This window comes from Quercus suber, unplaced genomic scaffold (genome assembly GCF_002906115.3).
Source record: "Quercus suber isolate HL8 unplaced genomic scaffold, Cork oak 2.0 scaffold_152, whole genome shotgun sequence".
Classification (NCBI taxonomy): domain Eukaryota; kingdom Viridiplantae; phylum Streptophyta; class Magnoliopsida; order Fagales; family Fagaceae; genus Quercus; species Quercus suber.
The window spans coordinates 886,675-955,357 of record NW_027069613.1 but is presented as its reverse complement, the minus strand read 5'-3'; the positions used below and the strand labels follow the sequence as shown (position 1 = coordinate 955,357).

At 34.9% G+C, this 68,683-nt stretch overlaps 2 protein-coding genes across 4 annotated transcripts; both read right to left on the bottom strand.

The window, feature by feature from the left end:
- Window positions 1-14,643: 14,643 nt before the first annotated feature.
- Window positions 14,644-34,964, bottom strand: LOC112027474 (uncharacterized). 3 transcript variants are annotated; one of them, XM_065777300.1, is made up of 8 exons: window positions 34,744-34,964; window positions 22,104-22,324; window positions 21,834-22,037; window positions 21,445-21,615; window positions 17,755-19,990; window positions 16,756-16,871; window positions 16,479-16,591; window positions 14,644-14,923 (listed from the first exon to the last, which is right to left on the bottom strand). In XM_065777300.1, exons 2-8 carry the CDS (start codon window positions 22,294-22,296, stop codon window positions 14,816-14,818), a joined length of 3,141 nt encoding a protein of 1,046 aa, XP_065633372.1. In that variant the 5' UTR covers window positions 22,297-22,324; window positions 34,744-34,964; the 3' UTR covers window positions 14,644-14,815. The 3 variants fall into 3 exon arrangements, with proteins under 3 accessions (XP_065633372.1, XP_065633371.1, XP_065633373.1); XM_065777299.1 differs by having other exon boundaries at window positions 21,834-22,324; XM_065777301.1 differs by having other exon boundaries at window positions 21,834-22,196; window positions 34,744-34,963.
- Window positions 34,965-47,879: 12,915 nt separating this feature from the next.
- On the bottom strand, window positions 47,880-54,808 carry LOC112033146 (uncharacterized). Its single transcript, XM_024065928.2, has 6 exons — window positions 54,099-54,808; window positions 52,143-52,305; window positions 51,375-51,551; window positions 51,177-51,260; window positions 48,527-48,608; window positions 47,880-48,418 (listed from the first exon to the last, which is right to left on the bottom strand). Exons 1-6 carry the CDS (start codon window positions 54,467-54,469, stop codon window positions 47,991-47,993), a joined length of 1,305 nt encoding a protein of 434 aa, XP_023921696.1. The 5' UTR covers window positions 54,470-54,808; the 3' UTR covers window positions 47,880-47,990.
- Between the last annotated feature and the right edge of the window lie 13,875 nt (window positions 54,809-68,683).

Genomic DNA, 68,683 nt, shown 5'->3' with positions numbered 1-68,683 from the left:
CCTATGAAAAAGTCTCAGGTCAGAAGATCAATGCAGATAAGTCATCGGTCTTTTTTAGTCTGAAAACCACTCCTGAGAGTAAGGATGAAATCCTAAGTATTCTCGGCCCTATGCAAGACACTAGGCATAAAAAATACCTTGGTCTCCCATCCTTGATTGGGAAATCAAAAATGCAGGTTTTTACAGAAATAAGAGAGAGAGTGGGGAAGAAGCTGGCTGGTTGGAAAGGCAAATTACTTTCAATTGGGGGTAGAGAAATCCTCATTAAAGCCGTCGCACAGGCTGTCCCAACATACACCATGAGTTGCTTCCAATTGCCTAAAACGTTGTGTGATGATCTTGAACGGATGATGCGGAATTTCTAGTGGGGCCAAAGGAATCAAGAAACAAAATTGGCTCGGGTGAGTTGGAAAAAGATGTGCAAGTCCAAACTCTTTGGGGGTATGGGATTCTGGAATCTCTAGGCCTTCAACTTAGCTCTATTAGCCAAGCAAGGGTGGCGGATTCTCTCAAACCCCAACTCCTTAGTGGCACGGGTTTACAAAGCAAGATATTTTCCCCATGATGATGTCCTAAACTCTAAAAAAGGCAGCAATCCAAGTTTTGTGTGGAGGAGCATTCATAATAGCTTGGAAGTTTTAAGAAGGGGCACTCGTTGGAGGGTGGGAAATGGTAAACGGATCCACATTTGGGAGGATAGATGGCTGCCAACAAAGTCCACTCACAAGATAATCCCCCCCCCCCCCCCCCCCAAACCTTTCGACAACTTCCCAATGGTCTCTTCTCTCATTGACAACGATACTAAATGGTGGAAACCAGACCTTGTGAAGTCCTAGTTCCTCCCTTTTGAAGCCTCCATCATCCTTAGTATCCCTATCAGCTTTAGCCTTCCGAAGGATAGCTTGATCTGGTTGGGGAACAAAAATGGTTTGTTTACTGTTAAAAGTGCTTACTACATTGCTGCCAAGTTGGTTGAACAAGGTGAGCACAGGGAAGGCACCTTTGACCGCTCTGCCTTGCCACTTTGGAGGAAAATATGGCAGCTCAAGGTCCCTCCTAAGGTTAAGATTTTTGCTTGGCGTGCCTGCATGAATGGTCTTCCCACTTTGTATAACCTCCGTTGCAGAGACTTAAACTCCGTTGGGTTTTGTTCTTTATGCGATAGGTGCATGGAAACCACTACTCATGCTCTCATTCACTATGAGCATGCTAGGGCCACTTGGGCTTTGTGGCTGGACTGTCCTTTTAATTTTGCTGGCACAGAAATGGACACTTTAGACATTGTGGGTCAGATTTTTGAAAAATGAACCTCCAAGGACCTAGACACCTTCTCCATGACTGCTTGGTCCATTTGGGGTAATAGGAACCAAGCTATACACAATGATGCTGGTATTACTCCAATGCAGGTGTGGGACTCAGCCAGGAGAGCTTTAATTGATTTCAATAATGCCTTTGCTCAGTCCACCTTATTCTCCACTACCTCGCAGCACAAGTGGACAGCCCCTCCCTCAGGTTTCTTTAAGATTAATGTGGATGGTGCTACCTTGGCAAATGGTGGGAACTCATGTGTAGGTGTTATCATCAGAGACAGCATAGGTACCCCAATTGGTGCTCTAAGCAAGCCTCTTCCATCGGATTTCTCTGCCGAGGTGACTGAAGCCTATGCACTCCTCCAAGGTGTCCTCTTCGCATCAGAAATGCAGGTATCACGCGCCATTTTTGAGTCAAATGCACTATCAGCAATCCAAGCCCTTTCTTCAAACTGCACGGGTAGTGATTTTGGTCATATCATTCATGACATCCAGTTTTCCTTCAATTCCTTCTATTGCTATTCATTCAAACACTTGAAAAGGTCCGGCAACAGAGCAACGCATGTATTAGTCAAAGAAGCAAAACTCTTTGGGCTAACTCAGGTTTGGAAGGGTGTCACTCCACTTCCCATCCAGTAGATTATTAGAGAGGATGCTATGTAATTTTCTGGTTGTATTTGACTGGTTTCTCTTGCTTTGTTGTATTTTGTTTTCAAGTTGGAATGTTATTTCTTCCAAGTTCCCCATCAAAAAAGAGAAAAGAAAAGGAATTAACACAAATGTTCCATAGGTTTATTTGTATTTTTAAACAAAACAATGTTTTTTGGGTCCCACTTGAAAACCATATTCCTTTTTTTTCCTACCGCATGTTGTTAGGCGACTGCATTTTTTCTTTTTTTTGGTGATGCCTTTGTTATTACACAATTATTTCCTTTGAATTAGGGTATCCACATCATCATAATAATAAAAAAATAATATTTAAGACCTTTTACATCAAACTAAAACCCTAGCCTCCTAATTGTTTTCTCTTTTATCTTAACTTTTTCACAGTTTCAAACACTTTGTTTTTGCCATAGACCAAAATTTTAACTTCTTAGTTCTTACCACTTAAAAGAATAGAAAAAGAAATGTTGAATTCTACATAACTTTTTAAGAGTATTCAAGGCCAAGAAAGTACAACTTCACCGGTATATTTCTATATTATTAACACTTTTACATTGATTGATTTTAAGAAATCAAATCAAATGTTTAACTTCTATATCTTTAAATTAATCTCTTAATTTGATTGTTATTAACTATGAAGCGATTTTATTTATTTTAATTATATAAAATGTGTACTTGTAAGCAATTGAGACTATGACGAAGCCTAATAACAATAATGATTTTCAAATCAAATTCTAAATGAACTTGTATCGAGGTATATTTTGCAAATCTTCCAATTGAGTAAATTAAACTAGCTATGCAAATATAAATTAAAGTTTATATTATATTTGATCTTGTATGACAATTGCATTCATATATAATTGTTTATCTATTTTGTTATTTATATTGATTAGTAATATTTAGATTAATTTTACTTTCAATCTAGTCTTTCAATTTTGCCCCCCCCCCTCCCCCCCCCCCCCCGAACTAAAATCCTAACTCCACCACTGAATAGATCCCACCCCATGTATACAATATCTCTTATTCAGAAAAAAAAAAATGTATAAGTCTTATGATGTCTATATCTATGTGAGAAAAAGGTATATATAATGCATTGAGTGTATCAAATAACTCCTCATGATTCCCCACACGTAGATATGTCAATGAGTTAGGGTTGGATCAGATCATGGGTGTACCATCCATAAAGAAAACCTACATAAGATAAGAGTGAGTTAGGTAGGAGGTGCAAGATGAATGCATTTTGTCATCTTCAGTTAGGTGGTTGTGTCACTAATTAGATAGTGATGATATAAAAAATGAGAAAGAGTGCAGAGAGAAAAACATAAGTGTGTTTAGAAGATTTTTTTTTTGAGGGAAAAGTGTGTTTAGAAGATGGTTATGGAAAATGTATAAAAAATAAAATTATAATTAGGATATGTATAAAAAAAATACTAATGATATATTAAATGACCAGCGTGCACATGCACACACGTGGGGGCAGATCACTATATCAAAATTCAAAAACAAGCCAAGACTCAAAGAGGCCAAGTTACGGGCCAGTGCATTAATTGATCTAGGAGTGAAAGAAAAAGACCATAAAACAAAGAGAAATGCTATATTTACAATATTTTCACAACAAATTGTAAGTAGTGGGTTATTATTGGTTATTATAGATGGACAAAAAAGTAATTTAATTTGTGGATTCAAATTAAAATCAATAATACCACCGCATACCCTTGGTGCGATAGTTACTTTACAAATATAAGTGCTTGTGGGGTGTGGGGGGCAAGGACTGGGGTTTAAATCTCTAAGAGGGAGTTTCACACACATATACACTAGATTAGGCTAGAATAGAAATTTTATCTTATAAAATAAAAAATTAAAAATTAAAATCAATAATAACTTACCATATATGATTTGTTGTAAAAGTGTTATAAAAATATTGTAGACATAGCACTTCTCACAAACAAAAGATGTTAGGAAGGATTTAATATCACTAACAAGAATTTGCAATTTCCCAGCTAGTAGAAGTGTCTTGCTTAAGAATTGTGACAGCGACAAGGCAAGAGCCACCTTCAAACCTTGCATACTTGATACCTGTAACCAAGCTTTTTGGTTCTAGTCTTCTAGAGATAGCTAAAAAAAAAAAAAAATCAACTTAGGTTTTGTTTCGACCCCATTTTTTGTGGGTTACAACAAGCCCAAATCAAAGAGAAGGCCGAATCACGTGGGCCCTGAGTAGGATGAAGCTTTTTTTTTTTTTTTTGAGAAATGGATATTTGCTGTTATATTAATCAGGGCAAGGAAAATCAACCAATATAAAAGACATAATATCTGTTGGAACACACTCCAACCAGATTTGAGGGGAAAAAATTTGTCTCGCTCGTTAGGCTAAAGCATGAGCAACTGCATTGCTTTGCCGACGTACATGAGCGAAAGAAATACTCTGAAAAGAGTTTGCTAGCGACACAATATCCTTGATGAGATGCCCGCCTCGAGAATTCTCCATGCCGGAACCCCTTAAAGAAAATACCACAGATTCAGAGTCGCCCTCGCAAACACACTGGTCAAGACCTGATTCAGCAGTAAAACTCACAGCGCACCGGGCAGCAAGGAGCTCAAGAATTTCCACCGTTGGAGGTTTCATAATCTGTTCAGATAAGGCAGCTAGCACTTGACCCTCACAATTATGGATTACCACACCAATTCCCGCCCTATCTGACTCCCCAAACATTGCACCATCGTAGTTAGTCTTCACGAAGCCAACACTTGGAGGAGGCCATCTGAGTGGAGAAGCCCGACGTCTGTGTGCATGGTGATTGTTCAACCCCTTGAATTCGCAGAGATAGTTCTTTGCAAAACCAGCAACATTGCGAAGGGGCAAGGGGTTTTCTTGGAGGCGAGCTTTATTTCTATGATACCATATAGACCAAGCCGTAACTGCAAATAACGGTAACAAAGCCGGTTTGACGCAGATTTTTTGCACTACATCCGAGAAAGAATCAGAAGTCGTTGAGCTTCTATCCACCTAACCAAAATCCGGATCCCAAACATCTTTGATGCAGCTACAACTCCACAGAGCATGCACTACTGTTTCCGAATCACTAGAGCAACGAGAACAACCCGATTCAAGAAGGATTTTTCGCTTTCGAAGATTTTCTTTAGTGGGCAGCGAATTTGTGCAAGCCTTCCAGAGAAAATGTTTGACCTTACCGAGAACCTTCAACTTCCATATATTTTTCCAAAAACCTTTCTGTGAGTCCAAAATTTGTGGTCGATTCAAATCAAGATTATGAAGCTCACAGAGGAGTTTGCAGCCTGATTTTACAGAATAATAGCCCGATTTTTCAGTTCTCCAGACCAAAGTGTCAGGTTGTGGGGTAGAACAAAAGGGTAGAGATTTGATAAGATTTGCTTTAGGTGGATAAAAACATAAATCAATGAGGTTGGTATTCCACCAGCCCATTGTGGGATTAATCAGAGAGTCAACTGTGGACTTCGATGCTAGATGCACAACCGGAGAGCTGATTTGACCTTCAGGACTAGGTAACCAAGCATCTCTAAATATCCGGACAGATTCACCATTGCCAATTCTCCAAAAGGATCCATTTTCAATTAGGTCTCTAGACCACAATATACTCTTCCATGCAAAAGATCCCGTAGAAGTTTTAGCTTCAAAAATTGAGCAATTTGGAAAGTACTTCGCCTTAAAAACTCTATAAAATAGAGACTCCTTATCATGCGTCAACCTCCACACCTGTTTAGCCAACATGGCTTTATTGAATTTGCAAAGATCTTTGAACCCCAAACCACCCTCACTCTTTGGTTGACATAATACCTCCCACTTTGTCCAATGAATTTTTCTCCTATCACCCCTTTATCCCCACCAAAATTTTCGAATGAGCATCTCAATATCTTGGCAAAGACCAATTGGCAATCGAAAACAACTCATAGCAAACGTAGGGATGGCTTGGACCACCGCTTTCAAAAGAACCTCTTTCCCCGCTTGCGACAATAATTTCTCTTTCCACCTTGGAGTTCACCCCACACTCTATCTTTTATAAAGTTTAAGCTCGCCTTTTTTTTCCTCCCAACCACTGTCGGTAAACCCAAATACCTTTCATACTCCTTTATTTCGGCCACCCGAAGCAAGTCTTTTATTTCTTCCTTTGTGTCATTTGAAGCATTGTTGCTGAAAAAGATGGTAGTTTTATCCGAGTTAATTTTTTGACCAGATGCACGTTCATATTTTCCCAACGACTCCTGAATTTTTTCCACGTCCCCCACCCTTGCTCGGCAAAACAGTAAACTATCATCAGCAAAAAAGAGGTGAGAAATCTTTGGGCCATTTCTGCAAAGAGAAACCCCCTCAATATGCTTATTGGCCACTGCATTCTCAATTAACCCATTTAGACCTTCAGAGCATAATAAAAAAGATAGGGGGAGAGAGGATCGCCCTTGCGAATACCTTGAGTTGGAACAATATGACCTTTTGGATCGTCATTGACTAAGATTGAATAGGATACGAATTTTATGCACTCCATAATCCAACCTATCCACTTCGAATCAAAGCCCATCTTCTCCATGACCCTTTGAAGGAACACCCATTCCAACCGATCATATGCTTTACTCATATCCAATTTTAAAGCTATATGGCCCATTTTCCCCGTTCTTTTCCTTTTCATGTGGTGTAAGTCTCAAAGGCCACCAAGATATTGTCGGAAATTGCTTTATCCGATTGGAAGGCACTCTGGGATTCAGAGATAATATAGGGTAAAACCTTCTTCAACCTGTTAGCCAACACTTTTGAGACAAGCTTATATAGAGTATTATAAAAAGCTCATATCAATATATTTGCTAGCAAAGACCCCAATAATAAAGACAATGATACATCAAAAGTCGGCCACATTGCGCATATCAAGTCCATTTACACATCCTTGAACCGTTTGCACATTGAGTTGACCTTTATTGAAATTTGTTGTCCTCAACAACTCCTATTGTCCTTATTGAAGTCAACCCACTTGTGAGTTTTGCCATAATTTGCCTTCCATTGTTTCTAGTGAGAGAATCTTTTATTTGAAGTAAAAATAACATAAACACTTTCCCTTTGTTAATGACCAACTTCGATAATAAAGCACACCTACAAAGACTAAGCTCATTATCCAAAAATTAATTGGTGTCTTGGTCTGATGATAAAGAGTTATCATTAAGAGCGGACACTATAAGTTGAAACTCTTAAAAAAAAAAAAAAAGGCTCATTATCCAAAGGATTTTGATTTCATCACGAGCAAGTGTGTATTAGGGGGAAACAGTCCTTAATTTTTGGCTATGAAAGGAGGCCCAATTACTCAACAAGGATCAACACAGCCATAACCCAAAAAGCTCATGAAAAATACCTTGAATCTTACAAACCCACAGTTCAATCACCCGACTCTCTCCCTCTAATCTCATCTACCCATGGATCCTTTCTTGAGTGATACACGTTTTAAGGCTATCTTTGGGAAAATCACAATCCTCGCAGAATGTGGCGAAGCCAGACTATAGAGTTGGGGTTCATGCACTTGAAAGCCGAAAGGATACACGTTACTCATCATTATGTATTGCTATCATTTGGACTCTGAAGTTAATGTCTGGGCTAGTAGTGGCAGTATACACACACCCTGAGGTCTTACAATTTGTGAAAATTAATTTTCCACCAACAGTATACTCATGCAATTCATAGATAAAGATAAAGAAAATATTATAGATACCAGTGAAATCAAATAATATAATATAAATTAAATTAAATTAAATATATCATGGATAAACTTATTGGAACTTTACTAATAGCATTCTTCCTAGTTTGCAACAAAACAAATGATAAACATTGAGTGGAATTACTAATAATCAGATAATGCCAGGTGGTGCCCCCACCATTAACTTTTTTTTTTTTTTGTTAGAAACTGATAAGAGAGACTTTATAAATGAATTAAATCAGCTTGGAATACTACATCCAACTTATTAGACTAAATATCTTCTACCTATATATCAAGATCTGCAAATAAAACTACTCTTCTAACAAGAAAATGAGCAAACTGGTTGCACTCCCCTTTTACATGTCTAAAGTTATATTTATGAAAAACATCTTCCAACATCCAAATCTATTGCCCCCACCATTAACTAATTAGTTCACTTTGTATTCACGTTTTCTTGACTTTCTTCGTTATTATTGTATGATATATCAAAAGTCATCTCATGATTTATTAATTAAGAAATAAATAATAAAAAGTAAAAAGATAGTGACTCTTCGATAAACAAAGTTTCTCTTCAAACTAGTTTGGAGAAAACTCTTCAAACTTCTCATATATATATTTTTTGGGTGTGAATTTTGAAAATCTAACCGTTGAATTTCATGGTCCTTATGTTCTTAACATGCGTATCAAATTTTATTCAAATCGGATGTTATTTACTATTTAATCACTTAAATTATTTTTTATATACAACCTTATACTACAAAAACTTGAAATTATAACATTTATTTGTTAACATAGCAATTGATCTTTGATTTTCTTGAAATTTTGTAAGCATTAAGGATATAATAAGAACATGCAATTTAACAGTTAAATTTTCAAAATTCACAATCAATATAAAGATATATGATGAGTTTATAGGGTTTCTCTCCAAACTAATTTAGAGAGAAACTTTGTTCATTTTTGACAAATCCAACCCACAAATGGCACTAGATTTAAGGTTTAAGGATATTGAACCACTCAAGACTACTAACTACATCTATTTAGTTCTCTAAAATTTATCCTAAAATCACCGTGCTTTCCTCTGAGGAACATGGTGCTACATGCCTCCTCAAGGACACTTCATCTCAAATATATATATATATATATATTGTGGGCGGGCAAATAGAGGATTTATGATTGTATTGTAATCCAGCTATTATTCGCTCACACAATGAATTTATAGAGATGGAATGCAAGGTCGACCTTTAGGTACTCGTTATAAGACAAAAGATAAAAGTCAAACCAAAACTACATGTATAGTGATTAATATTCAACTGAAAATAGCTTAGATATGGCTAAGTGTTCGTCCTCGGGTTTAGTCCAAGGATGGTATTACAATTGGATGATTTCTTTCTCTCTCTTCTTCTTTCTCAAAACTCCACCATCTCTTGATCCAGGTGATTCTTCGCTTTATATAACTTAGCAAAGATGCATTTGGATCTTACATTTGGAGGGTCATGATCAGACTTTCTTGATATTTATCCCATTAAGACCTTACTAGAAGCTTTTTACACCATAATATTAGCTGGGAGAACATTGTTCATGGCCATTTTCCCATTAATGCGGCCAACTAAGGGGTTGCAGTGTATTTAATATGGAGGGGATGACTGCCTTGTCCTTCCTTTTTCTTCTCTTCCTTGTTCAATACCAAGTTATCTTTGTCCCCCCTAGAATTGCACCGTGCTCCCTTCATTCTTGATTCTTGGCCTTCTAAGGTGAAGTAGGAGCCCTCGGCGCCAATGACGGGCCTACAGTAAGGCAGGGGGGGCTAAAATTATATATTAAGAAAAAAAAAACTAGTATACATATTTAATCTGAAAAATTAAGATTTCCCTTAAATATATATATATATATATATTTTGGATCTCATTTGAAATGTTTAGATATTGACCCACGAAAAAAAAAAAAAAAAGGACTGAAAGTATAACATCAATAACTGACAAACTCTCATCCCAAAAAAAAAAAAAAAGGACAAATATGTTGAAATGTTTAACAAACACTTATTTTGTATGTTATACTTTGTCGAAATATTTATAATATCAAATGTTTAAGAAACACATATTTTATATATAGTATTTTGTTGAATATGAAATAGATGTTAGTTTTTATTTCATAAAAATATATATATATATATATATATTGATTTAAGCTTTGCCCCCCCCCCCCCTCTCCCCAGATTCGAATCCTGGTTTCGTCCCTGCTTGGTGCCCCTATCAACTCCAACATTTTGAACTCCTTATTAAGTAAATAAGTTCTTACTAATGATACTTCGCGAAGTTCCCCTCCTCGAAAATGTCCTTACCTATTTTATTAACTAATTTGGATCCTCGTCCCCCCTCCCATCCCAACACATGCACACACACACACACACACATATATATATATATATATAACCAAAACTAAGAGAAATTCCAATTAAATTTAAAATTGAAGTTTAATTTTATGCTACATGTCTCATCTAATTTTTAAATATGTGTATCAAGTGAATTATTAAGTGTAAAAATCAAAGAGTCTAAATTCAATTAGATTTTAAATTGAATTTAAATTGTAGTTTAATTTTGCGCTATGTGTCCTATATAATTTTTTAATTTTTGTGGCAAGTGAATTATTGGGTACAAAAACCGAAGAGCCTAGATCCAATTAGATTATAAATCTTACACATACACTCACATATATATATATATATATAATTGTGATTATTTTTAAGGGAAATGCTAACGAGTGCCCTAAGGCACTCGTTAATAATCCATTTAAAGAAAGTTTTTATGGGCACTCTTTAGCATGACCTTATTTTTAAATGTACCTGTGTATAGGAGTGTCAATGTTCGACCCAACCCGCGAACACGACACGAGCCCGACATGGGTTTTTTCGGGTTAGGGTTGGGCCTTAATGAGTTTGGATCATAAACGGGTTAACCCGAAAGCAACACGATAAGAAACGTGTCATAAGCAGGTCAACCCGCGTAACTCGCAATAAACACGTTTGACACACCAATTTATTTGTGTCATCCCGAAATGACCCACTTAACACAACTCGTTTAACTCGTATAACAAATAAATATTTATTTTATTTTAGATTTGTCAAATACCTTTTATATCCAACATATATTTTAAATTTAAAAAGAAAAATGAGTAATTACAAAAATTTACAATGGATATAATTGAAAATTGAAACTTTACAGACCCTAAAACTACTAACACTTTTTTTTTTTTTTTTGGCATAGAACTTGCACAAATGAAATTGGATGAGCTTGTGGAAGATGTATGAATTTGGACATCAACAAAGAATCTATGGATGATAATCGTGGTCATAGTCAGGATTAGTCTACTGTTTGCTCAAATTCTTTCAATATTGATATTTAACATTTGGCGAGTTTCAAGAATATTATATTTTTGTTGAATTATATTATTTTATTTTTGTTAAACTTTGTTATTTTGAATTTGGGTTGAAGTGTATACACTTCTTTTAGAGTGTAAAGAACTTGTTTCTAGATAAATGTTATATTTTCATTGAGTTATATTATTTTGAATATGGGTTGAAGACTTGAATTGTATGCACTGTTTTTTGGGATATAAAAAAATTTATTTCTAGATGGATGTTATATTTAATATTATGCAGGTTGAAATGGATTGTGTTACATTCGTGTTAACCCAACACGACTCGTTTATTAAACGTGTCAAATGGGTTGGGTCAGGTCAACCTGCCTTATTAACAGGTCGGGTTAAGGTTGAAGGATCATGACACGATTATTAAATGGGTCGGGTTAGGGTTGAGCCATTTAGTTGAATACCCCTACCTCGACACGACACGAACCCGACACGCTAACTCGAATTGACACCCCTACCTGTGTATATGCACAATGTTACACACTAATTTAAGATAATGCATAAAATTATCAAATGCGTGAATGTTCAACTAGTGCATCACAAAGAACTCCATATAAGTCCTAAACTCAAGAAGGGAACTTATTTCTAGCGAGAAATCATAAATATCGTATGCCAATTTGCTTTTGTGTAATTTAGCACACTATATCATATTATCATGGATGCTAATTGGAGCGTTCAAAACTAGTTCCCATGATTGGACCAAATAATGTCCCATGCATACTAAAAATGAACAATCACTGTTGGGGCTACCAAGCACTTAGCATAGGCTCAAAATAATGTAACAATTACGTGCATATCATGATAAACCTAATAAGCTCCTACCAACGAAGTATTCCTAGATGTAGCTATTACTGACTCTGACAAAATTTAGCTACAAAATTAGTTGTAATCTAACACTACAACCTTACTTAATATATTTTTATTGGAGATAAATTTTGAAAAATCCACCATTGGATTACATTTTCTTCATATATCCTTTATGCTTGCAAAATTTCTAAAAAATTAAAAATCAATAACTATGTCATCAAAAAATTTTTTAAGCTTATAGATAATATAATAAATAATATCTATTGATACAAAATTTGACATGTGTATTAAGTGCATAAAGAACATACTATTCAACAAATAGATTTTCTATCTAAAAAAAAAAGAGTTAGATTTTCAAAATATGTAGTAATATTTATTTTATTGAATAAGGTTGTAAGTTTAAGCTACAATTAATTTTGTAGTTAAACTTTGCCCTTATAAAACCTACTACACTATGCAATACTTGGCATATTTATTAAAGTATCAACATCAGATGTTCTAAAAAGATGTCATTTTAACACATTATTTTACAATTCATTGTACATCACATTATATATTTTTTAGTTTTATACATTAAAATAATATATACAATAATTAAATTAACATAAAAAAAAAAAAAAAAAAAAAGGTCTACCACATCTGTCTGGGACTCTAGGACCATCAGAGTGAATAAAAAAGTAATAGAACTTTGGAGATTTTGCACTGTAGCATGTTGGAAAAAATTTTACAATCTGAAACAGCTCATGAGATGCAAAGATTTTGGAATTTGGTGTGCCAATGCTCTTAGATATGAAATATTGTTATCACATTATTACGATAGTCTAGAGGGAGTCTCATACTAAAGTAGTACCATGCTAGTGTTCTATAGTCACAAAGAAATACTTTAATTTTACACCTTCAAAGGAATAAAAAAAAAATTAATTCCAACAATCATGAAGAGTAAGAAAGTTGGAATAAAAAAATATCCAAATATTTATACAATTTCTCACCGTACCGTGCTAGTATAGAGCTGCACTGCAGCTTGTGCCAAATTATTCTGGCATTTGACACATCTCATATAGGTAGTTTTTTTAGTGTGCTGTTAGCATACAATCATCATGCATTTCAAAGAAACACACGTGACAAGATAATCATGAAGAGTAAGAAATAGTTAAAATAATATAAATTAATTCCAACAATGATGAAGAGTAAGAAAGTTGGAATAAAAAAAAATTCAAATATTCCAACAATAATGACAACAGAGAAAAGTTGAGGCTGAGCACTACCTTGATTGAGAAAACTTCATTTCCCCAAATTTGCAAATATATAGACTACAAAGTTCGGCGGTGGGGGTGGGGGTGGGAACACTGAATATTGCCTTCACTAACCTGAAAGTCAGAAGGAAACATTGAAACAGTTGGTTGAAATTCCTGTAAAACACAAGACCAAAATATCAAACAATCAAAACAGAGAGAGAGAGAGAGAGAGTTACCTGGCATTGGCAAGATAAGGATGACGATGAGTTGTTGAACAAACAACGACGATGGTGCTTGGCTATGGAGAGAGGAGAGATGGAGACCCAGAGGACAAAGACATTGAAAGTGAGAAATGAGAAAAATATAGAATATTTAGACCTTAGAAGTTAGAACTCCCAAATGGCACCAATGCCTTGTAGCTCAATTAATTGATACCACCTAATGTTTTCAAGACAATCTAAGGTTCAAATCTTTCCTCCCTATTGTAATTGTCGCATTGAAAAAATATAAATGAATAAAATAATTCTCAAATGGAAATCAAAAGTCGTTAAAGTATGCATAAATACGATGATGGTTTTCTTTGAAACTCCAGTTGTCTCTGGAATTCAAAAACCCTAACTGAGCACCAAATCAGTTGATGTTGGTTTTGCCCAAAATTCCGTTAGCTGTGAAACTGAGAACCTTCAACAGCCATCTGAGGCTATCCTTTCCGATCGGCTGGGTGGGGGTGGGGGTGGGGACACTGAATATTGCCTTCACTAACCTGAAAGTCAGAAGGAAACATTGAAACAGTTGGTTGAAATTCCTGTAAAACACAAGACCAAAATATCAAACAATCAAAACACAGAGAGAGAGAGAGAGAGAGTTACCTGGCATTGGCAAGATAAGGATGACGATGAGTTGTTGAACAAACAACGACGATAGTGCTTGGCTATGGAGAGAGGAGAGATGGAGACCCAGAGGACAAAGACATTGAAAGTGAGAAATGAGAAAAATATAGAATATTTAGACCTTAGAAGTTAGAACTCCCAAATGGCGCCAATGCCTTGTAGCTCAATTAATTGATACCACCTAATGTTTTCAAGACAATCTAAGGTTCAAATCTTTCCTCCCTATTGTAATTGTCGCATTGAAAAAATATAAATGAATAAAATAATTCTCAAATGGAAATCAAAAGTCGTTATAGTATGCATAAATACGATGATGGTTTTCTTTGAAACTCCAGTTGTCTCTGGAATTCAAAAACCCTAACTGAGCACCAAATCAGTTGATGTTGGTTTTGCCCAAAATTCCGTTAGCTGTGAAACTGAGAACCTTCAACAGCCATCTGAGGCTATCCTTTCCGATCGGCTGCTGAACGCCCTAAATTGTTGTGTGTGAAATGATGGTCACTATGGCAGAAACCAATTCTTTTATCCACTTAAAAATATAGGGTAATCACGCTTAAAAAGATTCTTCCTTCACATGTTCAAGATGACATTCAAAATAGAATTTCCTACTTTCAACTAGATATTCATGCTTCACATAAATTTTTTTTTAAAAATTTTACATAGGCTACATAAGAATGCTCGTTAACTGTCTCAGTTCTCACTTTGCATTTGTGTGAGCTAGAATTTTAATTGCCGACACTAACAAAGATATAATGTCTGAAATCAGGAGATTCCTAGAAGCCTAACACTTTTCTCTTTTTGACTTTCAATCTTAAATCTTCTTCAGATGGGATCTGGGCACTGTCCCTTGAGGTTGCACTCCACCATGCCATAAGCTCATCCTGCAAAATGTAATGGGAATTTAACCACTTCACATTGAATATGTGACAAGCAAGATTCAGAATATTGTCAATCTCACTACTAGGATAGAACCTTGCTAATCACCATCCCTCAACTTTGTGTACAGTAATTGACCCAATTGATATGAAACCAATTGATCTAAACATTAAGAGTGACCATAAAGGTGAAATGTAATAAAAATTAGTAGTTGATATTATACTATATAATAATCCATTAACAGATTTACATGATATGTAGCAATTTCAAAGAATTATGTCATCCAGTTCTTGAACTGATCATCATGAGGCATTTTTGACCTTATACAGTTAGAATTTGCCAAGTTTGAGAGACAAGGCCTGAATTAGCTTTAAGTTGTGACTCCCATGATTTTGAGATTCCATAATCGCTTCCAGTTCAAATGTTAAATTGAGCATTTATGGGTCAAGTTATACCATTTTTTAGGGAAAACAACAATTTTAGTCCTTAAAGTTTGGTCCATTTTCCAATTGGTCCCTAGAACTTCAAAAGTGACAATCAAATCCTTAAAATTTGTAATATGATTCAATTTGGTCAGTAAAGTTTTCACCGTTTTCCAATTTAGTCAATAGAGTTTCAAAAGTTTGTAAAATGATTACTCCCATTTTTTCCCCTTTTATATTCTTGTATTTTCCTCACATATTCTCATAAACCAAACATGGAAATATGGAATAGACAATTATTAAGCAAATTTATATTCAGAAAGTGAAAATTATTATTCTATTTTATTTTATCGTAAATTCCATGTGGTAATAATGAGCCATCATGGTTGCTATCCACTTGGACTGTTAGCATGTAATTTCTAAGCTACATAAGCTTTTTTTAATTACATGACACATTAATGTCCACCTAGAGTGTGGACCAAATTGGATAATTTTATAAACTTCAAGGATTTGATTGCTACTTTTAGACCTCTAGAGATCAAATTGGAAAATGGAGCTAACTTTAATGACCAAAAAATATATACATCTATACCATATTTGACAGAAGGAATCCAAAACATTGCTTTGTTGCAGAGAGAAATATATATATATATATATACGCATATGAGATGATTCTCAAAATAAAAATAATAATCAGATACATATGAGATGGTTAATACACGCAAAATCAAATATTCAAAGAGAATTCCAGATGGATGGTATTTTTGGTGTCATCAATAAACTGGATAAAATGATAACTAAAACTTAAAAAACTGTCTTACACAATGTTCCCTGAATTGGAGACAATGTGCCACTTTAAAAGTACTTTGGACGGGGGAAGAGAAGTAAAAGAAAAAACATAACTATTATTTGACTTAGTCATACCATCATGCATTCTTAACACGTAAATGGATGTGTCAATAAGGGAAGAAAACCTCAAGTAGCCATATAAATTTTATGTAATGCTGTTAAATATTTCAAGCTTGAAAGATCTAGAGAATAATAAGTGAATTGAGCTTGAAACTGAATACTAGTAGCTTAGAAGCATAGACAAATATAGTGAGAGGAAAAACTGATATGCTGTCAGACTATTACTTACCTCCAGGAAATCATGGTTGGAGACATATTGACTCTCAACCAAACATTTGATTCCCCCTACGTTTACAGAGATAGAATTTTTTGCATTTTGTGGCGCATTCTCTCTTTGCTTCCCTGTGCATCCAGAAAAATAAAAACGAGTCAATTATAAAGGTAAGTCTTAAAGAAGTGCATTATGATAATCCACAAATTTGTTAACAAGTATGCAAATTATCTCCCTATCAAATTGATTAGTTATAAAACACGATAACGAAATAATGAATTAGTTCAACTTATACCAGTTATGTAAGCCACATGGTATCCAGTTCCACCTAGTCCTTCTTGCCACTTCCCAAGCCGTAGACGCAAGAAAAAACCATCAAGAGGTGATAGTGACATATGGGAATTCATCCATCTGGTGGCCATGCAACATAGAAAAAATCTTTTTTTTTTTAATTGCACATAGAGAATATCAATTACAGAGACGATGTACTACAGCAAGAATAAGTTTCAAAGTCAGCCCTTGCAAGTGCAGTACTCTAAACCATGCATCTACTAGAAGAACGAGTTCTACCACAATAAACCAAAATTCAAGATTGAAGAAATAAGCAATTTGTAATTTGGTTGATCTCAAAAAGGTATTTTTGGAAGCCAAGCATTTCATTAAAATTGAAGAGTAGCAATTAAAATTAATCCTCCCACTGAAAATGGGGTTTCTGATGTCCCTTTTTGTCATGTAGACATGCAACAGTTTTTCTAGACCGCTAGCATTACTATGTCATCCCAACCATAAAAATAGGCTTGATTTATGCAAAACGAAAAAAGAAAAGGAAAAAGTGCTCCAGAAAAATAAGAAAACTCTATTGCCTACCATATACAAAGAATGACACACAAGCACAGGTGTACTCACGCCACTGATGAAAACTGAGGATCCTGAGGACTCAAAGAATTGAGAAAAGATCAGATCATAAGCGCAAAAAAGACCACCATATCCGTTTAGCTTGAATTTACATGTTTGTAAATCTCCTATACATCAAACATACATTTATAGGCTGACTACTGTATGGCGTTCATATCATAAAGGGATAATTAAGCAAATTGTTAATTTTGCTGTATCCTTGAAATGCATGTGCAAACTGTCAGAGTTAATATCAACTGTAATTGAACATACTACTTGCCATAAATATTTTTTTTTTTTATAAGTAGCTACTTGCCATATATAAACGGAAATTCCAAGCAAACGAGTAATTAATAATGTGAGTTTACCAATGACAGGTTAATTAGTATGATCTACTTACTTTAGGATATCTGAGCGAGACAAACGAAGGCTTTTTATGGCATTAAATATTCCTTTTGGTACATCAGAAAGTTTCCTATTGATAGGCATGATCTGATTTTCTTTTGAATAGTTTTCCACAGGACTTGAAGCACTGTACTTCTTCAATGAATTTGCATTAGATCCTATTTCTTCAGCGGCTATCATTTCATTTGGTTTCCAATTAAAATTATGGTCTGATATTCTTAGAGCATTCCCATTACAAGCAGCTTGAAATTGAGTCTTCCAACCAGTTAGCAGCTTTGAATTTTCTTTACCTCCCGTTTTATGTTGCATTTCTCTAGGACCAACCAAAGAAGTACCACATCTTGTTTGATGTTGCCCTCTTGAGGATGTACTAGGGCATGCAACAGCCCAATGATTGAACTGGAAACATCTAATGCACAAGCAAGGCGCTTCTTCTGCCCCAATATAGGAATTGATATTCCTTAGAAGATCCTCAATCTCACTTTCTGTTATCTCAGAACACTCTTGTAAATGGTGACCCTTTATGCCACAATAGAAACAGGTTACAGTATCTTTTACATCTGATGGTATGATGTGTTTTAGGGCATCCAATCTTCTTGCAAAGATAGAAGCCATTGCCTCTAAACTTTTAAACTTTGGAGAAGGCAATTTAGGGTTCAATTTATTTACAGATTTCTGATCATTGTGGCCTTTGATCCAATTAAAACCAACAACTGCGTCAGTATCAGCAGGACACTTCTGTGATTCTTTGCCCAAAGCAAGCATTTGACCTTCAGCAGAGAGCTCCCTTACTGCCACACTTTTGTGGTTTTTGGAAAAGCCAACATAATTCTCAGGATAAGGAAGAGGTCTTGTGCAATCAGTGGAGCACTCAAGACCTACATCAATACTCTGGATGCGATCATCCATGTTTAACACAGGGCCAGAAGTTTTTGCACAAAACCGAGTTATCCACAAGCTATTTCTGTAATCATTAGTTGTCTTCCCTTCAGCTGGCAGATCAGAATCAATGTTCTCAGCACTGATAGTTCTACGTATACCCAGAGAAGAATTGGAGCTTATTCCATCTTTCTCATTTCCGAAGTCCACGTTGCATGACTTTTTATTCTCCCCGGAGTTAATCTTGCTATCTTCCTTACTGGAAACAAATGTCACTGGAAATGTTTTAGGCTGGTTTAATGAATCTGCTCCATTTCCAGAGGTTGATTCATCAAGCTTATCATTTGGCAGCAGATTTTGTCTGCATATTTTATCACCATCCCCACAAATGGATATTGGAGTAGCATTAATATTGCACATCTTGTTATCCAGCTCATGCTCCTTAGATCCTTCTCCAGTTTGATAATTGGCATTAAACAATGTTGTTTCTCCTCCTGCCTTTGGACAATATAGGGACTGAAAAATTGACTGAAAACCATTATTTTTGAATCCTGGATCATGATTCTTGTTGCATGTGAGAAGATTCTGATGTCCATGATCAGGATGTGCAATAGCAAAAGCAAGAGCAGGTGCCTCACCTTGCATTGGTTTTGAGAAACCCTTCATCATGTTCGATATCCAATTCATAAAGGAGCTATCTTGTTTAACATAGGATGTTGAACGGGGTGTATCTTGAATTTGGCTTTTGATTCTTTTACTCCCAACAATCATGTGTCCTTCAACGCTCCACCTCTTCTTGCCTGTTGAAAACAACCCACTGTTGCAGCTTTCAACACTCTCATGGCTATCATCTTCCTCTTTTGACAATCTTCGATCAATATCTCCATCAGATAAAGCATTTTCCTTGCCTTTCCTTCCAGGCATACGGATTCTGCTGTTAGTTAAGAAGACTTCAATCGGAACAGTCTTGTTTCTAGGAGATACAAATTTATCTGGCTGAAAGCCAGTTTTACCTTCATTGAACTCTGATTCTACAATCTTATTCGCTGCACCACAAGCACTATCACCAATCAGAGTTCGTAAATCATTCTCAGCAGTGAACTCCAGCATTTCCAAAGGTCTTTTGCCTGGGGAACTAAGATTCTGGACTGGAGTTTCAGAAGCTTTGCATTTATCCACAGGGAGAACATCAGAGGCCAAATTAATATTCTTGCCCAATATTTGATTGCCACTTCCAAAATCTCTGCCTCCACCTCTAGAGTCCTCAGAAAATGGTTCATTTGCCACCATGTCAGGTTTAGGTTCAACTATTTTGGTTGGTATAATATCAGATGTTCCTCCATATACCAGACCTGTTGGTAAATCAGCAGGTTAAATCATGTCAGATGTCAAGAAAATAATGAATGCTCCATCAACTTTGAGAAAAGTAAGATATAAATAAAATGTCCACTTAACATGGAAGGAAAAACAGTTTGCATGGCTTGTGCATTTGAGGCAAAATAGGAAGTGCCAAATATTTTGATGGTTCTTGCAGAAGGCAAATGACCCATTCCTTTTGTTAAAATAGAAATAAGAAAATAAAGAGATGTACAAGGAGAGAAGGTAGAACTGTAGAATCAAGGAGAATTAATGTGGTTTAGCCTAATGTTACGTCCTTTGTGGAAAACCCATAGCAGCTACATTTTTGCTATTTAGAATTGTGTATTACAAGAATTCAATATAGGGTATGTACACACAATGGTTGACTTAGGGCCATTGATTATGCCTGGGATCAAGGAACAGGACTAAGGTATGTACATAGCAAAACGTAGAGAGTCAAACAAAGCATGTGCACATACTAACACCCACCTCAAACTCAAGGGGAATTATAATCTCATGAGGAAAACCATGACCATGAATGACCGGATTAGATATAGAATGGACCAGGCATAACGTGGAATGAATATGTGAAATGCTGACAATAGTTGATGGCAACTACCAATGACAATCAGCAACAAGAGAATGGTTGCACCAGTGACCAAAGAGTAGCTCCTATGGTCGAAGAATGGCTACACTGGTGGCCTGAGGAATATCAAGAGGATAACATTGTGGTGAAGCATGTGAGCAATTTGGTGGGTTTCATATAGATTGAACCTAAAAAGAATGAGTGATATACCAATTAGTGTGACTTGGGAGCCTCAAATGGGGAGATAGAACATTAGAACCCAAAATCAGAATCTATGTGAAAAATGGACTAGGAAAGAGGTTGGGACAGTGGCTGGCAATGACTGGTCCAAATGATGATCAGCAGTGCTATCTGAGCGATGGTCGGCGGTGGAATACTTGAATCTTATTGAAGGCCACAGAAAAGTGCCTCTCATACCATGCTAAAACAGAAATAAGAAAATGAGATGATGTAAAAAGAAAGTGGAACCAAAGAGAATTAACATAGTTCAGCCTAACAACCTACATCCAAAACCAAAACTCTTAGCAGCTACATCTTTGCTATGCAGAATTGTGTATTACAAGAACCCAATACAGAATAAATATACACACAATGGTTGACCTATAGGGGCAATTGATTATGCATAGATCAAGGATAATTGATATATCTTGATTCAAGGTATAATAAAAGGCCATGATGAAGGTACATACACAATAAAACACAGAGAGCAGATTCATCAAGTCGTATAAAATAAGTGCATATACTACCATGTTTCTAGAACAGTAGAAATAGATCGGTTGTAGACCAAAGACCAGAGTAACTTGAAAGGACTACCTAGAACTATCTTCTGGGAAAAAAGAGTCAAAAGATACGGGCATGCACCTGGCACACTAGGAGAATTGTTTTCACTGGTCTCAGATATTTCAGCCATTTGAATATTGATTGGGGCACAAATATCATCACCTTCACTCTTTCTTAGATCCTCCTTTCGAGTAACTTGTAGAACAGATGATCCTACCATGGTGTTCACTTCCTCCATATTACGAACAGGTCCTGCCAAACAAGTGTCCTCAGGTTTTGTTAAACAGGTTTCGAGGGGAAAACATGAAACAATACATATAAAAGATTGATCTTGATAGGTCCACATTCATCATTATACAACTTAATACCTATTCATAAACTTTTTCTCCATTACTAAGAAAAATTTAGAACAAATATCTAACCCAACCCCACGTACCCTACAATTTAACATAAAAAATAATTTACCTAACCTGTCTTATGTTCATGATTTGGCTGACACTCTGGCATGCCACCACCAGCACTTGTAAGAGATGCATTTGAAGTATTTGCACCAGCAAAATCATCCTTTGTATGACTTGCCACTTGTGGTATAACGACTTCATCTACAGGTTTGTCAGTTGTAGAACTCCCGCCCATAAAGCTTTGAGGTGCTGGAAAATCCACATTGCTTGGTCCTGCACCCCACAGAAGTGAGGGTTTTTTATTGGCAAAGCTGGAATCAGCACGTTTGAGAGTCAAACCTTTATGCGGAGACCAAACTAGTTCAGAAAGGGGATCAGAGGCCACAAATGTCATGTCTATCCTTGAAGCTGCATTTGCACCTGCACCTGCACCTGAATCAGTGTTCATTGGTCTCTGAATACACTGATTAGAATAACTCGGTGCAAGTCCTAATTCAGTCACTGGTTCTATGTTCTCATTGTCCACATTCATATTTGGTTGGATGGATTAATAGGCAATCCTGAAATGCCAACAGGGACCAATTAGTCTGCTAAACATGTGAATCATTAACAATCACAACAATCGCCTTTTTTTTCTCTCTCTCTCTCTAGTTTTTAAATGGGGAATGCAAGTATCACAATATAAGGTGAATAATTGGAGTTTCCAGATTAAACATACTGTAGTAGCATTGCTTTGAAATGTGTCTCACAAGTATAGGAGATGAATTAATCTTAATCTGTTTGTAAACCTTTTAGACAGAAGGTTAATAAGATTACAAAGACCCTACTAAAGAGAGGTGAAACTTTTAATCCAATTTATGGAAGGAGATGCCTTAGTAACTTTCTCTTCCTTCTCTTAAGAGAGAAGAGTGAGAAAATAAACAGGACCTATATAGCACATCGAAAAAACAAAACCTCATTAAATGCATCTTTGACTGTGAGCACTTTGATATGCCAAGCGAACGTGTTGAAAGTCTGAAGATCAAATGTAAATGACAATTGACGAAGATGTTATCTTAGAATATTATAATGGCAGGAAATTCATAGGGAAAGTTCAAAGATTTCGACAAAAGTATAAAAGATTGTCTGAAAATTTTGGAATTAAATTAAAATAGCAAACATAGGAAGGAAAAGGGATTGTGGCCAAGCAACTTGATTCAGAAAAGAAAGCCATTCTTATATTAGTAAAGATATCCTTCAAACTTCGAAGGATACTATAAGTATTACTTACAAGTAATTTAATTGCTGGGAAATTTAGGGGAAATCAAATGAAAGAACACGAGAACAAACAGGCCTACAGGCACAGATGAATTATTATCTTGAAGAAATTATTTTCCTCCACTTGTAAGGGTCATCAAAGAGCCCATGGCCCACGGGCCGACCCAAAAACCCGGCAGCCCATCAGGCTAATGGGCGGCCCAGCCCATTGTTATTGAGGCCCATGGGTAGCCCACTAGCCTAGTGGGTTAGGCCGTTGGCTAGTTTTTATGCCCATAGGCACCCGGTGGGCTAGCCCAGTAGCCCAACCCGTTGCCCAATCCAATAACTTAGAACTTTTAACAAAAATATATAGGAAGTGTATGAAGGATTGATCTTGAGATATTGTAATAGAATTTCTTAAGAAAACTCTCCCAACCACTAAGATTCTTAAAGTAATTGTGCTAAACTTAGTTTACTAAATATATATTTTTCTAGTAGTCTAGCAAATTTGAATTAACCATTTGATTTTTTTTATTAAAGATAAAAATAAAAAACTATTTGAAGCCTTATTTAAAAAAAATTAAATAGATTTGACGATAAAATAAATTATAATTAAGTATTAAAGTCTTTGATTCTTTCCTTTTAAAAAAACTAGATTGATTATTCCCTTATTAAAAATTGATTATTTATTTCTAAAAATAATAAAATAATTGCTAACACAATCTCATGGGTAGCCCATTAGGCCTAACTTAGTAAACTAGCCCATTAAAGACAAATTGGCATTGCCCATGGGCAGGGTCATGGGCTGGGGTTTTCTCTTTCGGCCCAGCCCGACCCGGCCCGTTAACTAGTTAATAGCCCATTATGCCCAGCCTATTGTGTCCTTGGGCCAAGCAAAAATGGGCCGAGCCAGCCCGACCCGGCCCATTGACGACCCTTATTGAATTAACCATTTGATTTTTTTTATTAAAGATAAAAATAAAAAACTATTTGAAGCCTTATTTAAAAAAAATTAAATAGATTTGACGATAAAATAAATTATAATTAAGTATTAAAGTCTTTGATTCTTTCCTTTTAAAAAAACTAGATTGATTATTCCCTTATTAAAAATTGATTATTTATTTCTAAAAATAATAAAATAATTGCTAACACAATCTCATGGGTAGCCCATTAGGCCTAACTTAGTAAACTAGCCCATTAAAGACAAATGGGCATTGCCCATGGGCAGGGTCATGGGCTGGGGTTTTCTCTTTCGGCCCAGCCCGACCCGGCCCGTTAACTAGTTAATAGCCCATTATGCCCAGCCTATTGTGTCCTTGGGCCAAGCAAAAATGGGCCGAGCCAGCCCGACCCGGCCCATTGACGACCCTTATCCACTTGAATGAGTTTCCTAATGGGTTGCAGGCAAATCGTCCTTAGTATACAATAAGCCAAGATTTCTACAACAGCAAACTTGGAGAATCCTATGAATTTCTCTCTAATAGTGTGCAAAATCTTAAAATTCCTTTTTCAAAATTATGTAAATAAATAAATATAAATGCTTATTTATAACTAATGAAGAGTTGCCAATAAAAAGTCACCTTTGAAATGTCACCCACGATAGGAATGAAGAGTTTCCAAAGAAAAGTCACATTTGAAATCAATATATATTACTAAAAGCTGAAGCGTAGCGTTTAATGATGCTGCTCTCACGTTGCAACACATCAGCTGCCACGTCATTTTTTTTTAATAATATAATTTGTCCTACAATTTTAAAATGATTTTTACAATTTTCAGCCTTACAAATGTTGTCCACTACTTATTTATTTACTTCCACTATCACCTTATAATAAATGTAGCCCACTACTTACTTATTTACTTCCACTATCACCTATAATAAATCTGTATAATTAATTCAGCCCACTTCTTATTTGTTTAGTTCCACTATCAAGCCTAACTCAAAACCTTTTCAGTTTAGCTTTAAAGTTTTGTGTGAGCATTTTCAGTTAAAAAGAAAACAAAACGTTGAAGCCTCTCAAGCTTTAGGAATTTTTTTTTTCCCAATTTTTCTATAATTGTTTTTAACATTTATCTTTTTAATATTACACTTCTCCAACCTTTCTCTCTTCCTTACCATTTCATCTCCCCACTACTTCTTAAATCTTTTTTCCTCCCTTACCTTTTCATCTCCCCACTACCCTCTATATTAATATCATTCTTCCTCTTGTCCTTCATCTTCCTTTATTTTTATCTCTTCTTATTCACACCCTCTTACTATAAAGCTGAAGCGTAGCGTTTAATACTGATGCTCTCACGTTGCGCCACATCAGCTGTCACGTCATTTTTTTTTATAATATAATTTGTCCTACAATTTTAAAATAGTTTTTACATTTTCCGGCCTTATAAATGCAACCCACTACTTACTTATTTACTTCCACTATCATCGTATAATAAATCTTTATAATTAATCCAGCCGACCTCTTATTTATTTAGTTCCACTATCAAACTCAATCCAAAATCTTTTCAGTTTAGCTTTAAAGTTTTGTGTGAGCCTTTTCAGCTTAAAAAAATAAAAAATAAAAAATGTTGAAGCCTTTCAAGCTTTAGGATTTTCTTTCTCCAATTTTTCTATAATTGTTTTTAACATTTATTTTTTTTAATATTACATTTCTCTAACCTTTCTCTCTCCCTTACCATTTCATCTCCCCACTACTTCTTCAATCTTTATCCCTCCCTTACCTTTTCATCTCCCCACGACCCTCTACATTAATATCATTCTTCATCTTTTCTTTCATCTTCCTTTATTTTTGTCTCTTCTTATTCATACTCTCTTACTATAAATTTGTCACTATCTCTTCTATTCTATGCATAGTTTTCCCTCACAAAAAAAAAAAAAAATTTTTTTTTTTTTTTTTTTTTTTTGTCGTGTTTTTTTTTTAATTGCTAAATATTATCCTATTGTGTTCTAAAGAATTAAATATAGCATATAAAAATATAATATTATTTTATTACATAGCATGATTTGAATAATTTGCTATTTATTCTGTTACATAGCATGATTTTTTATAGTGCTTAATTTAGATGTTAAACTATGAGACTTTACTAATTTTTTTTTATTTTCTAATCCTTTGTGGTGGACAAAGTACTCTATAATGCCATTTATTTAAAGAAAAGCAAAGGCTAGCCAAACGAAAAAAATCAGATAGGTGACAAATTTTAACTTTTGCAATTTTATTTTAATTATTATTATTTTATAACGATGCATATATAAAAATTTAATTCTTAGATTTTGCTAATAATTGTTTATTTGATAATATGTTTTGGGTGGCCGAAATTATAATTTCTACAAAAAAAATAACCTTAATAGTTATCAAAAATAAAATTTTATCATAATATTGGTTCAATTAATCATTGTTAAGTTTTATTAATTTTTTTAAGTTTAAGTTTTTTTTGGTATTTTGGATTGTTTCTATATTACATTTATGATTGTTCCTATAATAAATAAAAATATAATTACAAAATACATTACTCATTATTAGATTAGTTTAAATTGTATAAAAAAAATTAATAAAACCACCATAAAAATAATTATCACGCGCAACGCGCGGGTTCACGGCTAATGTCACTTAAGAGCATCCGCATTTGGATGGCTATATGCCAAATGCAAAGCAAATTTAGCATACAAACCCAAAATACACCCAGCAGCTGGAAGGCCAAATGTGAAATGCTAAAAAAATTTTGGGATATTGCTACAGTACCATCTTAAATGTAAGATGGTACTGTAGCTCAATGTTATAAAAAAAAAAAAAAAAAATTTAATCCTTCCTCCTCATTTTTAACCCGCGAATTTCTCTCTCATCCCTCATTATTTTTGTTCTTTTCTCTCTCTTCCTTCTCTCTTTCTCATTTGCTCTCCGATCTCTTCAGACTCAAGACCTATCCACCGGAGCCTCACGCCGGAGCCTCAACGGCAGAATCGGATGGGCCAGCTAGAGGGCTCCGATGGCTCCAATGGGTTTGAATCGGCGTGAGCGCATCGGTGAGCCTGAATGGGTTTGGATCGGCGTGAAGCTCCGGTGGTGGGGTTTTTTTTTTTGGGTTTGGATCGGCGTGAGGCTCCGGTGGTGGGGTTTTTTTTTTTTGGGTTTGGATCGGCTGGTGGTGGGTTTTTTTTTTTTTTTTGGGTTTGAAACTCATGGATTGTGTTTTGTTTTTGTTTTTGTTTTTGTTTTTGTTTTGGGTTTCTGTTTTTGTTTTTGTTTTTGTTTTTGTTTGTGTGGCTCTGTGTGTGTGTGGTGATGGGTTTGGCTGTGTGTGGCTCTGTGTGTGTATGGTGATGGGTTTGGCTGTGTGTGGCTCTGTGTGTGTATGGTGATGGGTTTGGCTGTGTGTGATGAAACCGGTGCTAGAGGTTGGCTCTGTGTGTGTGTGGCGATGGGTTTGGCTCTGTGTGTGTGTGTGTGTGTGTGTGTGGTGTTGGGTTTGGCTGTGTGTGTGTGTGGCTGGGTTGAAACCGGTAATGAGGGTGAAAGAGAGGAAGAGGAATAGAAAAAGAGAAATAGTAAAAGAAAAGAATAAAATAGAATATTTAAATAAAATGAGATAAGAAATAAAATTTTGGGATGCTGGGTGTATTGTAAATGGTATGGTATAATTGAAAAAGTAGATTTTTGAGATGGTAAAATAGGATGAGATATAAGATTGGGATGTGGATGCTCTAATAATGGGTTTAGCACCCTAAAACGTTGCCAATGCTATTACTAGCTGTTAGGAACACAAACAGGTTCATTTCCCTTATTTTTCCACATAATTATGCTGAAAATATACTTTCTGCAACTATTGCGCTCAAGCAAGATGAAGTGAAAATGCACTTTGCTCGGGCAAGCTGCCGTGCTTGCTTGAGTGAACTCTTCAGTAACCAAAATAAAACTCCAACCAAAAGTTTCGCTTGTCCCTTGCTCATCTCTTGCCTGTCCCTCGCTTATTTAAAACCAGTTTTTTATTACCTTTAATCTTTTGCCATTCTTCTACTTTTCTAGTAGAATCTTCTCACGTATAACAACCTACATGTGGATATCTATATATACAACAATCCCCCACTAGGTTGTAATATCCATATCCAACTTAGGTTGACACTATGTGTCACGCATAAAGAAGGTGTTTTTCAACTTAAACCTCCCACTAGTTTAGTGTTCTCATGACTCCAACAAGGCTCCTAGAAGTTAATGATGGTCAAAGCTTAAAGCAAAACTATTTGCCTCAAAGCAAGAGAAAACATGCATATGAAAGCATCCTTTACACCAAAGACTCAAATCTTGTTAACACTATTATGACTATGTGCTACTCCATGGAATCCTAACTCTAGTTTAAAAATGGCACTTTATGCTCGCATAAGTGGAATTTCCTATGATGTCCCTGTTACACAAAAATTTAAATGTATATTGACCTTCATTAAGAGTATAAAGTCATCCTCTATAACGTAACAGTAAGCATTAATCTATTTTGAATGCGACTTCAAAATTTTAGTTCTCAACTATCCACTTATGAACATGCTGTTGCTACCCTTTAAACCTCTTTAGATTGGATCTATCTGAGACTGAGGTTCATTTCTTGCTATCGGTAATTCTATTCAAAGGATTTTAGTCCCATTCAAATGGATATGGTATACCAAATCTCAAGACACACAAGTGATAGATGGGTCTATTAAGTTGCTTTTAGATTTTACATAGACAACGGATAATCCAATTAACTATTACTTTTCTAGTTATTCTTGTCTGAGATTCATATGTCTAAAGTTCATTCATTTAACTGTAGTGGATGACTACACTAAATGCACATATATTTACTTAATGAAACATTAATCAAATACCTATTCGGCTATTCCCTTTTATAATCTTTTGTCCAACTCATTGAGTTGTCAAAATCATCCATAGCGATAACAGACCAAAATTTGACATTCCTTCATATTATTCCTCTAAAGGCATTATACATGAAACTAGTTGCACTACTCTTTCAGGGCCACCTACCTAAATATTTTTGGTATTTGATCAATAGGACATGCATAGCCCTCCTAAAATTGTTTTAGGTCCAGCCCCCTTATAACCACTTAAAAGTTTTTGGTTGCCTTGGTTCCGCCTCCACCCACTTTCAAAAACCCTCAAAATTGATGCATGTGCTACGCAGTGCATTCTCCTTGGTTATCTTGTGGCCAAAAGAGAAATTACCTTTGTCTCTCGGGATGTCCTCTTTTATGAAGACCATTTTCCCTTCTCTCTTACAACTTCCCCCTCATTATCACTTCTATTGTCCTTCCCTTTTGACAATCCCGACATCACCCACCCCACTAAGCACCATGCTCCTGACATCTTTACCCCTATCCCTGCGCCTCCCTGAAAATCATCATAATCCACCAAGCTTCCTACTTACTTGCACGTAGAGGAGGCAATTCATGTTCACATTGTCGGGTTTGTGTTGTGTTGAGCCATGAGTATTCAGCTATATGTGTTAACCTAAACCCGACCTTCTTTAGTAAACGTATCAGAAATCCTCAATCCTAACACGACCTGTCTATTAAATAGGTCAACTCGACACAACACATTTAACCCATTTAATTAACAAGTCATGGAAAGGTCAATATAAATGATTTGTTTAATAACTTGTTTAATTAATAGGTCATATCGGATCCAAATAACATGTTATTGATTCTCTTATATCTAAAATTAAAATACAATACAACCATAAATATAGTACTAAAAATATAATTACAACCATAAATTAAGTAGTAATAGCAAAATAATAATAACAAAAGCTAATACATTTATACGCTAAATAGGTCAAACAGATTCGCATGTTGAACATGAATATGACTTATTTATTAAAAGGATCAGTCATGTCAACCCGAATATGACCCGAACCCATTTATCCTTAACCCATGACTTATTTATAAATGGGTTAGTCATATCGGGTTTGCTGGTCGTGTCAGATTTTCCCACCCCTACTTGCACAATTTCCACCTTGGTCAAGCTCTCTTGACTCGGCCCACTCCCTCATCCAACTTAGCTTTGGTTAGCTCTTTTGGTACTTCTTACCCCTTTTCTCTCTCATATGATGATTTATTGCCCTCACTAGGCTTTCACATTTTATCTCTCTCTAGAAAAAACCTAAGTTTTTCTTGCAAGTTATGCAAGATCCTAAGTGAAAAAATGCCACGTGCGCCGAAATTGATGCCCTTAAAGCTAACAACACAAGAACTCTCACTAATTCTCCACCCAACAAAAAGCCCAATGACTGCAAATGGGTTACAAGATCAAGTACCATCCTCATGGCTCTATGGAACGCTATAAGGCTCTTTTGATTGCTAAAGGATACAATCAACAAGAGGTCCTTACCTACTTTGAGACTTTCACCCCAGTCGCCAAGTTAGTCACTATTTGTGTCTTCCTTGTCCTATCCACCACACACAATTGGCACCTTCACTAGCCAGATGTCAAAAATGACTTTCTGTAAAACGATCTTGATGAGAATGTCTATATGCACCTTCCTCCTAGTTCTGAACAAAAGTGGAGATGGTATGTAAATAAATCTCCAAATGGTCACAAACAAGCTTCCCGACAATGGTTTGCAAAGTTTTTTCAACTATTCTGGATGCAAGATACAAGAAATCCAAAGCAGATTACTCAGTGTTAGTTCGATGCTACTAACATGAGTTTACCACTGCCCTTATTTATGTTAATGACATCATTCTAACAAGGAACATTTTGGAGCATATAAGAACTCAAGAAATTCTTAGGAGAACAATTCAAACTTAAAAACCTTGGAAACCAAAAACAACTCGGGTTTTTGTGGATAAAAGTTGCACAATCAAAGAAGGCAATACCCATACCACAACACAAATATGCACTTGAAATTCTTGACGAAATAGGGTTTCTGGGAGCAAAGCCATCCTAGTTCCTAGTGGAGCAAAATTTGCCACTCAATGAGTGTGAAGGAGACTTCATTATTGATCCCTCATCATACCATTGACTAATTGGGAGACTAATATGCTTAACCATTACCAAGCCAGATTTGACTCATATAATGCATATTATAAGTTAGTTCACGGACAAGCCTCGAATACCCCATCTAGATGGGGCACATCAAGTATTGAGATACATCAAGCAAACATCAGGTTTAAGGAATTTTCAAGGATGCTGGTAAATTAGTCACTAGATACTAAATATTACTTGGACAATCTCTCATTTCCGGAAGACCAAGAAATAAACAAATGTTTAACCTTCATCAGCTGAGGTAGAATACAAATCCATGGAGACTTCTTGTTGTAGGAAACAACTCTTAGTAGACCCCAATATCTCACACCTAAAACCATCTAAGTTATACTACGACAACAACCCCGTCATTCATTTAGCTTCAGACCAAGCCTTTCATGAATGCACAAAACATATCTAGAGAAATTGTCATGTAGTGATAGAAAACTCCAAAGTTGGCTCATCCAAATTGCACACGTCTCTACAAATCAACGGCTAGCAAATTTGTTGACTAAAGCACTTGCGCATTTACAAGCTGAATTTCTACTTTGCAAGTTGGGTGTCCTGAATTTTCACTTCAACTTGATGGGGAGTGTTGAAGATCAAACATATATGCAAAACTCACCCACCAAATTTGTTAAGGAAGACTAGATCAGTACGGAAAGTTCACCAACCACATCAACATCTCCATGTAATTAGCAAAATCAGGCTTATAAGGAAACTAACGGCAATATCAATCAAAGTAGATTTCACAAGAGTAGAGATTTTGTTTTTAAAAAACATGTATATATAGAAACCTATATAATAGAACAAAGCATTGCAAAATAGAAAATAACACTAATTTTGTGGCTGTAGGCTTGGCTTTCATAGCCGAATTACGTGCTCCCTTTCTTCATAGTCATGTATGTTTTACAGCTTCAACATTATAGTCATATATGTTTTACAGCTTCACCATTATTGTACCAGGAAAATGGCTCACAAATGTCATGACCACAACTCTATAGATCGGAATGAAAGAGTCCTATTTTATGGTTTTCTTAAGATAACCAAGAATTCTATTGATCGATTTCCAATGATCAACACTAGGATTATTGTACTTTGAAAGTTTGCATACTGTGAAGACTATGTCTAAGAGCATCCACAATAGTGGTGCTAAAAAGCTAAAAATCTATTTTTACCACCACTATACACAAAAAAGGCACTATTATAGTGGTGTTATATGTAAATATTTTACCTATCTTGCTACAGTGCACAACTATATATATGGCTGTGCACTGTAGTTGAAAGTTAAAAAAAAAATAATAATAATTCATTTTTATTCTACCTCTAATTAAAATATTATTTTTTTCGTTTTTTTTCCTATTTCTTTTCTTCTCACAACTCTCACAACTCTCAACTCTCTCTCTCAACATTCAAACCTCTCACGCTACACCCCCCCCCCCGACCCACGCCACCACAAACCCAGCTCGCTTGCTTAGCTCCGACCCACCCCTTCCGCTGACCTAGCTTGCCATCCCAAGCCCCAAGTCCCAAGCCAAGAGAGAGATGTACAGGTAGAGCAATGAGATCGAAGATTGTGTTAGCGTACTCAGAAACCAAAGCATCAGCGAGGATGTTGACAATGTGGGCAGCATCGACACGGGGTTGATTCTCCATTGAACCCACAGTAACATCAGCTCCAACTCGTCGCAGAAAGTCAATGGTAATTTTGTTTGTGATTGGTGATTTTTGACGGTCTAGGTTGAGGAAAAAGATTGGGAATTTGGGTTGGTGGTTTTTTTTTTCTTGTTGTGGACTACTGGTGGTGGTGGAGGTGGAGGTGGTTGTGAGTGTGATTGTGGTTGATGGTGGAGGTGGTTGCAAGGGAGTCAATACCGTACCGGAGGCTGTACCGATTTGGCCAGTGATACGATATATTTCGGATACTGGTTAATACCATTGTACTGTTTCGGGTTTACCGCTATTTTTTATATTTATAAATAAGATATATATATATATGTGTGTGTGTGTGTGTGTGTGTGTGTGTATGTATGTGAGTGTGTGTGTGTATATATATATATATATTATAATAAATATAAAAGTTTAGCATAAAACATTTCTTCAATTCAGAACTAATTATTCATGGTTTTAGACTTTAATATCAATTAAAAGAAAAAAAAAAAAAACACAATATAAAAAATAGAAAGCTTAAATAAAAAACTTTTTTCTATATTGGCCGGTATGCCCGATACCGGCCGGTATTGCACAAAATTGACCGGTACGGCCGGTATGTTTTCCGGTACAAAACAGAGGGGTTATATGTACCGGTTGGCTTGCCAGTACGGTATATACCGGCCGGTATGGTATGAAATCGACTCCCTTGGGTGGTTGCAGTTGAGGTTGGTTACTGAAGTTTGCTGTGGATATTTTTATTATTATTCTAATGAGTTATTTGTATTATTTTAATCAAATAGCTAAAAATATAGACCCATTGATGTCGAGTGTGAAGAGGTCAAATAAATAAAGTGACTTTATAGGTGCCAAATAGCTAAATTTTTAGCTCCACTGCCGTGGATGCTCTAATATGGTACAATGCATAGCATACACCATGCTACCTATAGCGCTAGCATACTTGAGATTTACTATTACCCTCCCAAATTCTCACTTAACTTACTTTATGCTGGAATCAAAAGGCATATTCACCTCTTTTATCTTGAGATATTCAAAGCTAGTAAGAAATTTCTCAATATAATGAGATTGATATAGCGAAAAACCTCCACTATATTTCTTTACTTTAATTCCCATAACAGTATCCACTTCAGTAAGATCTTTCATCTTAAATATAAAAGTCAAAAACTTAGGGTCCGTTTGAGAATAGCTTATTTAGCTGAAACTGAAAACTTTTTGCTAAAAGTATTTTAGATAAAACTGAAAATTAGCTGAAATAATACAATGAGACCCATAATAGTACCAAAAAGTGCAATAAAACCTATAAACAAACAATAGCAAAAATAAGCTAAATAGTAAGAAAAACTGTCTAATATAAGCTATCCCAAACGCAACCTTATAGTTTAAAATCCATCTTCAAAGTCAGTTCCAAATATAAGCATATCATCGTATCATTAACATAAAAGACACAACGAACTTGTAAGCTTTATTGTATTTAAACTTGGAAACTTAGGGCTAAACTAGCTTATTGTCCTTAAACCTATTCCTGATTACATTTTCATTAGTGGTAAAAGAACAAGATGATTGCAAGTCGAGTCAGAAAACCTGACCTTTACTACTAACAAAAATTTCCTGAAACACTGAGAGCACAATCATGACTTAAGAAGGCATGATACTACAATTGATTTGCTAATGCTAATGGGCTGCATTAATTTAGCGTAAGATTATACTTGGACCATATAAAATGAAAATCTATGATCTAAGTCTAACCCCTACTTTCATAGCTAAAATTTGAACTTTATGAATAATAGTACACAAAACATCACACACACATAAACTATACATTGATTATTTATATATAATTTATTAATTTAGCGGTGGGGTGAATCTAGCGTAGGTTCTCTTGCTTCTTGTTCAGAATTAAAGCCCTAACTTAGAAATAAGGGAAAGATCATACAAGAAAGCCTTTGTTATTTGAAGAAATGGAAGTTTCAGAAGCTATACAGGATCAAAGCAATGAACTTATGGCAAAAGCAACAGAATTAAGGAATATCCATTAAGTAAAGCATGATTTTTGGATACCCACATACCTGTTTTTCCTTATATCCATGGAACTTGCTTTCCTTCTGTCACTTCTTTGTGCTACTTTATGCAGGATACTATAAATACACTGCACTCCAAAAGGCTTAGTACAAACTATAAGAAGAAAAAAATATATATATGAAAGATTGTAGGAGAACAAAGAGTGAGAGTGAGAGCGAGAATGTGAATCTTTTTTCTTTAGAGAGAAAGAGAAAGAGAAAGAGAAAGAGATGAGACCAAACCAGTTAAGAGTCCTTGCAAATACCATGCGTCATGATAGCGAAGTTACATGAAGCTCACAGCCTTTTCCAAAGATTCTGAGATATGAGGTTAACAAAATTCCACGCGGCTCGTTGTCTGCCAAATACATATTGTTTATTTTGTAGTAACATTTTTAATAAATAATATTATATTATTAGAAAGTGAGTACTGTCTCCTGTGTATAATTTTATCAGCTGTCAAAAGTTCGTGTTTCCTTTTTGAGTATATATAGTGACTCGTATGTATATTGCATTCTCTCAATTAACAAACCATCTTGGGAATGCCATCTTTTTAACGTTATTTGACTTTAGGCTCAAAAGCAAGCAAGTAGTTTTTTTTTTTTGGTTACAACTATCATAACCTCCAAATCTAAAGTACAGATTTTGTCATTAACAAAATAATGATGAGTCCAAATCTTCTGTCCCACACTTCCTACTCCACTATATACTCCACAAATAAAATGATGTCACATGTCCATCTAATTTATTAAATGCTAAATTTATGCATTCTATTAATTCAATTACCTAAATATGATGGGTTATTTATTTATTTATTTTAGGAAATTGAATTAATAGAATGCATAAATTTAGCATTTAATAAATTAGATGGACATGTGGCATATTTTTATTTGTGGAGTATATAGTGGAGCAGGAAGTGTGAGACAGAAGATTTGGACTCAATAATGATGATGATTGTCAAATTATTTATATATATATATATATATATAAAAGAAGGGTAAGATTGGATATCGACTATTTTGCTTAAATTAAAAATTTATTACCAAAAGTACTATAAATAGAAGTAAAAATTAGTTAAAATAGTACAATGAAAATATGAATAACATTAACAGTAAGACTCATAAATAATAACAAAAATAAATTAAATAGTAAAATAATTTATATTTTTAAATGGTACCCAAAAAGAAGCAAAATGATTGAAATCTTTAGAGTATCATCTATACAGGATTTTGGTTGCGGGATGGAAAATTATTTTAGTTTTTAGTTTTGGACATCCATGTTAGGAATAAGAATAAAAATATTTTAGTTTTTATTCAAAGGGTAAATTACCCTTCCAAGAAAAAAAAATCAAGGGTAAATTATCATTTTGGTCATGTATTAATTTAGTTTCTAATGTTATAAGGGCGATGTTAATAGTATCCTTAGGAAAATTATTAATAAATCATTTTAAAAAAAATTTGACATCATTTTCATAATAAATATAAAAAATTATAAAAAAAATTATATATTTTCTCTTTTCTCATAATTTTTTTATAAATATATTATAAATCAATGTTTTTAGTGCACCTGTTAATAATTTCTATATTTTAAATGTATCAATCCATTCTCTAACATTTTTGTATTATGGGAAAATAGTTTTTGCATTAAATAATGAATAGAAAAATGCTAATATGATTAATGATCAAAATAAAAAATTATTATTATGTCATATAAGATGCATAAAAAATAATTCTTATGTCATATGGGATGCCCCATGGACTGCCACGGTCAGATTAATTAAAAAACAAAAGCCAGTCAAAATAAAATTAAAATTAAAAAATAAAGAAAAATTTTCATTTCCATTTTCCATCAAACATCACGAACTCTGGTGTATCATTGCATTGGGGGCGTGTATCATTGGAGGCGTGGAAGCTGCCAAAAGTGATACCAACGAAAATAATAGAGGTATTAGCAAATCAAGAGATTATTTAGTAATATATGTCTATTTGGAAACAATTTACTTCTGGCAGCCTATTTTGTATAATATGAGATAAAAATATAATAAATAAAAAGTTAATTTATTTATAAAAAAATTAAAAATCAGATTATTAAAAATAAAACTTTGACAAAAAGCAAAAATCTATAGCCAAACTCACTCATAACTTTTCAACTACAAACACAAATGAGTTGGAACTTTCAAATTCATTAGAGGCAAGGGCGGCTCCACATTGTAGCTAAGGTAGTCATAGGACCACTTTGATTTGAAAAAAATTATTATTATATATAAATTTTATAGTTTTATAATTTTTTTATCTTTAAAAAAAAAATTGCAACCACTCTAAATTTTTTTAGGCCCAACATAATTAAATTTTGGACAAAGTCTTGCAACAAATTTGGTTGTAGACTAAGACTACAACTCAATTTTTTTTTTTTTTTATTATTGAGTGTGAATTTTGACAAATTCACCATTGAATTATATTTTCTTCTTGAATCTGCATACTTGCAAAATTTCAATAAAATCAAAAATCAATAGTAATGTCATCAATCAAATATTTAAATTTCGAGTTTTCGTAATCTAAAATTATACATATAGAATAAGTTTATGGATAGAATAGTAAACAACATCCGATTGGCATGAAATTTGGCATGTATTTTAAAAACATAAAGAATATGCAATACAATGGTTAGATTTTCAAAATATGTAGTCATGTTAATTTGTTTAGTGAGAGTTGTAGCCTTCGGTTACAACTAAGTTTATACCAAACTTTGTCATTTTTCCTTAATAATATATTAGGCCCTTACAAACAAGTAGGAAAAGTCCAAGAAAAAATTTATTGAACTAAAATTTTGAAAAAAAATGTAACTTGTAACATTGATAATGTGAAACTATTATGCAATAATTTCAAAAAAAAAAAAAATTAACTCGTAAAAGGAAATTATAAGACTTTATGTGGAAAAAATTTCTAAACCTGCCACTGATTAGAGGTAAAAACCAAGAACTTTTCTACCCAAGTGACTTAATCTCTAAAATTTTGACCGCAAAGAGAGAGAAACATGCTTTCAGCTCAAGCATTGTAGTTGGTGGCATCTATAACAATTTGGATGGGCTAGATAACGTCCTTGGAGCTGCTTTGAAGAGGATTTATCAGTTTTAGTGTTGTAGATGTCACAAATAGACAAACAAACACTACTGCACATTCTTGGTGCGATTGTCACTCCACAAGTATAAGTGTTTGTGGGGTGTGGGAGGTAAAGGCCGTGGCTCAAGTCTCCAAGAGGGAGTTTCACGCATATATACACTTAGATTATATTTTAGTAAAATTTATATCTTGTATAAATAAATAGACAAACGACACAAAAATAGAATCTACATGAACAATGGAATGAAAAAGTATTGTCCTAAGGAATTGTTAAAAGTAGAATCTGCATTTTCACTTTACTGATATTTGTGTTTCTTTTTTTAAAATGTTAAACAAGTGATGGTTAAAAGTATGTAAACATGATGTTTGCAACTATAGCATTATAATTAAGTGGTCCATATGATATATTTAAGGAAAAAAAATTCTCCAATATATATAAATATATGGAAAAATTTACACTAAACTCACATGTGATCATTAGGCCTATTTTAATACTGTCTACATGTGGTTTTGGCCTTTATCACTTTATTCACCTAAGGTATCCTCCATAACTCACCTCAACTTCTCATTGTTAAAAAAAATAAAAAAAAATAAAAAAAAAACCATAAATAAATAAAGATCAAATAGCTAGGGGTGATTTGGAGGATTGGAGATGGAAGAACAGCTAAAACCTGGGGTGATAGGTGGCTGCTAGTAAAACACTCACCAAGGATTTTGTCTCCACGGGTTGACATGCTAGCAGAATCAAAGGTTAGCAAATTGATAGACCAAGACAGATGCTGCTGGAATAGGGAGGTTATTGAGGCAACACAACTACCTTTTGAGGCTAAGATTGTTCAAAAAATTCCCCTTTGCAATACGGACCAACCTGATACACTCACATGGCCTTTCAATCCCATTGGAGAGTATACCGTAAAGTCGAGGTACAAATTTCTGCAGACTGAACCCCAGAACACACGGCTAGGGTAGTTTGATGGCTCTCGGCTAAGCCCTCTGTGGCAGACAATGTGGAGTCTCACAATACCGTGTAAGGTTCGAAATTTAACTTGGAGAGCAGCGACGAATTCTTTACCTACTAAGCAGAATTTGGTCAAGAAAAAAATAATTCAAGGGGATGGCTGTGATATATGCCATGACAATCGAGAGGATGTGCAACACGCTTTATACAAATGCCCAAAACTGGAAGCTCTGTGGCACAAGGTTCCCATATGGAATCATAGCAGCATGAGACAGACCACTTCCTTTATAGACTTGTTGGGGTGTGTTTTTGCAAAAAATAGGGAACCTGCGTTATTCTCAATGGTCATCTGGGCTTTGTGGACTCGGTAGAATAACATCAGACTGGGAAAAAGTGTTGACACGCTAGATCAGCTCCTGAATCAAGCTTGAGACAAGCTACATGAGTTCCAAATGCACAACATGGTAACGAGTACCCCACTGAGACATCCTCCTCCACAGTGGCAACCACTAGGAAAACTCCAGTACAAAATAAATTTCGACGGCACCCTGTTTCAAGTAGAAAACAATGCTGGCATATGGGTGGTTATTAGGAACAAATGTGGACAGGTAATGGTATCTCTTTCTCAGCGCATTCCCCTGCCATTTACTACTGTTGAAGTGGAAGTTCTGGTGGCACGCAGGGGTGTTAGGACATATGTGATTCACTTATTAGGAACATATGTCACTATTTTATGTAATTGGCTAATCCTTTGACAAAATACACTTTACTTGTAATTGGGTAGATCTATGATGTGTTTGATACTTCAAGAAACTTGTTTCAAGTTCAAGTGTTAAAACCATGCAAATCTGTCCAATATTCAAGTCTGAAAAGTGCTTGTCATTAAAGCTCGATAGCTAGCCATCTATCGAGCTTAAAGAGCTGTTCTAGCCTCGTGTCTTAACAGATAGGCATCTGTCGAGGTTTATGAAAAACAGAATTTCAGTTCTATTTTGACTCCAATCCGTGATTGTATGTTTGGGCTTTTTTTTCTCATAACCCTAGACATATAAAAGGATTATTTTAAGGGCTGCCAAAGGTGGAATAAGTTGCACAAGTGTTGAGCAAAGTTGTTCAAGCAAATTGTGACCGGAAACAGAATTTGCCCTAGTTCATATTTCTTGTGAAGAAGTTGCTGTATTTGTACACCGTAGGGTTTTATGACTAAGCATCTTCTGGATCTTTATCGTGTAATGAATTGAAGAACTTTGTAGCCAACAACCTTCTCTAGTTGGTGATTGAAGTCACGTACTGGGATCCGTACAATTGGTTAGTCACATACTGGGAGTTGTGCATTACAAGGAGAGATTATCACTACAAAACAAGTCTAATTGAGTATTTGGGTAAGGGTTCAACTGTAGGTTGGTATAAGGTACTGGAATTCCTTTACTTGTAACCGCTTATTGTGATAATAGTGAATTCTCAAGAGTGGTGACTTTAAAATCACCCAGTGGGGTTTTTGTAAATTTTTCCCATTCATAAACAAATCACCGTGTTAATTTATTTTCCGCTACACTTAATTTAATTGGTAATTTGTTTATGCTACCATGCGTTTGTATGCTAATTTGATTAATTAATAAACTTGGCTAATTAATCAATTAATTCATCATAAGAGGTCAATACGCTTTTAGCCTATCAAGGGATCTTGAACTAGCATTAGAAATGGGGTTTGGGAGAGTAGTCATTGAGGGTGATTCAAAGATCCTTATCACAACACTCAAAGAACACACACACAGCTTAGCAAATTTTGGTCACATTGCACATGACATTTAGTACCTTGCCTCGCATTTTTCATCGATAGAGTATACACATGTCCGTAGGCAATGCAATAACGTAGCTCATTTGTTAGCAAGACGAGCAGTTTCTTATTCACAATTCCAAGTCTGGATGGAAGATGTACCACCAGATATCTCTCATGTACTACAGGCTGATGTTAACGACATTCATTAATAATATTTAAGTTCTTGTTTCTCAAAAAAAAAAAAAAGCTAGGGTTAGGTAAAAATCAAGAACAAACCCATTTTCTCTCAAGAACAAAATTGAATCTCAAGCACATACTCAAGATTCATTTCATTCCTTGAGGCAGTAACTCTCTCACTCACTATTTCATTTCATCAAACACCACTCAAACAAAAGATACATTCGTCTTCTATCAAAATTTATTTCATTTGTCTTCTAACAAAGCCAAAGGTTTGTCCATTCATTCAAATCCATTTTATAATTCTTCTAGGGTTTATATCCAATCCTTTTTCTTTCTAATTTTTGGAATTCGATTTAATTCCCAATTTTCTTCTAATTTTCTAAATTATCATTGATATATGATCAAATTTATTACTCTATTTATTTCATCAGTGCATTATTTATTTTGCTTGTAGAAAATTGCTTCCACAAATTTGAGAAATCCAACAAGAAACCAAACCCACAAAGAAAAAGTGAGAGAAATTGAAAGAGAAAAAGTCTGAGATGAAATTGGTGGTGGATAAGTCTGTGAAGTCTCTAACCCAGGAGGAATAGAACAATACCAATGCTATTTTGAACCCAAACCCAACACCACAACCGTGAGGGTGATAGGAGTGGCAAGTGATTGAGGTGGATGGTGAGGGCTTGAGACTTTCAGCCATGGAGGCCCAGTTTGATTCTTGAGAGAGAGAATTCCAAAGACCGATTTGCATTTTTTGGTTGGCCTTTCTATAATAGTCAGTTTTGTGATGTCTTGGAGGCGGATTTGGCCAGTTGTGGATGAAGGTTGGTGGTGGAGATTAGGGATTAGAGTTCTTCTTGTATGGGTAGAGGAGAGAGACATAAAAGGTGAAAAAAATGATATATTTACCCCTTGCTATTAACAGTGAGAAGTTGAGATTGGTTACAAAGGTGTGAGAAGTTGAGATTGGTTACAAAGTTGTGAGAAGTTAAGATTAGTTATAGAGGCATAATGAAGGATATTAGGACATCCCAAGTGGGTAAAATGTTAAAGTCTATATCATGGGTAGACACTATTAAAATAGGTCTAACCACATGTGGGTTTACCGTAACTTCCCCTATATATAATGATGAAATATGAATATATAATGGCATTTTATAATCTCAAATGACCAATAGTTAGTGGGTTCCTATTAACTTAACTGGTAAAATCTTTGATGGTTGAATAAAAGATTTGAGGTTCAATCCTCACCTACACCAAAAACTGATTAAAAGAGCACAATCATCATAAGCGAACCTAAAAGGTTGAAACTCTTTAAAAAAGAAGAAAAAAAACATGGTTAACTATTAGTGTTGAAAAAAAAAAATCTTAAAAGAAAATAACTTAAACTAAAAATAAATGATAAAGAAACTTTAAGTTAGACAATATCCATTCAATATATAAATATTAGTAAATAGTTAGAAATTGGGAGGTCAAATGTGGATTCATGTTCAATGAAACTTAATTCATTATATGGTTTTTTTATTTATTTTATTTTATTTTAAATAAAGCAAGTGTCTATTTTACTGTAAAACCCTCAATTTAGGGAGAATAGGTGGGCTTCCCACATTAAGGGATATTAATCACGATCTCACCCACTCTCACACTATAAGAGCATCCGTAGCTGGAAGGCCAAACGGCAAATGTAAGTTACATTTGGCATTTAGGCCCAAAATGTGCTCAGCAGCTGGAAGGCCAAATGGGAAGAATTGTAAAAAAATTTACAATGTTGCTGTAGTACCATCCTAAATGTAGGATGGCACTGTAGCACTATTGTATCAGTTTTTTAATAACTTTTATTCTCTCTCTCCTTTGTCTTCTCTTTCATGGTCTGAGATGGTCTCTCTCTTTCTTCATCTCTTTCTTTCTAGAACATTTCAAGCGCAACATACAAGCACTCATAGCACAAAACAAAAACAAAGTACATTCTCAAATTTTCTGGTAGCAAAGCTTTTTGGTTTGGTGAACTCTCCCCTCACATTGTTAGTCCAATTCAACAAACACCCATTGCACCAAAACTAAAACCCATTTGAGAAATTGAGAATTTAAGAGAGAGAAAGCTTCAGTTTGAGAGAGAGAGAGAGAGAGAGAGAGAGAAATGGCTCAAGTGAGCAAAATATGCAGTGGTGCTCAAAACACCTAAATCTTTCACAGCAATCCCAAAACCCAAAAACCCAAATCTGAGAAGCCATCAACGGTATCGGAGAAGCCACAGCTGAGAAGCCATCGGGTTTGTGATTGATGTGGGCGTGGGTTAGGTAGTGCAGTGGAGGCAAGGGCGTGGGTCAGGTGGTGCAGCGATGGTGAGTTGTGTGGGTTTGTGACTGGTTTGGATTTTGGATTTTGATTTTGCTATGGATTTTGATTGGATTTGCTATGGATTTTGATTTTGATTTTGATTTTGGCTGGATTTTGTTATGGATTTTGCTCAACGGAGGTGGGTGGTGTGACTGAGATCAAAGAGAAATAGAGAAAGAGAGATTAGAGAGTGAGAAATATTTTTATATTATTTTAATGTATAGGATGGTAAAATAAAATTTGGGATGGTGGATGTATTGTAAAATGGTATTGTATAATTGATACAGTAGCTTTTTGAGATAGTAAAATAGAATATGAAGGAATTTCTGGCTGTGGATGCTCTAAGATCCAAAACCAAAAGTCATGTATTTTTCTTTTTGAGGAACGATCCAAAAGTCATGTTTAGTAATTAGTTAATTCCAACTTATCATGTCCCTTCTAGTATGTTTAGGTCATTACCTAACAGCTTCAAACAATAATTGGTTGCCTGAATTTTTACGTTCAAGTTAGCCAACCTAATATTTAAATAAAACATTAAATACTTATATGCACTATTAAATAAAACAACCATGATAAGTACTTGCATGCACTATTAAATACTTTTACGCTAGATTACAAAGGTGGTCAATATCATTGACAACTTTCACAACCACCAAAATCCAAACCTTTTTTATGGCGAAAGAAACTTTGTATTGTGGATTATTCAACAACAACAGCAAATATACAGGTTCGTGCTTCACGCACTGTCTGAGTGGATAGAGTAGACAAATCTTGAAAGAGACTATCGCACTGTCATACAAATAATATATGTAATGAAAAAAGCATATAAGTGGTAACACAATGAGTGTAGCCTGATGGTAGAGTCTTTATTTCAGTATTTAGAAATGAGCGGTTTGAGCGATAGTTCTAATAAGATTCTTAGAGAGAAGCGGTTCAAGTGATAGTTCTAATCAGACTCGTGTGGTACACATAATTTTAGTCGTTGCCATCACGTAGCATGGAGTTGATGAGCCCACTTCGGAAACCTCATTTTTTCCATTCAGCAATAAAAGAAAAGTGGTGTTGAATGGTTTTTACTTACCAAATGTCTATTTTAGATCTGCTTATTTTGTTAAAACTAAAAACTTTTTACTGAAAGTTTTGTAAATAAAAGTAAAAGTTAACTGAAATAGTACAATAAAACCCATTAATAGTACCAAAAAGTGCAATGATGCCTATAAATATTAACAAAAATAAATTAAATAGTAAAATAAGTTGACTTTTTAAGTTAAAGTCAAACACACATCAAGTGTGTGTTTGGAACACACGTTTTCATGCATTCTTACATTTTGTTAAAAAATAATAAATTTCATACATTATTTATAAGACCTACAAATATTTTTTGTAAAACAATTAAAATTATATTCTAAAATACTAGTTACATATTTAAAAATAATCTTATTACACTAAATTTCAGCGGTAATAAATCTCAAAAGAATAGAAAAGACGGAAAGTCTGGCGTTGAATGGTCACACTCAGAGACAAGGTTGGCGGTCGAGATTGGCCTGGGCCCCAAGACCCTAATCTTGAAAAAAATAATTGGGTTGGATTTCATTTCATTAGATATGGGGGACCCACCTTGAGCATTATCTAGATCAAATACCTCTTTCAATTTGGCAATTCAAATTTGAATTGCCAAATTGCTTGTCTTATCATTTCTTCCGGTTCCCTCAATTACATCAAAGCTTTAAATGGACACGACGTTTAGAGTCGGTTTGGTTTGTGTTTTCAAACAACATTTTTTAGTTTTTAAACAATATTTCACACATTTCAACATACTTTTTCACCACACGTATTTTAAAAAATTACAAACAACAATTTTCAAACTACTCTACCAAACACCCCCTTAATATCCACTTTTTATGAAATGCTTCTTGTCTTCTTTTTTCGTCATCAATAACTGACAAAGTAAGGGCAGGCCAGGGACACATGACGCCTTTGACTATACACCCCTTCCTTACTATTCTTCTTCTTTAAACCAAAAATATAAATATTAATTACAATTAAATTGTTTATGGGGGGGTTGTTCTCTTAAGTCTCAATACTTTTCCAAAAATCTTCTTAGAAAAAAAAAAAATTACTGATACAAAAACAAGTGCTAGCATTTTTTTTTTGTCCCACTAATTATAATTTATCATGTATTTTTATTTTATTTTATATAGTCCCCAACTTTTCACTCGTAGGCTCTGGTAGTGGTACCTGGGATGGGCTTGAGCAGGACTGGCCCATTTTCTTGAAGGGCTCTTGCTGGGCCATCAGAAATGGTGTATGAACATATATAAGTTTGGCAAGGATTCCCACAAAAGCTTTATTGTCGGAGTTTTACTATCCAACAAGACAATTTGTACTTAAAGATCTCCTCCTGGGCTATTGACAAGTTGAGAGTTGGGTGTCCTTCTTTATTCAGACAACCTTGGGTTTTGTGACCGGCCCACTGAAAGAATTTGGCATGATTCCCCAAATGGAAAATTTGGGTTTTTTTTTTTTTTTTAAAGAATATTAAATATTTTTAACACACATAGAAAGAGATAAAAAATTCTTAAAGAAACTTACATTAGTGGAAAGTTTGGGCTTAAATCAACTCATTTACTCTAAAAAAAAATATTATTATTGGAACTTATACCCGTTAGTTGCATTAGTATTTCTAATGATATTACTTTAGTTGCCTATATTGGGACTTTTGTTTTGTACCTAGATATATTAATTATTGGGCCTACAATATACTCAGTTGGGCCAATAATTGTAAGTGAAATAAGCCCATAAATATTTCTTCTCTTTTCAATTGGATTTTCTCCTTTCCTCCTCCCCTTACTTTTGACCTATATGTATCCTTAATTATAAAAATATTAAAAAGTATGGACAACCTCTACAGGGAAGTTCTTTCTTTGGTTTCATCCTGTACACAATATCATGGTTGGGGGCAGCCATAGCTTCTAAAGGTTTGTAGATATGTTTAGATACCTCTTATTTTGCTAAAATTGAAAAATTATTGCTGAAAGTACTGTAAATAAAGATAAAAGTTAGTTGAAATAGTACAGTGAGACCCATAAATAGTGCTAAAAAGTGTAGTAAGACCCATAAACAGTAACAAAAATAAATTGAATACTGAAATAATTTTTATTTTTCATCCTAACCCAAACGCACACGGAATATATCTCCATTGCGTACACGGTGTGGCTGGGGTACAAAATTAGTTGTTCATTTATTGAGTCTAGAACATTTTGGAACCAATTAGGAGAGTATCTCCTTTTGAGCTTTCTCTTCTAGTGTGGTCGCAAGCTAAATTGCAAGTCTGTGGTCCTTTTTCACTAGCACCAAGAGCCTCGGAAAATTATGTTTCCCTTGGGTCTTTGGTCACTTTGACTCCACAAAAATTGGCTGGTCTTCAATCTAGATGAGGTGATCATTTGGACTTGTAAGTTAGCTTGTTGATAAATGATTTCACAGGACCTCTGCATTCTTTTCTGTTTCGGAATTATCTCTGAAGTCTGAACCCCTATTGCCTGGAACCTACTGTTGTTATGGGACAGCACCTAGACGGGTTGGTCAAGCTAGAGGTAATCCAGGACTAACGGGTGGTGGAGGGTCATTAGTGATTGCTGTGGTCAGTGGATTTGTGGATTCTTACGCTACATTGCCACGAGTTCTAATGTCAATAGTGATGTTACGTTAATATTAATCATAATCTGTCACCTCAAGTGTTCTAAAATTTGTGGTGGGTGGTATCGTTGAAACTTTAAACCAGAGATTTGGAATTCATTATTGAAAAAATCCAAAACAAGTTGGGTGGTTGGACAGCCAACCTCCACCAGAGTTGGTATCTGGTATAATGGCATTTATTGACAAATTGAACGCTATCCTAAAGACTCTAATACTGCCCTACTTGCTAAGCCCTGCTGGCGAGTGAATCAGAGGAAACTGAATCCCATTGGTTTGCTAAAATGATCATCCATAAAGTACTAGCAAATAGATCCATTCGGGCCTTTATCTAACCAACGAGTAAAATCTTGCAATAATTAGGCCACGTTAAATTGCTTTCTGGAATGGTTTTTGGAATAAGCTTGGCATTTCTGCATATTGCATTCAATCCTTTGGAGAGTCTTTTCAGAAACGGGTTTGTTTCCATTTTCAATTTTTACTGCCTCCCACAACTTTGCCCAACCTTGTAAATTTTCCTTTTCCATTTGGCCTTGGTGGCTGTTGCTTAACCATAACAACAGAAATTTTCAACCTGATCAAATTAATCGTGGCCTGGTTGCCTCTCTTGCATTAATAGAGCTGTTGAAAAAATGTTCCTTATGTAATTCGCTGCCTATCCAAAAACCTATGATTGAGATAAAGTTGAAATGGAACAAACCAAACAATAGTTGGTCTAACCTCATTACAGGTAGATCTTCCTAGGGAAACCGGGCTTGGCAATGTGTAAGAGGGAGGGTACAAAATGAAAATACATGGTCTCTGGAAGCTTAGATGCTTTGAGATGATGCTCAAGCCAAGCCAATCAACCCCAGTAACATGTCATTCCTAACTCTCCAAATTGCCATGTGCCTTGGGAAAGATCTCAATCTACAAGAGTAAATAAATGAACAACTATTGCAAACAATTGACAGTGAAACCATAGCAAACTGAAGGGGAATATAACTCGGTCTGCATAACAATTTATGATTTATCGCAGCACACTTGCACAGTTAGCGCACGCACACACCACGATAAAAGCCAAAAAAATTACTTAAAAAAAAAAAATTATATAATCTCAATAAATAACAATCAATGTGTTCAAATGTAATTTTCATGATTCCTCAAAACAGATAGAAATACAATGTCTCTTCTCCTAGGCTAACTCTCACCTTCGTGCAACTCTCTGCCCTGCTCCAAGTAACAAGACTTTCCCTATTGCACCAGAGTGAAGTCCAAGAACCAGAGCCACAGTTCCACCAACAGCTAACCATTTCCAATCGATGCCTTGATCTTTTTCTCTCCTATTGACTAGATTTGTTTCCTCTTCATCAGAAGCTTGCTCTAAATAGTTCATGCTTCTGCCCAAAGAAATCTTTGTGGTGACTCCTGCCATCCGTGCACATCTAGACAAAGGAACCCCAGACTTCCTCGCATTCTGGTATGCCCTCATACCAGAGTGCAATTTCTTGACAGCTCCCCACATTCCATGACGGACCCCCAACTTTGCCACATCCTTGGGAATCCCCATGTCTTCGTAATGTAAAAGTGTAACCTCACACGCAGACAACTGTCCATCACCCTTACAAGATTCCACTGCATAGATTTTCCAAATTCAGCAAATGAGGCAGCAGCACTAATTTGTCACTTAACTTTGCTCACCAAATTGTTGCAAAAATCAATTAAATGATTAACAATTCTTACCAGCCCTAATAATCCAACTGGAGAAATAAAGCTCAACACGTCTAGGCTTGTCTCGCTTGGGCAAACCTGGAAAGGGCACCCCCTGCAATATTGTAGCTCACATATTAAAACACCATCTGAATGCTGGAAACACAGCATGCATAAAAATGGGATTCAAGAATGTTTGTGAAGATTTAACACCAACAGGTGAATTATGGTTGGAGACTTGGAGCAAGGAGTCCATACTAGGAAACACAGATACAGACAGAGGACACCAGTACAGTATGATACAGATAAGGTAATATGGTAGGACATGACATAACAGGGATACAGTAATCAATACGTATAATTTTAGGTAAATTTTATTTTAACTTTAGGTCTGAAAGATAAATTACAATAATCAAAGTGTATGAAAACACACAATTGGCCGTTGCTTTATATATATATATATATTATGTTTAAATACATTAACTAGCACTAATAGCATCCTTTATGGTGCCCCATGTCTATGATTTAAACCCCATCTCCCCCCTTCCCCACCATCAACCTATCAAAATGGCAGCTCCTCATTGATGGACTCCAGCATCCAAGTCCAATACACTTCACGTAACTCCACCATCCACCTTTTCAACCGACCACTTAATGGCTGTCAAAAATGATCCAAATATGTGTAGAATGATCCAATCCTGCCCATAAAAATCAAATCTGTGTAGAATCTTTCATGAAGTAGGATCTACATGGGATTGCAATACTGGATGATGGAATGTAACATCCTACAATCCTACTCTATAGAATCCTTATGATCCTACCCCATAGAATCAATTTAGATCGGTATAGAATTTTTCTTACAGCCTCTAAGCAACAAAACTGACATCCATTAAAATTATTAATAATTATGTCTCTCTATGGTGAGATTAGGATTGTCTAGCCCTATTGATGAAGTTGTAATGGGTTTTGAAGGGCTTGGTATTTCTCATTATCTTAATACAATTAAAACATTTGCAAAATCTTTATAACTTTGGAATTGGGATGATTTTATTTTAGTAGAAAATGACAGATTTGTTGATTTAGAACTTTGTGTATTTTTTATGTTAGAACTTGGAACTTGTAAGTTTGAAATTTAAAGTTGTCATTTATTCATGTATTGGTAATTTGGTATTAAGTAGTTAGTATCTTTTATACGTAATTTGTGTCACATTTGCTTTTTTTCTTATGACTCTTTAACATATATTATCATTACTGATGACTTTTAATTAGGTTTTTTTTTTTTTTTTTTTTTTTTTTTATGGAAAGTAGAATCTTACAATTCTTGATTTGATCCTACAATCTGATCCATGAAACCTTCTCACCAATCATAGCAGGATCCCAATCCTGACTACTTTGATTCCTGTACCCTCTCTCAGCATGCTGCCCCTCGTTAAAACAGTTACTTATGTCAACTCCACCATCTCTCTCTCTCTCTCTGATATCTCCGCATGCTGGCACTAATTCCGCCAGTCACTTAAGTCAACTCCACCTCTCTCTGATTCATCCGTTTCAGGATAAGAAAAGAAAGCACCCAAATTAGAATGCAGCAGTATTGCTGCTGAGAATGATGTCGACAATAGCAGTGCTGCTTCTTGTGGGCCTATGATCAAAATCTCTGTATCCCACGGCTCAGTCAACCACAAGAGAGAGATGGCTTTTAAGTTCTGAATGTTCAAACAAAAAAAAGCTATCCCTAAATCCCTCCTTGCATCCTGACCTTATCCACCCATATCTGAAATTAAAAACATTTTGTCACCTGAAACCGCTCAGACATGGAGATGCAAGGAGGTTTGCTATGTCTTTTCTTCCTAGCCTCCACATAAGAACTATGTGCAGTATTTTCACCTCCAAAAGGAATAACAACAACAACAACAACAACAACCAAGCCTTAGTCCCAAATTTTGGGGTCAGTTATGATTCCCCAACAAGCTAGTCAGGGTCTCCCACATGACTTCTTTTCCACCATTCTATTATATACAAAAGGCTCTATGGGAGAAGGTCTTTAAAACTTGTCAACGGAACAAAATAAAAATTCCCTGATAATTAGTAAGACAAGTACCAGTAACAAAATTACTCCATAGCTAGGCCAAGTGAGAAAAAACGCAAAATAAATAGTGAAGGCAAGTTTCTGTAAAGAATGGCACAAAATAAGAAATTCCTTGACAAAGAAGGCCAACAAGGTCAACTCATAAACACTATATTTGGATAAATTGGTAAAGGCCAGTAGCTTAAAAATCGTTTTACAGGAACAACCAAGTCTTCAATCAGATAGTTTTTGTGGGCACACCTCAAATCTAGATTAAACAAGAGTGAAACTAAGCGTACTTGAAATGTCCCAGAAGATAAATAGTACAGGACCATCTCTGTTATAACCTATACGAGTTTATCTTCTTTGTCATATAATTGCCGCTGGTCCTTTCTCCTTTCTCCTTATGGATGGATTTTAACCACCATTTGGGATCGGACATATAACATTTTATTCCCTATTGTAGATTTAATGTTAGACTAAGGATAAAGAGGAGCAACCCAATCCTTATGGTCATAACATGCTACAAGGGCCCTTTCCCTAGTGGGAGGTAAAGAAGCAATAGAGGATAAAAATATCGATGTTCAAATGTAAATGATCAGATGATGCAACCAATACCTTTGTCACGCAATAATACGTTTTCCCAGACTCCCATATTCTTCGACCAATGATATATTCTCGATCACTGCAGAAGAAAGGGAACTGCATATAGGAGGGAAAAAAAAAAATAAAGGTATTATATGCAGTCTGAACTAAAAAGTGGTATTATGAAACCAAGATATACAAACAATCGTGAAAATCCTGTGATCTACAAACCTTTTTTATCCAGTGAACAACTGATGTCCCTGTATGTGGACATTCATCCAATATTTTGGAATATGCAAGCATCGTATCCCATTTAGGTCGAAACTCATCATCCCAGAAGAAATCTCTAACCACCTCTGGAGTGGCATCCTCAAAGACCGTTCTACTGCGGTAAACTGTTAGGCCTGTCTGATAACAAACTCACCATCAGATATTGATAGACTATTCAGTCAAACTACAACAAGAATGGGAAGGACACACAAAATTCTGAAGAGAATTACAATAAAGAGATTCATGATTATACATGGGATAGTATTATCAGACAAGAAACAAATAAATGTAGCAATGTTGGCATTGAAGCACCAAGCTTCTCAGGCATCATTGAACCTCACAAATTCACTCATTAAAATATGGATAAAGAAAGTAACATACGTATACCTTCTGCCAGACTAGAAGCCCAATGATTTCAAAGAGAAACAAACACCATGCTTTTCATATGATCTTAGAATGAGTAGTCCCAGCATAAAGGAACATTTCACTAAATGCAAGCCATGCATGCAGAACACAAAGATCAACTGAAGATTGCAATGAAAATGAAAAAAGAAAAATAATAAAGAGGCAGATGAACAAATTAAGCATGCCTTTTATCATTAGCAAATTTCTCCATGACTTAAAAACATAGCCAATGTTCTTCTTGTTTACACTAGATTCAAAAAATACTAGTATGCATCATATCAGCACATTAAGGATGATTTTTCATGTATGTCAGTCAGAATCTACCTCTGGCTCATGGCGCCAAGCTTGGTATGACATGTTAGTAGTAGACCTCTCCATCATACTTTGCCATTCCATCTCTCCATCCCTCCCAAAAAGATGCAATAGGTGTTCTAAATCATTCTCTGTGACAATGTCCTGCTCTCTCTCCTCAGCTGTTGTGCTTGGGCTGCAATAAATTTAAGGTATCATTAACCAATTAATCCAAGAATAAGAGACGTCATTACTCAAGCATTAATAAGTCATTCTGCTAACAACAGTCTTTTAAGGCAACTCTGAAAATTCATGATACTACTAAGACAGGAGGATCATGAATGACTTACCTACCCTTAATAGTCAAAGCACACCCTTTCATTCCGAATTAAAGATTATTTTTTTAAGCATAGAATAAAAAAATAAAATGCAACAAGAACTGTTTAAGCTCCAATGAGAGCAAATGCTGGGTGCACTCTGGTTTTATGTGTCTTCTGTCAATCCAATTCTCATACGAGATTGTAAATTCATGGAAGGTGAAAAACTGCAGAGCATACATTCACAAGAGGTTTCAAATGCATATTGTATTGCCTGATTCTGTGGCTTAACTCATTAGGAGATCCAATCTTTCCTTCACAAAAGTATCTTATTAACCAACTTACCAACGGAAAAACAAGATATACCAAACTTGCCAGCTGCTTACATGATAACCATATTAATCCAGAAAAATTACTAAATGAAATCTTCTTAATCCAGATGAACGATTAGCACAAAATTGTGATTTTAACTTTAAGAAATATCTCTATTTTATTTTATATGTATGTTTCCTAGGGAAAAATGTCTCAAATCATTTTTCTTACTAAACATCTACAAGGTATTGCCACTTGCTGCACCACACAGAACGCAATAGCATCACCTTCAATGGATCACAAATTAATTACGTATTGTTAAAAAAAGAATGCATCCTCAGTCTATTGAATCATTGATTGTAGACCCAATATGCAGACAGTAACCATCAATTCTTACCACCGACCTATTCATATTCAAAAGGAGTAAACTTAATTCCAAATTTCTCAGAAAGATAGAAGTAGTACAGTATCCATTTCATAAGGCATGAGTCATATTCCAAGATATTTCGTTTAAGAGCCAGACAAGCCTTATCAGCAATATATCTCATATCTTTTCGTAGTCATATTTCTTTGAGATGGTTCACATCTCAATCTTCCCAGGTCCTAATCTCTCGTAACATTATGCCTGAGCAACCTGGCTGTGCGTTACATGTGCTAAATTAAAGCATTGGAAGCTCCCACACAGTAAACCTAGCGTCTTCATTGATAAAAAAAAAATATGTAGGATCCAATACACCAAGGCCAGCCACAGTTCTATATATCAATACAGCAACCGTACACATTCAATATACATCTTCCAAGCCAAGGTAACCATTGGATAGGAAATTCAAGTACCAAACTTTTGACTTTAGCTCTAACTTTATACGACAAAGAAGCACCAACTATCCCCCATCTCCCAATTCCCCCAAATAGACATTATCACATGCCCAAGCATTATACATATGTCTTGGTTACTAAACCCTGTCAATCTCAATAGCTTGTTAAAGCATTCGCAATTTTCCCCCAACTATGCGCAAACTTATCTGCTCTCAAAGCAGCCAATCCCCTCTCTTTTTCTTTTTTACTTTTTTCGATAATTCAATTGTTACAATGAGTAGAAGAGTTGGGAGGTTCTCATATAGAAGACCAGGCTGCCACTGAGCCACAAGACTCTTAGCGCTACCTTTCAAAAACAGCTGCCCCATTAAAGCATTAACATAAACCCAATCTTCTACCCAAAAAAAAAAACCCAATCCCAGATATTAATTAACAACATTATTAGCTCAATTCTAATAGCAGACAATGATTCTCACTAAAGAAAAAAAAATTGGTTTCTTTACTAAACAACCTTAAACAAAGCCGGAAGGACAAAAACACTCACCCAACAGAGTCGCCATCACCTTGGTTGCAAACCTTGGAAGTCGCTTGTTGCGGCGATTCTTTACTTCGTCTGTCATTGAAATTGGACCAAATGGTGCGGGCAACAGAAAAGGCAGAGAGAGCAGTAAAGGCGAGCCACAACCGGCGAGCTCCGAACCCCGGCGGAGCCGTCCACAGAAAGCGGAATTTAGAACGCAAACCTAAGAAGACGAGGCCGGTCCACCTGGGGCGCCACGACCACCCGATAAACAGTCCAATCATGACAGCTAGCCATATGGGCACTGCGCAAAGCAAAATGTCGACGAATGTTTCGGCGATCCATGGCTTCTTTAAAAAATCCACCAGATCAAAAAAAGGCAAAGGCTCCCCCATTGAAAAGCTTTCCCTCACAAAAAGAAACAAAATGAATTGATCCTGCGAAACTGAGGGCTCTTATCTCGCCTTCTAAGAATCGATCTACATGGATTATGGACAGATATCAATACAAAGATCATAGATAGATAGTGAGACTTTTGTTTGGGAGAGAGAGAAAGCTGATGAGGGTGGGTTAGGCGGCTGACGTGGACGTGGAAATAGTATGGCCGTCGATTGGGAATCAGGTTTTTTGGGCTTGATGGGAGCTGTAGTTCACGCGATTGGAGAGAGCGTTGGGCATGGGAGGGGTGGTTTTGTTTTTTTTTGAGAATCAGGTGGTTTTTTAAATTAAGGAACAGTTAGTTTTGAGGATATGGTTTACGTATGGTTTTTTTTACTAGTATTAGATATTTTTATACTTATCTGTATTTTTTAGGAAGTTGTTTTTTCTGTTTTGAACAGTTGCTGTTGGAGTCGGGAGATATTTCTCTCTCTGTGTCGGATTTTTTTAGATTGGGTGATTTTTTTTTTTGATGGGGAGATTGGGTGATGTGTTCTCCTTGAGAATGGTCATTTTTAAGTGGTTTTACCACTTATATTTGCCACGTGGCAAGAAGTATAACCATTCTTTAAGAAAAAAGTGCTTTACTTGTGAGAAAAGAACGGAGTTTTTTTTTTGGCTGAATGAGAAAAGTAACGGAGTTGGAGGGTAGGGAAGGAAGTATAACATTTTTTTTTTTTTTTGTAAGTGATATAAAATACAAAGGGATAATTACAGTAAACCCACTTGAGGTTAGGTCCGTTTTCATTTTGCCTACCCGTGGTTCAAAACTTATCACTTTACCCACCTGAGGTCCCTTCCGTTATCACTTTACCCACCTGAAGTCCCTTCCGTTAGAGATCTGTTACCCACCTTTCCCTTTGCCGTTAAAAGAACACATTTTTAGAGAAAAACAAACATAACACGAATCAAAAAGTTAGGGTATGAATTTTTTTGAAAGAGCTTGGAGGGTTTTTAGAGTTGAGTTCAAGGGTATGGTTCTGTGTAATGATCTCTGTTGTGAAATAAATGGCCAAACCAAAAAAAAAAAAAAAAAGAGGTATGAACACTCTTCACTCTTCAAACAACGACCTAACCCAGAACACATGGGTGGTTCATAATCGTTTTTCCCCTTCAACGATCCAACCCAGAACACTCTTCACTCATCAACATGATCTTCCCCTTCAACATGATCTTCAAACAATGACCCAACCCAGAACACCAACGGCCAAACAACCAAACAGCAGCAACGACCCAACCCAGAACACATGATCAAAAAATTTTCAAACCCAGAACAGGGGCTTCTTGACGATATGATCGGGGCTTCTCGCACCCATCTCGTTGAGAGTTCTTGGACATCCAGTGGCCGGAAAAGCCTTGGCGGCTTGTAGTAACTCCGACGCGGTGGTTCTCGGCTTTGTTAAGGTGGGTTTCTCGTTAGGCTCAGTCTCTGATGCCGAGGTTACTCATGGACGAGGCTATCGTGACTCTAGGTCCATCGATGTTATGGTGGGTAGCTCGACGATGGCGAGATTGAGGCTCCGAGTCTGACAGTGGTGTCGCCGATCCTTGGTCGGTATCCATGGGTGGTTCATAATCGTTTTTCTCCTCTCTAGACCTGGGTGATTGGGTTGTTGATGAGTTTGTGGAAGGGGAAGATCATGTTGAAGTACAAAAGAGCCACCACCGGTGTAATACTTGTTTTAATTTCAAACAATTTGATTTGTAGTTGTTTGGAATTTTATTTCTTACATTCATATACATTTGTTTTTAATATCAAACCCTAACTTTTTGATTCGTGTTATGTTTGTTTTTCTCTAAAAATGTGTTTTTCTAACGGCAAATGGAGAGGTGGGTAATAGATCTCTAACGGAAGGGACTTCAGGTGGGTAAAGTGATAACGGAAGGGACCTCAGGTGGGTAAAGTGATAAGTTTTGAACCACGGGTAGGCACAGTGAAAACGGGCCTAACCTCAGGTGGGTTTACTGTAATTATCCAAATACAAAATTTATCCATTTTGGATTAATACTATGCAGTATTACCGAGACTTTTTCAAAAGCTCTAATTCAAAGCACACTTAACGTTATTTGAAAGTTAACTAGTGTCTAAATAGTCAATGTTGATAAATCAACTAAAACTTGAGAAGAAACTTGAAGTTTTCAAATACTATTAAGTGACAATTTTTTTTAGAGAGAAAATTGGATATTTATAATAACATTTGGTAATAATATTTGTCATTAACTTAATGATAGTTTTTATATTTTACTCTTTCAATTTTTAAAAATATGTTTCTATACTACTATTTTAAGGGCTTTCAAGCCGTGGATTTCAAGTTGGTTTCCAAAACATGGATTCTAAAGTTGCTAAAAATTAGGACATTATTTATCTATTTTATACTACTACTTAAGGGTTTCCAAGCTATTGACTTTAAAGTTGCTAAAAATTAGGACATTATCTATTTGGTCCTAAATTTTAATTTTTCAAAAAGAAAACTATCAGCCTCATCCCTTAACCACAAAGAAACGTGCAATCCCACTAAATCAGCAATTTTTTTTTTTTACAATACTTATCTTTTCTTTCTTTTTTTAATCACAATCAACTAAACGGCTAAAATTTCCTGCTTTAAAAAAAAAAAAAGGGCTAAAATTTCCTATATATATATATAAACTAAAGAGTTAAAGAATTTTTTTTTGGGCTAAAGCTAAACCACTACACTACATACAAAATAGAACTACTCTACACTTATGTTTAGAGAGAAAATTGGATATTTATAATAACGTTTGGTAATAATATTTGTCATTAACTTAATGATAGTTTTTATATTTTATTCTTTCAATTTTTAAAAATATGTTTCTATACTTCTATTTTAAGGGCTTTCAAGCCGTGGATTTTAAGTTGGTTTCCAAACCATGGATTCTAAAGTTGCTAAAAATTAGGACATTATTTATCTATTCTATACTACTATTTAAGGGTTTCCAAGCCATGGACTTTAAAGTTGCTAAAAATTAGGACATTATCTATTTAGTCCTAAATTTTAATTTTTCAAAAAGAAAACTATCAGCCTCATCCCTTAACCACAAAGAAACGTGCAATCCCACTAAATCAGCAATTTTTTTTTTTTTACAATACTTATCTTTTTTTCTTTTTTTTAATCATAGTCAACTAAACAGCTAAAATTTCCTATATATATATATATATAAACTAAAGAGTTAAAGATTATTTTTTGGGCTAAAGCTAAACCACTACACTTAAGGGTCGTCAATGGGCCGGGTCGGGCTGGCCCGACCCATTTTTACTTGGCCCAAGGGCACAATGGGCTGAGCATAATGGGCTATTAACTAGTTAACGGGCCGGGTCGGGCTGGGCCGACAGAGAAAACCTCAGCCCATGACCTTGCCCATGGGCAATGCCCATTTTGTCTTTAATGGGCTAGGTTACTAAGTTGGGCCTAATGGGCTACCCATGAGATTGTGTTAGCACATTATTTTATTATTTTTAGAAATAAATAATCAATTTTTAATAAGGAAATAATCAATTTAGTTTTTTTTAAAAGGAAAGGATCAAAGACTTTAATACTTAATTACAATTTTTTTTATTGTCAAATCTATTTAATTTTTTTTAAATAAGGCTTCAAATAGTTTTTTATTTTTATCTTTAATAAAAAAAATCAAATGGTTAATTCAAATTTGCTAGACTACTAGAAAAATATATATTTAGTAAACTAAGTTTAGCACAATTACTTTAAGTAACTTAGTAGTTGGGAGAGTTTTCTTAAGAAATTCTATTACAATATCTCAAGATCAATTCTTCAGACACTTCCTATATATTTTTGTTAAAAATTTTAAGTTATTGGACTGGGCAACGGGTTGGGCCAACGGGCTGGGCTACTGGGCTAGCCCACTGGGTGCCCATGGGCATAAAAACTAGCCCACGGCCTAACCTACTGGGCTAGTGGGCTACCCATTGGCCTTAATAACAACGGGTTGGGCTACCCATTAGCCCGATGGGCTACCGGGTTTTTGGGTCGGCCCGTGGGCCATGGGCTATTTGATGACCCTTAACTACACTACATACCAAATAGAACTACTCTCCCACTAATCCATGCCTTCAAAACAATATTACTTATCAAAAAATCAAATTACCCAAAAAAAATTAGTCTATACTACTAATTTATGATTTATTGTTAAATACAACCAAACACGCATGTGAAGCTTCTTAAAAAGAAAACACTCCAATTGCCAAGAACTTTTGGTAGGCACCAAATGCCTTTTTATTTTACATTCTCTAAACAATTTTTTATTTTTAATTTGGGTAAAATACAAATATCATCCTAAGATTTTGGCTAATACTGAATACTACTAAGCCTTTTTTAAAATATTTAATTTACTCCTAAAATACAAATGACACATAACATTGTTGAAAATTCCCTACTCCAAATCACTTGCTTCCTTCCAATAGCTTGCCTTGATTGCATAGTGTCGGCATTATAAAAATGGGTTGTTGATGAGCACTATCTTTTTACCATTAAGTCAAGACACCAATGGATTTTGTAGATAATGTTGTATATATAGATATATATACATGGATAGATTGTAATAATGATGTTTGAGTTTGGAGAATATTGTTTCATAAAGTGGAAATTCAAGTTCTGAAATTTTCTAAGTGAAAATTTGACATTCAGCATTTTCAATTAGTCGAATCTTTGGCTCGATCAATCGAAAATGGTAAGAAAATAATCATGGAGTCTTTGGATGTCTAAATCGATGTTCGATTCCTGTTTGATTGATCGAAGAGAGTACTCGATCGATCGAAAGGAACTTTCGAACAATTGAAGGTCAAAAATCAGGATTTTCTGCAGAATTTTCTGGTGACTGTTCAGAAAGGTTGAAAAGGATTCAAGCTTTGTGAACTGTTTCATGAAACATTTTAACTCTCCATATGTGCTTTTTAATGAAATATAACCCTATGGGTATAAATATAGGCTTATGTTCATTTGAAAAATAACAAGAAATCTTGTGGTTATTCTCTAGAATTGCTATCTGTAGAACCCAACATCTTGGTTGTATTCTGCGGACAAATTTGCAATAACCCTTTAGCAACAATAATGTGGAGGGCAAATATTGTCTAAGGAAAATGATATTGTGCCTCAAAGTTATCTATTTTCTGTTTATCTTTTCTGTTAACCTTGTTCTTCCATTATTACTTTGTGTAATATCTCCAACAATCTTAGACAGCATTTCCTACAATGAAAGGAGCAAGTGATGTTTCAGCGTTGAAGATGTTGAATCATGAGTTGGTGAAATTGGATCGCTTTGATGGAACCAATTTCTCTCGATGGAAAGACAAGATGAAATTCCCACTTACTGCACTGAAACTTTTCTATGTCTTGGACCCAAATTTGATGCATTTTCCTACTGTGAGTGATGAAGACATTGATGAAATAAAAGCACAAAGAAATAAATGGGAGGAAGATGAATTGATATGCAGAGGGCATATTTTTAATACTCTTTCGGATTGTCTCTATGATCTCTACACATAAATGAAGTCACCGAAAGAGATTTGGAATGTTTTGGAGGCAAATTAAAAAACTGATAAAGTAGGTACGAATAAGTTTATTATTCAAAAGTATTTTGATTATAAAATGCTTAATAATATCTCAGTTTTGGATCAAGTGCATGAGTTACAAATTTTGGTCAATAAACTTCGTGATTTGTTAATCAATATTCCTGAATCATTCCAAGTGGGTGCAATCATTGTGAAACTCTCACCAAGTTGGAATAGTTTTATGAAGAAGCTTCTACATATGTCAGAAGATCTCACTTTTGAACAATTCAAACAATATCTTTAAATTGAAGAAGAAAGTCGGGTTAGAGATGGGACTAGCACCAATTTTAAAGTAAATGTGAGCAATGTTCAAAGTGGGAATTTGAGTAAAACTAATAAGCACTTGAAAGTAAACAAAAGTGGGAGTAGTTTCAAGAAGAACAACTCCAAAAATCCCAACAAGGACAAGAAGAACCGAGTTTGTTTCCATTGTGGAAAAAAAGGTCATTACATTCGCAAACGTAAAATCTTAAAGAACAAGAAAAATGATGAAGAAGGTAATGCCATTGAAATGAATGTCATTAAGGACAATGTTGCTATGGTAAGTGGCATACATATTGATATGATTACTGAAGTTCATATGGCTGTAATTACAAATCCTTTTAATTGGTGGTTCGATTCGGGTGCAACGGTGCATATGTGCAACAACAAGGAGCAATTCAAGACTTATAATAAGTCTTTCATGTAACAACAAGTGCTGATGGGCAACCACAATAAAGCAAAGGTTCTTGGAAAGGGCACTGTTGAAGTGAATATGAGTTCCAACAAGATGCTAATCTTAACCAATGTTTTCCATGTACCCAATATCAATTAGAATCTAGTTTATGTCAATTTGTTATGTAAGAGTGGTGTAAAAGTTGTACTTGAATCAAAAAGTTAATCTTGTCCTAAAATGGGATATTTGTAAGAAAATGATATACTACTGATGACATGTATAAACTAAGTATTATTGATAAAGAAGTTTCTAGTTGTGCTTATATTGTTGATTCTTCATATTTGTGGCATGCTAGACTAGGATATTTAAATTTCAAATACTTGAAGTTTATGTCAAAGCATGGTGTGATTTCATATCAGCATGATGATGAAAAGAAATGTGAGATTTGTATTCAACCAAAAATGACAAAAAAACCATTTTCTAAGTCAAATAGAAATTCTATTATGCTTGAACTTGTATATTCTGATATATGTGAATTGAATGATGTATTAACTAGAGGAGGTAAAAGATACTTCATTATATTCATTGATGATTTCTTTAGATTTACATATATATATATATATATTTAATGAGAAATAAAGATGAATCATTTGAAATATTCAAATGCTATAAAATTGAAGTAGAAAATCAAAAGGATAGGAAAATAAAGATCCTACAAAGTGATAGAGGTGGTGAATATTTTCCTAATGAATTTCTACGTTTTGTTAGGAACATGGTATATTACATTAAAGTTCAGCTCCTTATACACCCCAATAAAATGGTTTGGTTGAAAGAAAAAATAGGACTCTTGTAGACATGGTAAATTCCATGATCTTGAGTGCAAAGCTTCTTTTTAGTTTGTGGGGAGAGGTGTTGCTTACAACATGTCATGTGCACAATAGAGTGCCTTCCAAGAAGGTTAAAGTATCTCTATATGAGTTATGGAATGGAAGGAAACCAAACCTTAATTATATCAAAATGTGGTGGTATTTAGCCTTTTATAGAGTGGTTGATCCATACAGAATAGTTAGGACCAAGAGCTATGAAAAGAGAGTTTGTAGGTTATGCTGAAAATTCAAAGGCATATGGATTATTAGACTTAAGCTCTAATATGGTGGTGCAATCAACAGATGTATTTATTGAGAATAAATTCAGCAGAGATTCCATGGATGCGTTGATACCTGACTCTAATCCTAATACTATTTTGGGTGGTACTAAAAGAATTGAAAGTGGTTTACTAAGTGAACAAAGAAAGAGTCAAAGGATAAGAAAAGTAAAGGACTTTGGTCCAGATTTCATTTCTTATCAAGTTGAATTGTTCCTTGTTGAATGTAATAGACAAATGGTCCTAAATAAAATGCTTATATGTTTAACATAGAGGATGTTCCTAAAATATTTGAGAAAGCTATGGCTTCTAGAGATTCAGTTTTTTAGAAAGAAGCTGTAAATGATGAAATTGACTCAATATTATCCAATAATACTTGGGTCCTAGTGGATCTACCAACTGGTTCTAAACCAATTGGTTATGAATGGGTATTTAGAAGAAAATATAATACTAATAGATCAATACAAATCTTTAAAGAAAGGTTAGTGGCAAAAGGCTTTAAACAAAGGGAAGGAGTAGACTATTTTGATACCTATGCACTGGTAGCTAGGAACACATCTATTCGTGTATTGTTAGTACTTGCATCCATATATAAGTTGATTGTACATCAAATAGATGTAAAGACAGCTTTCCTAAATGGTGATCTTGATGAGGAAATTAATTTACATGGAACAACCTGAGGGTTTTGTACTTCCTAGAAATGAAAAGAAAGTTTGCAAATTAGTCAAGTCTTTGTATGGCTTGAAACAAACTCCAAAACAATGGCATGAGAAGTATGACTCAGCAATTTTGTCCGATGGCATTGTGCATAATAGTTCCGACAAATGTATGTATTCCAAATTCACGAAGGAATGTGGAGTCATTATATGCCATAATGTGGATGATATGTTCGTATTTGGTACGAATATGAAATGTGTATGTGAAACCAAAAAGTATATTTCTTCTATGTTTCAAATGAAATATTTAAACGAAGTAAATACTATTTTGGGAATTAAAATTAAAAGACATACTGAGGGATTTGCACTGTGTCAATCTCATTATGTTGAGAAAGTGCTTCAAAGATTTGAACATCTTAATATAAAAGAAGCAAATACACTTTTCGGTCGGAGCATAAAATTGGGTGAAAACACTAGAAGAGCAATAGCACAGCTCGAGTGTAGGAAAAACACATGGAAAATACAGTTTTGTATCTCATACAAAAACACGCAGCGGAATATGAACAAATTTACTTCATTCATGTTAGAGAGCATGTAGCATCTAAGTTTTGGAAACAAAGAATGAGAGAGCATACCTTAATGCAGTGAAATTCAAAACAAATGAAGATCAGTCTTGAGATGCCTTTCAGTCTTCACTCCAATTCCACAGTGTGCCCAAGATGTGTGATCTCTCAATCAGTTCTATATGTGATCTTTCAAGAGAATAATCAAGTGTCTCCCTTGAGATGAACTCTTATTCTTTCTCCTTTTAATCACACATCTATTTTCTTCACTTAGGTAGTTACATTTATTTAATAACTCTTACTAAATAAATAACTAATTATCTAATTATGTTAGCTCTTTGTGCCAGCCTAATTGAGTTTTAGTGTGTGGCTTGGAGTGTGACCAAAAGGGACAAGTAAAGCTCTAGTTTCAATTGGCTTTTGACTTGTTTGTCAATTCTTGACAAGCCTAAAGGTACTATTAATTATAGTTAATATCACTATATAAGTGTAATTGCACTCTAGACCTTATTAATAAATTCTATTCTAAGACTTTATTAAACATTTAACCTATTCATGAAAATATTCATAGTAATACAAAGTCATAATATGTAACTGTCACTTTATAAATCATTACATTTTAATCCTTAAGAACCCGGTTTAATCTTTTAAGTTATTCATATATATTTTATGAAATTTAATTTCATAAAATATAAACTTTAGTAACTCTTTACAAAAGTGGTTAGGCCTAACACTCTGAATAACCAAACCCATTAAATTTATCTCAAGAGAATATTTTATATCTCTATAAAGATAAATTCCATCTTCAGAATATGTGTTCCTTCAACATTACGTGTGATTGCCCACCATATTAAGATTTTGACCGTTTGTCTAGATCTCATTCTTGATATATTAAAACAACCCACATTTCATGATCAGATTCATTATTCCCTCAGAATTGAGAATTTATGTAAATAAAAAGTCGTGAGATTTATTATTCGTTTGACAGCTGTTGATAGAATAATACATTTCACAGCGGTCTAGTTTAATATGTTTTATACATTTAAAATATATTAACATATCAACTAGAAGTCTCCACTTCCATGATCAAGACAAATCATCTTAATTGATATGTTATAGTCTTCGCAAATGAAACACTCAATTTCATCACTGACTGTGAACTAAGATTTTGAGTTTACAAAGAACTTATGATTAATATCTTTTGTGACTAAATTACATAAATCACATATTATGCATCTCAAGGACTATATGATAATGTTCAAACATTCATGCAATTATTATTTTAGATAATAACAAAATAAGTTTATTACATAGAACATAATGTCATACATGGCATACAATAGGATTTTAGGGAACTAATCCTAATATCGAGTATGCTAGTGCTATTGGTAGCATGATGTATGCTATGCATTGTACAAGACCAGACATATCATTTTTAGTGGGCAAACTTTCTAGATTTACAAGTAATCCAAGTATGGATCACTGGAAAGTAATTGGTAGAGTTCTTGGTTATTTAAAGAAAACCATAAGTTTGGGACTCTTTTATTCTGAATTTCCAGCTATGTTGGAAGGTTATTCAGATGCTAGTTGGATTACTAGTATAAGTGATAATAAATCCACGTCTTCACTCTTAATGGGGGTGTCATCTCTTGGACATCAAAGAAACAAATGTGTATTTCACACTCTACCATGGAATCAGAATTTCCAGCCTTGGCGGCAGCAGGCAAGGAAGCGGAATGATAAGAAATATGTTGTTAGACATAGAGTTGTAGCCACAATTAATACCAGCCATTTCGGTGTACTGCAATAGTGAAGCCATCTTGGGCAGAGCATACAATAAAATGTATAATGGAAAGTCTAGACATAAAGGTCTAAGACATGATTACATAAGACAATTAATAAAATCTAGTACCATTTCAATTGTCTATGTAAGGTCAAATAATAATTTGACAGACTTTTTTACCAAAGCAGTGTCTCGAGATATGGTTAGGATAACATCCATTGGAATGGGACTAAAAGCCTTCTGCTAAGAGAATCACCAATAATGGGAACCTAACCTCGAATTGATTTAATATAAAAGGTTTAAAGGGTAACAACAAGCTATTGATACGTGGTTAGTAAGAACACTAATTTTGTGTCTCATTTAGGATAGATTAGTGCAGAATGTTACGATGAAATTGAGGATGAGTTTTACACTCTTGATGAAGTTCATAAAATATAAATGTCTGTGTAACAGGAACATAAGAAGTAACTTCACCTTTGTGAAGATAGAAGTAGTGCCGTTTCTAGCAAGAGTAAATGGTTTTCTCTTGTAAATGTTCACTAAACCAGGAAGAGCACAAGGCCATAATAGTGCTAACAACAGTGGATTTCTAAATGTGTTATGGATGTTCTTAAGTTTGTGTTGTTTTCGATTTCAACACATAAGAGTTTTGGTTTAAGCACCAAGCCACCATTAACTCTGTTGATTTCTTGAGCAATTATACTAAAGGAAGGTTTAAGTTGAAAGACATCTTCCATTATGCATAATAGGATATCAATCAAGTGTAATATATATTATTCCAACCTAGTAGGAGATTGGTGTATATATAGGTACATACATGAATAGGTTGTAACAATGATGTTTGAATTTGGAGAATATTGTTTCATTAAGTGGAAATTCAAGTTCTGAAATTTTCTAAGTGAAAATTCGAAATTTAGCGTTTTCAATCGGTCGAATCTTTGGCTCAATCGATTGAAAATGGTAAGAAAAGAATCCTTGAGTGACTATTCAGAAAGGTTTAAAAGGATTCAAGCCTTGTGAATGATTTCATGAAACATTTTAACTTTTCATACGTGTTTTTTGATGAAATATAACCTTATGGGTAACAAGAAATTATGTGGTCATTCTCCAGAATTGCTATCTATAGAACCTAACATATTGGTTGTACTATGGGGACAAATTTGTAATAACCCTTTAGCAACAATAGTGTGGGGGTCAAATATTGTCTAAGGAAAACGATATTGCGCCTCCAAGTTATTTATTTTTTGTTTGTCTTTTGTGTTAATCTCGTTCTTCTATTATTACTTTGTGTAATATCCCTAACAGATAAAATTCAATTACAAATTTTTTATTCGACAATAAAAAACTTTACTAATTGAACTTGGTCTTAATTCTGCTGTTGCATATCATGTTTCCTATATTCTTTTTTGGTACAAGATACATAGTAATGCATGTTGGTGGTGGATATAATTCTAGACTGGACAACCCTTGACTTTGACCTAAGATTAATCAAGAGCTATCAAGAACAAAAAATGTGGTTGAGCTGACCTGTGTGCCCAAAAATAATCCAAAGAAATGTGGGATTGGCTTTAGGAGGCGTGTCCCCTGGATTTACTCCCCAATCTGAATCATCTTGTAAGACAAAAAGACCAAGACCTCACTTTTGTTAACTTAAGCATGGGAGAGTTTCCTATCGATCAAAGCCATAGCTAGATCCGATCTGGACCCTGGTGCTATTTTCTCCCTTAATTCAGTTCTTCATTAATCAATGTCAGATAGTACAATCAACAAGTATGACAATGTATAAGGGCACCAAACTACTTTTTAGTGTGAATTAATTGTGAAACATGTGTTTCTATTAAAAAAAAAATTCATGTAATTGCAATGAGTTTTAGTACTATATAAAAGAACAAAACAAAAGTCCTTGCCTAATAGATTTTTACGCAAATTATGGCTTTTTGAGTTGTGAACAAAATAGAATCTTGAACGTGATTCGTAACCTGACAAAAAAAGAAAGATCAAGTTGTTTACGTGAAGAAGTTGTTACAAGATGTAGAATAGAAGGCCTCCTATTCCTATACAAGAAGAAATTATTGAGGGATTCCTTCACCTCTGATCACATGAGAGGTGAACCCCACTGGAAGGACCTAATAATTTCGCTACTATAATATAGTTTATTATATGAACTTTTGCTGATGTAAGGTATACATCCCATTCAGGTTTTTTACTTACGTGGCTAATCTTTTGAAAAACTTTGACATTGTTAATTTGTTTTTCTTGGGACAAAATCATTGTATGACTGTTGTTCTTTAAAGTGTGTCAAAGTGATCATATGGCCATGAGAGGGATTTCGTGTAAGAAACAACATGGGTTTGAATAATGATAATTAAACATATGCATTACTAATCGTGTGCCCAATTTAGATAAAGCCCAATTTCATTATGATTTGTATCCAATCTAAACAGGTGTTCGATACTTGAGGTCGAAGATATGTTTGAATCGGTCTTACAATCATGCGGATCATTATGTCTTCCATGTTCAACACTTTTTTTTTTTGATAATCTGCAATGATATTAAGAAAAAAAGGGAATACAAGGGGCAATCTTCCTCACAGGCTGACTTGATGACATGTGGAAGATTGCCATTATTGAAAAAGAAAAACAGCCTAGATTGAGCAACGTATCTAGCGGCCACGTGAGCTGCTGAATTGCAGCATCTGCGCACCCAACAGAAAATAATAGAAGGAAAAGACGTAGATTGTGGTGGAATTTTCTCTCTCTGTCTCTCTCAATCAATTTGGCTTTGTTAAATGAAGGCACACGTGGATCTCACATGATTATTCTATTAGCAACTTAAACAACAATCTAACAGGTTCATTTATTTGGCACATATGTAAAGCTTAGGAAGTAAATTGGTTAAATATGAGTTTGGGTGGTGTAATGACCACTACCCCAATGTTTAGGGAGTTTCTTGGCATTTTTCCCTCATGTGGATCATTATTTGCATGTTGTCTTTCATGTTCAACACATGAATATGATTAATTGACTCTTCTCGGTGTTTCTTCAATCAGGGACGGAACCAGGATTTGAACCCGAAGGGAGGGGGCGAAAGCATGAACAAAAAAAATTTCAAGTGACATGGTTTATTAAAAAAAAAAATCATGGTAGACAAAACAATTGCACTTTATTACTATAAATATTTAAGTCAAGAAGGAAATAATATGAACCAAAAAAGTTAAAAGTTACAATATGATATTCAAACCTTTTCGAAGAAGAATAAAAAAAGAAGAGGACTTCGGATCTCCAAATTTTGGATAATTGGAATTAATATGTTGATTTTATCACATTTACCAACTCATCAATATGATAAACTCATACTTTTGGATGCAACTAAAAATCACACTAATGAAGTTTTCAAAACTTTGTTTGAGGATTTTAAAAAATTGGGATATTAATATTAAGAGTTGGCAATGCTACATCATCAATATTGGCTTCTAAATGAATTTTGCATTTTATCTTTTGAAAAAAATTTAAATATTGTAGTTGACTTTCCCATAATTTATAAATCAATTAAAAAGTTATATAAATTATTGTCACTCCTGTAAGGGAATTTTTTTTTTTCTAGGAATTTTTTTTGGTTATGAGTTATTGAATTATGATATTGGTGATTTGTAGATTTTTTGTTGTGTTGTATTTGGACTATGGAGGGGCCATGGGTCCAAAGAAAGGGTTAAGTGATTAGTTTCTTTTGGGCTATTTGGACCAATCTAAAAATTTGAGGGGGGCCAACTATAAACTCTAAAATATG

What these genes read in the sequence shown, in the direction of transcription:
- LOC112027474 (XM_065777299.1), bottom strand. Translation starts at nt 22,296, where the DNA reads ATGAATGTGGACAATGAGAACATAGAACCAGTGACTGAATTAGGACTT. An exon ending in AAATCATGAACATAAGACAG is followed by an intron (nt 21,616 to 21,833) that starts GTTAGGTAAATT and finishes CTTGTTTGGCAG; the next exon opens with GACCTGTTCGTAATATGGAG. An exon ending in CCATGTGGCTTACATAACTG is followed by an intron (nt 16,592 to 16,755) that starts GTATAAGTTGAA and finishes CTGGATGCACAG; the next exon opens with GGAAGCAAAGAGAGAATGCG.
- LOC112033146 (XM_024065928.2), bottom strand. Translation starts at nt 54,469, where the DNA reads ATGGGGGAGCCTTTGCCTTTTTTTGATCTGGTGGATTTTTTAAAGAAG. An exon ending in CTTGGCGCCATGAGCCAGAG is followed by an intron (nt 51,552 to 52,142) that starts GTAGATTCTGAC and finishes GTTTGTTATCAG; the next exon opens with ACAGGCCTAACAGTTTACCG. An exon ending in TTGTTCACTGGATAAAAAAG is followed by an intron (nt 51,261 to 51,374) that starts GTTTGTAGATCA and finishes TCCTATATGCAG; the next exon opens with TTCCCTTTCTTCTGCAGTGA.